The sequence below is a fragment of the Salvelinus alpinus genome, chromosome 26 (genome assembly GCF_045679555.1).
Source record: "Salvelinus alpinus chromosome 26, SLU_Salpinus.1, whole genome shotgun sequence".
Classification (NCBI taxonomy): Eukaryota; Metazoa; Chordata; class Actinopteri; order Salmoniformes; family Salmonidae; genus Salvelinus; species Salvelinus alpinus.
Genome location: NC_092111.1, coordinates 5,359,912 through 5,430,745, shown reverse-complemented (window position 1 = coordinate 5,430,745; position 70,834 = coordinate 5,359,912). Strand labels below are relative to the sequence as shown.

General features: G+C 42.2%; 2 protein-coding genes and 1 long non-coding RNA gene across 5 annotated transcripts in view; 2 read left to right on the top strand and 1 right to left on the bottom strand.

The window, feature by feature from the left end:
* The first annotated feature begins 14,796 nt into the window (after window positions 1-14,796).
* LOC139554502 (uncharacterized) lies at window positions 14,797-19,275 on the top strand. Its single transcript, XM_071367334.1, has 2 exons — window positions 14,797-15,183; window positions 16,594-19,275. The coding sequence occupies exon 2, from the start codon at window positions 16,677-16,679 to the stop codon at window positions 17,781-17,783; it is 1,107 nt and encodes a 368-aa protein (XP_071223435.1). The 5' UTR covers window positions 14,797-15,183; window positions 16,594-16,676; the 3' UTR covers window positions 17,784-19,275.
* Window positions 19,276-29,904: 10,629 nt separating this feature from the next.
* LOC139554501 (uncharacterized) lies at window positions 29,905-49,611 on the top strand. Its single transcript, XR_011670851.1, has 4 exons — window positions 29,905-30,093; window positions 31,667-31,722; window positions 36,065-36,214; window positions 36,320-49,611. It is a non-coding gene; the product is annotated as an uncharacterized lncRNA (long non-coding RNA).
* A 16,656-nt stretch (window positions 49,612-66,267) lies between these two features.
* tomm40l (translocase of outer mitochondrial membrane 40 homolog, like) overlaps window positions 66,268-70,834 on the bottom strand; it is a 10,149-nt gene continuing 5,582 nt past the window's right edge. For all 3 annotated transcript variants that reach the window (XM_071367331.1, XM_071367333.1, XM_071367332.1), the window contains exons 6-10: window positions 70,629-70,734; window positions 70,406-70,528; window positions 69,572-69,648; window positions 69,369-69,471; window positions 66,268-67,704 (exon numbers count right to left, since the gene is read on the bottom strand). In XM_071367331.1, the coding sequence (XP_071223432.1) occupies window positions 67,565-67,704; window positions 69,369-69,471; window positions 69,572-69,648; window positions 70,406-70,528; window positions 70,629-70,734 (549 nt within the window). In that variant the 3' untranslated portion in view covers window positions 66,268-67,564. The remainder of the gene's footprint in view (window positions 67,705-69,368; window positions 69,472-69,571; window positions 69,649-70,405; window positions 70,529-70,628; window positions 70,735-70,834) is intronic.

Here is a 70,834-nt window from a genome sequence, read left to right as displayed (position 1 = left end):
GAAAAAGTCTATATAGAGGCAATAAATAGGCCATGGTGGCGAAGTAATTACAATATAGCAATTAAACAATGGAATGGTAGATGTGCAGAAGATGAATGTGCAAGTAGAGATACTGGGGTGCAAAGGAGCAAGATAAATAAATAAATACAGTATGGGGATGAGGTAGTTGGATTGGCTATTTACAGGTACAGTGATCTGTGAGCTGCTCTGACAGCTGGTGCTTAAAGCTAGTGAGGGAGACATGAGTCTCCAGCTTCAGTGATTTTTGTAGTTCGTTCCAGTCAATGGCAGCAGAGAACTGGAAGGAAAGGCGGCCAAAGGAAGAATTGGCTTTGGGGGTGACCAGTGAGATATACCTGCTGGAGCGCGTGCTACGGGTGGGTGCTGCTATGGTGACCAGTGAGCTGAGATAAGGCGGGGCTTTACCTAGCAGAGACTTGTAGATGACCTGGAGCCAGTGGGTTTGGCGACGAGTATGAAGCAAGGGCCAGCCAACGAGAGCGTACAGGTCGCAGTGGTGGGTAGTATATGGGGCTTTGGTGACAAAACGGATGGCACTGTGATAGACTGCATCCAATTTGTTGAGTAGAGTGTTGGAGGCTATTTTGTTAATGACATCGCCGAAGTCGAGGATCGGTAGGATGGTCAGTTTTACGAGGGTATGTTTGGCAGCATGAGTGAAGGAGGCTTTGTTGCGATACAGGAATCCAATTCTAGATTTAATTTTGGATTGGAGATGCTTAATGTGAGTCTGGAAGGAGAGTTTACAGTCTAACCAGACACCTAGGTATTTGTAGTTGTCCACATATTCTAAGTCAGAACCGTCCAGAGTAGTGATGCTGGACGGGCGGGCGGCTGAGGGCAGCGATCGGTTGAAGAGCATGCATTTAGTTTTACTTGCATTTAACAGCAGTTGGAGGAGAGTTGTACGGCATTGAAGCTCGTCTGGAGGTTAGGTAACACAGTGTCCAAAGAAGGGCCAGAGGTATACAGAACGGTGTCGTCTGTGTAGAGGTGGATCAGAGAATCACCAGCAGCAAGAGCGACATCATTGATGTATACAGAGAAGAGAGTCGGCCCGAGAATTGAACCCTGTGGCACCCCCATAGAGACTGCCAGAGGTCCGGACAACAGGCCCTCCGATTTGACACGCTGAACTCTATCAGAGAAGTAGTTGGTGAACCGGGCGAGGCAATCATTTGAGAAACCAAGGCTGTTGAGTCTGCCGATAAGAATGTGGTGATTGACAGAGTCGAAAGCCTTGGCCAGGTCGATGAATACGGCTGCACAGTAATGTCTCTTATCGATAGCGGTTATGATATCGTTTAGGACTTTGAGCATGGCTGAGGTGCACCCATGACCAGCTCTGAAACCAGATTGCAGAGGAGAAGGTACGGTGGGATTCGAAATGGTCGGTAATCTGTTTTGTTAACTTCGCTTTCGAAGACCTTAAAAAGGCAGGGTAGGATAGATATAGGTCTGTAGCAGTTTGGGTCTAGAGTGTCTCCCCCTTTGAACAGGGGGATGACCGTGGCAGCTTTCCAATCTTAGGGAATCTCAGACGATACGAAAGAGAGGTTGACCAGGCTAGTAATAGGTGTTGCAACAATTTCGGCAGATCATTTTAGAAAGAGAGGGTCCAGATTGTCTAGCCCGGCTGATTTGTAGGGGTCCAGATTTTGCAGCTCTTTCAGAAAATCAGCTATCTGGATTTGGGGGAAGGATAAATGGGGAGGCTTGGGCGAGTTGCTGTGGGGGGTGGAGAGCTGTTGATCGGGGTAGGGGTAGCCAGGTGGAAAGCTTGGCCAGCCGTAGTAAATTGCTTATTGAAATTCTCAATTATAGTGGATTTATCGGTGGTGACAGTGTTTCCTAGCCTCCTAGTGCAGTGGGCAGCTGGGAAGAGGTGCTCTTATTCTCCATGGACTTTTCAGTGTCCCAGAACTTTTTAGAGTTTGTGCTACAGGATGCAAATTTCTGCTTGAAAAAGCTAGCCTTAGCTTTCCTAACTACCTGTGTATATTGGTTCCTAACTTCCCTGAAAAGTTGCATATCATGGGGGCTATTCGATGCTAATGCAGAACGCCACAGGATGTTTTTGTGCTGATCAAGGGCAGTCAAGTCTGGAGAGAACCAAGGGCTATATCTGTTCCTGGTTCTACATTTTTTGAATGGGGCATGCTTATTTAAGATGGTGCGAAAGGCACTTTTAAAGAATAACCAGGCATCCTCTACTGACGGAATGAGGTCAATATCCTTCCAGGATACCCGGGCCAGGTCGATTAGAAAGGCCTGCTCGCCGAAGTGTTTTAGGGAGCGTTTGACAGTGATGAAGGGGCAGACCCATTACGGATGCAGGCAATGAGGCAGTGATCGCTGAGATCTTGGTTGAAAACAGCAGAGGTGTATTTAGAGGGCAAGTTGGTTAGGATGATATCTATGAGGGTGCCCGTGTTTACGGATTTGGGGTTGTACCTGGTGGGTTTATTGGTAATTTGTGTGAGATTGAGGGCATCAAGCTTAGATTGTAGGATGGCCGGGGTGTTAAGCATGTCCCAGTTTAGTTCACCTAGCAGCACGAGCTCTGAAGATAGATGGGTGGCAATCAATTCACATATGGTGTCCAGGGCACAGCTGGGAGCAGAGGATGATCTATAGCAAGCAGCAACGGAGAGACTTGTTTCTGGAAAGGTGGATTTTTAAAAGTAGAAGCTCTAATTGTTTGGGTACAGACCTGGATAGTAAGACAGAATTCTGCAGGCTATCTCTGCAGTAGATTGCAACACCGCCCCATTTGGCAGTTCTATCTTGTTGGAAAATGTTATAGTTAGGGATGGAAATTTCAGGGTTTTTGGTGATCTTCCAAAGCCAGGATTCAGACACGGCTAGGACATCCTAGGCAGAGTGTGCTAATGCAGTGACTAAAACAAATTTAGGGAGGAGGCTTCTAATGTTAACATGCATGAAACCAAGGCTTTTACGGTTACAGAAGTCAACAAATGAGAGCACCTGGGGAGTAGGAGTGGAGCTAGACACTGCAGGGCCTGGATTAACCTCTACATAACCAGAGGAACAGAGGAGGAGTAAGATAAGGGTGCGGCTAAAGGCTATCATAACTGGTCGTCTAGTGCGTTCGGAACAGAGAGTAAAAGGAGCAGGTTTCTGGGCGCGATAGAATAGATTCAAGGCATAATGTACAGATAAAAGTATGGTAGGATGTGAGTACATTGGAGGTAAACCTAGGCATTGAGCAATGATGAGAGAGATAATGTCTCTAGAGACATTTAAACCAGGTGATGTCATCGCATATGTGGGAGGTGGAACTAAATGGTTGGTTAAGGCATATTGAGCAGGGCTAGAGGCTCACTAGTGAAATAAGACAATATTCACTAACCAGGACAGTAATGGACAAGGCATATTGATATTAGGGTAGAGGCATGCGTAGCCGAGTGATCATAGGGGTCCAGTGAGTGGTTGGGCTGGCTGGAGACACAGCGATTCAGACAGCTAGCAGGCTGGAGCTAGCAAGCTAGCAGAAGGGCATTCAGGGGACGTTGCAACGTAGGGGCCAGTTGAGTACCCCCTCGAGCAGATTACGTCGGTAGTCCAGTCGTGAAGGGCATCATGGGAAAATCAAAAGAAATCAGCCAAGACCTCAGAAAAATAATTGTAGACCTCCACAATTCTGATTCATCCTTGGGAGCAATTTCCAAATGCCTGAAGGTACCACGTTCATCTGTACAAACAATAGTATGCAAGAATAAGCACCATGGGACCAAGCATACGTTATACCACTCAGGAAGGAGATGTGTTCTGTCTCCTAGAGATTAATGTACTTTGGTGTGAAAAGTGCAAATCAATCCCAGAACAACAGCAAAGGACCTTGTGAAGATGCTGTGGAAAACAGATACAAAAGTATCTATATCCACAGTAAAACGAGTCCTATATCGACATAACCTGAAAGGCCACTCAGCAAGGAAGAAGCCACTGCTCGAAAACCGCCATAAAAAAAGCCAGACTACGGTTTGCAATTGCACATGGGGACAAAGATCGTACTTTTTGGAGAAATGTCCTCTGGTCTGATGAAACAAAAATAGAACTGTTTGGCCATAATGACCATCGTTATGTTTGGAGGAAAAAGGGGGATGCTTGCAAGCCGAAGAACACCATCCCAACCGTGAAGCACGGAGGTGGCAGCATCATGTTGTGGGGGTGCTTTGCTGCAGGGGGGACTGGTGCACTTCACAAAATAGATGGCTTCATGAGGCAGGAAAATTATATGGATATATTGAAGCAACATCTCAAGACATCAGTCAGGAAGTTAAAGCTTGGTCGTAAATGGGTCTTCCAAATGGACAATGACCCCAAGCATACTTCCAAAGTTGTGGCAAAATGGCTTAAGGACAACAAAGTCAAGGTATTGGAGTGGCCATCACAAAGTCCTGACCTCAATCCTATAGAAAAGTTGTGGGCAGAACTGAAAAAATGTGTGCGAGCAAGGAGGCCTACAAACCTGACTCAGTTACACCAATTCTGTCAGGAGGAATGGGCCAAAATTCACCCAACTTATTGTGGGAAGGTTGTAGAAGGCTCCCCGAAACGTTCGACCCAAGTTAAACAATTTAAAGGCAATGCTACCAAATACTAATTGAGTGTATGTAAACTTCTGACCCATTGGGAATATAATGAAAGAAATAAAAGCTGAAACATATCATTCTCTCTACTATTATTCTGACATTTCACATTGTTCAAATAAAGTGGGGATCCTAACTGACCTAAGACAGGGAATTGTTACGAGGATTAAACGTCAGGAATTGTGAAAAACTGAATTTAAATGTATTTGGCTAAGGTTTATGTAAACTTCTGACTTCAAATGTACAGTATATATTCAATTTGAATGTTTTCCACCAAGTTTTCTAAACAGGGGAGAGGGGGTAGGGGCATAGTAATCTATGTATATATATATAGTACCAGTCAAACGTTTGTACACACCGACTCATTCAAGGGTTTTTCTTTATTTTTTACTATTTTTTACATTGTAGTATAATAGTGAAGACATCAAAACTATGAAATAACACATAGTAAAAAGTGTTAAACAAATGTTATACATTTCAAAATATATTTTAGTCACCCTTCGCCTTGATGACAGCTTGCGCACTCTTGGCATTCTCTCAACCAGCTTCATGAGGTAGTCACCTGGAATGCATTTCATTTAACATGTGTGCCTTGTTAAAAGTTGATTTGTGGAATTTCTTTCCTTCTTAATGCGTTTGAGCCAATCAGTTGTGTAACAAGGTAGGGGTTGTATACAGAAGATAGCTCTCCCTATTTGGTAAAAGACCAAGTCCATATCATGGCGAAAACAGATCAAATAAGCACAGAGAAATGACAGTCTATCATTACTTAAAGACATAAACGTCAGTCAATCTGAAAATTTTAAAGAATTTTGAAGGTTTCTTCAAGTGCAGTCGCAAAACCATCAAGCAATATGATGAAACTGGCTCTCATGAGGACCGCTATAGGAAAGGAAAACCCAGAGTTACTTCTGCTGCAGAGGATACGTTCATTAGAGTTACCAGCCTCAGAAATTGCAGCCCAAATAAATGCTTCACAGAGTTCAAGTAACAGACACATCTCAACATCAACTGTTCAGGGGAGATTGTGTGAATCAGGCCTTCATGGTCGAATTGCTGCAAAGAAACCACTACTAAAGGACACCAATAAGAAGAAGAGACTTGCTTGGGCCAAGAAATACAAGCAATGGACATTAGACAAGTGGAAATCTGTCCTTTGGTCTGATGAGTCCAAATTTGCCATTTTTGGTTCCAACCCCCGTGTCTCTGTGAGATGCAGAGTAGGTGAACGGATGATCTCCGCATGTGTGGTTCCCACCGTGAAGCATGGAGGAGGTGTGATAGTGCTTTGCTGGTGACACTGTCTGTGATTTATTTTGAATTCAAGGCACACTGAACCAACATGGCTACCAGAGCATTCTGCAGCGATATAGCATCCCATATTTTTTGCGCTTAGTGGGACTATCATGTGTTTTTCAACAGGACAATGACCCAAAACACACCTCCAGGCTGTGTAAGGGCTATTTGACCAAGAAGGAGAGTGATGGAGTGCTGCATTAGATGACTTGGCCTCCACAATCACCCGACCTCAACCAAATTGGGATGGTTTGGGATGAGTTGGACCGCAGAGTGAAGGAAAAGCAGCCAACAAGTGCACAACATATGTGGGAATGCCTTCAAGACTGTTGGAAATGCATTCCAGGGGAAGCTGGTTGAGAGAATGCTAAGAGTGTGCAAAGCTGTCATCAAAACATTGATTTGTTTAACACTTGTTTTGTTTACTACATGATTACATATGTATTAGTTCATAGTTTTGATGTCTTTATTTATTATTATTATTATTATTTTACAATGTAGAAAATAGTAAAATAAAGAAAAACTTTGAATGAGTAGGTGTGTCCAAACATTTGACTGGTATTGTATATACATGTACAGTGCCTTCGGAAAGTAATCAGACCCCTTTAATTTTTCCACATTTTGTTGTGTTACAGCCTTATTATAAAATGGATTTAAAAAATTAAAACTCAGCAATCTACACACAATAAATACCTCATAATGACAAAGCAAAAACAGATGTATTAAAAATAAAAACTGAAACACCTTATTTACGTAAGTATTCAGACCCTTTGCTATTTGACTCGGAACTGAGCTCAGGTGCATCCTGTTTCCATTGATCATCCTTGAGATATTTCTATAACTTGATTGGAGTCCAACTGTGGTAAATTAAATTGATTGGACATGATTTGGAAAGGCACACACCTGTCTATATAAGGTCCCACAGTTGAAAGTGCATGTCAGAAAAAAGACCAAGCCTTGATCTGGTGAAGGGTACCAAAACATTTCTGCAGAATTGCAGGTCCCCAAGAACACAGTGGCTTCCATCATTCTGAAATGGAAGACATTTGGAACCACCAAGACTTTTCCTAGAGGTGGCCGCTCGTCCAAACTGAGCAATTGGGAGAGAAGGCCCTTGGTCAGGGAGGTGACCAAGAAGCCAATGATCACTCTGACCGAGCTCTACAGTTCCTCTGTGGAGATGGGAGAACATTCTAGAAGGACAACCATCTCTGCAGCACTCCACCAATTAGACCTTTATGGTAGAGTGGCCAGACGGAAGCCACTACTCCGTAAAAGGCACATGACAGCCCGCTTGGAGTTTGTCAAAAGACTCTCAGACAATGAGAAACAAGATTCTCTGGTCTGATGAAACCAAGATTGAACTCTTGTGCCTGAATGCCAAGCGTCACGTCTGGAGGAAACCTGGCACCATCCCTACGGTGAAGCATGGTGGTGGCAGCATCATGTTTTTCAGCGACAAGGACTGGAAGACCAATCAGGATTGAGGAAAAGATGAACGGAGCAAAGTACTGAGTGATTCTTGATGAAAACCTGCTCCAGAGTGCTCTGGACCTCATACTGGGGCAAAGGTTCACCTTCCAACAGGACAACGACCCTAAACACATAGCCAAGACAACTCAGGGGTGGCTTTGGGACAAGTTTCTGAATGTCCTTGAGTGGTCCAGCCAGAGCCCAGACTTGAACCCGATCAAACATCTCTGGAGAGACCTGAAAATAGCTGTGTAGCAAAGCTCCCCATCCAACCTGACAGAGCTTGAGAGGATCTGCAGAGAAGAATGGGAGGACCTTCCCAAATACAGGTGTGCCAAGCTTGTAGCGTCATACCCAAGACTCGATGCTTTAATCACTGCCAAAGGTGCTTCCAGAAAGCACCTTTGTGTTCGAATACTCATACTAACCGCTAAACCGTACTATTTGTGACATGAATTGAGTATATAGTATGCTTATTAGTCATAGTATGGATATAGTTGGTATGCCAAAAGTTTCCGGATGTCGTACTAAATTCGCCAAAATATGAAGTACACACGCAGAGGACACTATTTCCGTACTTTTGGGCCCATAATGCAATTCTTCAGGAAATGGGTGTGGCTTCACGTCGTTTTCAAATTTGAAGAAATTGGCGGAAAATATGCAGCCGAAGCACAACGAGAGCGGATACAAATTCATTATGACAAATGTTCAATTATGACAAATGTTAAGAAAATTAAACAATGTAATAAAAATGACTTTTCAAATAAGTTACCTTACACGTTATGTCGGCTGACAATTTGTTAGCTACGCTGTCATTACGAACCGCAGCATATCGTTACAGCAGAATCGCAGCTAGCAATGAGGAATCGGCCCAGAAGCGGCCCTCTTCTGGGGGGCCGGAACTGATTGAATTGGCCCAGAATCGGGTGTCGGACTCGGTCCGGAATCAAAATGAAGGACTGCCCAGAACCAGCCCAAGTACATCGGGCCGTTTCCGTCTACCAGAATTCAGCCGACATCTTACCAGAATCTCCCCAGAAGCGGTCCGATGCAAATTTAAACAAATGTATACAAAATCACCCAATTTAGTCATTTTATATATTACTGTTATACATACAAAGTATACCCATCGCGATGGGACAAGGACCTCCCCTAACTCGGACGATGCTGCGTCAATTGTGCATCGCCTCATGGGTCTCCCGGTCGTGGCAAGCACGGGACTCGAGACAGCATCTGTAGCAACGCAGTTTGTACTGCGATGCAGTGTCTTAGACGGCTGCGCTACTCGGGAGTGTAATGAACACAAAGTGAGACATAGAGCTGGTTTCAAGCGCAGGGCGCAGCAGGTGTTTATTGGTAAAGGACCATATGAGGAGGCAGGTAGCTGGGTCCAGGAGCAGGCAGAAGGTCATACACAGGGGGTCCAAAAAGGCAACAGTACAGGCAGGGAAAAGGCTTGTAACGTCATCCGGGAGATCAGGCAATAGGTTGATAACGGAAAATCCGATAGGCTAAAGTACAGGCAGGGAATAGGTGTCGTTAGTGAGGCAGGCAGAAACTATCATACACGGGAGGATTAAATTACGGGAAAAACAGAGCTCCGAATAGAAGTGTGTCACAAAACAAACAATACCTCACAATGACGGGGATGCAAAGAACTGAACAAAATAATGTGTGATAATGACATACAGGTGTGTGAACAGGTGATCAGAATTCAGGTGATTGGGATCTGGAGAGTGAGCTGTGTTCAGGGGATCTATGTGTTTGAGAGTGAGTTGGAAGCAGACGTTACAGGGAGGCTCCATCCACAAAGTTTTTAAAGCTTATCAATTGCCTTGCACAAAGTATCAAAATACTACACAGGACTCTTAAAGAATTTCATTTAATGTTAATTATATTTTTTGATCACAGAAACAATTAGAAAACATGGAAAAATAAATAATGAAATGTCAATTATTTAAAGCAGCCCTTGTAATCATCTGCCAGAGAATAGTCCCAATCTGCCGAGCCCCAAGAAATACATTTGGGCCAGTAAACTCTCACCGGAATCAGCCCGAGCCCCAAATAATACATTTGGGCCAGATAACTCACACCGCAATCGGCCCGAGCTCAATCCCCGCATCCTAGCCATAAGTAATACTGACGTCGGCAGAGTCTGACTCTCAGCCGAGTTCCCCAACTCTACCCAACGTTTATTGACAAGATTATTCCCGTCATTCTTAGTTTAGCTAAATGGTATAGTCATGGTGCATTCTCAATGGACATTCGGGTCCTTTCGTAAATTCGCTCTGGCTATCTACAGTACTCTGATTTCAGAGCACTCTCCTCTGAGTGTAATGAATTTATGAGCGCTCAACCCCCATTGAATATGGCTGGTGTCAGTAAACTTCGGCAAAAGAGTGTAACAGTATAACTTTAGTACGTCCCCTCGCCCCGACCTCGGGCGCGAACCAGGGACCCTCTGCACACATCAACAACAGTCGCCCACGAAGCGTCGTTACCCATCGCTCCACAAAAGCCGCGGCCCTTGCAGAGCAAGGGGAAACCCTACATATTGGTTTCAGAGCAAGTGACGTAACTGATTGAAACGCTACTAGCGCGTACCCGCTAACTAGCTAGCCATTTCACATCCGTTACACTCACCCCCCTTTCAACCTCCTCCTTTTCCGCAGCAACCAGTGATCCGGGTCAACAGCATCAATGTAACAGTATAACTTTAGACCGTCCCCTCGCCCCGACACGGGCGCGAACCAGGGACCCTCTGCACACATCAACAACTGACACCCACGAAGCGTCGTTACCCATCGCTCCACAAAAGCCACGGCCCTTGCAGAGCAAGGGGAAACCCTACTTAAGTCTCAGAGCAAGTGACGTAACTGATTGAAATGCTAGTAGCGCATACCCGCTAACTAGCTAGCCATTTCGCTAACTAGCTAGCCATTTCACATCCGTTACACTCACCCCCCTTTCAACCTCCTCCTTTTCCGCAGCAACCAGTGATCCGGGTCAACAGCATCAATGTAACAGTATAACTTTAGTACGTCCCCTCGCCCCGACCTCGGGCGCGAACCAGGGACCCTCTGCACACATCAACAACAGTCGCCCACGAAGCGTCGTTACCCATCGCTCCACAAAAGCCGCGGCCCTTGCAGAGCAAGGGGAAACCCTACATATTGGTTTCAGAGCAAGTGACGTAACTGATTGAAACGCTACTAGCGCGTACCCGCTAACTAGCTAGCCATTTCACATCCGTTACAAGAGCATAATTAAATTGTTGCCAGCAGCACAGTTACAGTCACCAACGCTCTGGAAAACTGTCTAACCAGCTCTGCTAGGGCGAGTAAAATGGTCAGAGTGGTCTCATTTGTGTCTGGAAGTAGCTAGCAAGCTAGCCAACGTTAGCTTGGGTGCTTGACTGCCATAAGGTCAGAAAGCTCAAAGGCTGGAGTGTCCAGTGTGCGCTCCGAGAGCGAAAGCTCTGAATTTACAAACAGACAATCTGACTATGCTCTGAATTTACAAGTGCACTCTGGCACTCCAGATTGAATTTAAGAACACACCCAAAGTTGTAAAATGTCTAACTAGTAATTTGTTATGCTAACTAGCTAGCAAGAGGTTGCATAGCAACAGCATCAACTTCCGGTAGAGAGGCGAAGAGCTAGTACACTCAACTGAAAGCATACTGTTCGTTTACAGCATACTAAAATGAACTATGTAGTATATACTCATTAAGTGTGCAGTATACGTATGTTAGTATGGGTATTCGAACGCAGCTCTGGTTGCCTCTGCCAGGAGGCTGAAACTTGGCTGCAAGTGGCTCTTCCAGCAAGACACTAACCCCAAGAACTCATCATAATCTACAAATAAATGGTTAATTGACCACAAAACCAATATTTTGCAATGGTCATCTCAGTGTCCGGACTTGAACCCCATTGAAAATCTGTGGTTTGAATTGAAGAGGGCAGTTCATAAGAGCAGACAAAGGATATCAAGGATCTGGAAAGATTCTGAATGGACGAATGGTCTAAGATCCCTCCCGATGTGGTCTCCAATCTCATAAAACATTTTAGAAAAAGGCTAAGTGTCGTTATCCTCACAAGGTGAGGTATTGAAAAAAAGGATGACAATAATTTTGACCCCTATCTTTAAAAAAATTATATATTACTTGTTAAACAAATTGTATTTCTCTGAACAATAAAACAAAATCATTTTCAAATGTTTTTGAGCATACAATAGCTCAGTATTTTTATTATTTATTTTATAGACTTTTTTTGCTCATCTTTATCAAGTGTGCCAATAATTTTGGACCTGACGGTACGTATCAAAATAATTTACTGAAAACAAAAATAACTGACATAAAAAGAAAGCTCTTGTGCAATAAATTGTGCTAATATATTGTACAAAAATGAATTGAATAAATTAAAATGAGTCTCTAATTACTCTTATTTTCTCTAACTCACAAACTAATTCTAAAATCTTTAAGGAGAGCAAGGTATTTTGTTTCATTTTAAAAAAGCATAACATTTTAGTCACCTTACATTATTCAGCCTTGCAGGCAGCTTGGTGGTTTCCCTGGCCCTCTGCTAGTGGTGGTGCATCCTGGGACAGTTGATATTGATTGTGCCATTTTCTGAGGAGACAGACCGAGACACATTAGTACCCAGCTCACCCCTGCTGAAAAACACATTAACTGCCTGCATTGGGAGCCCTGTCTCGTAACCATGGCAAAGCATGCAGGGAGTAGGTAGGGGTATTAGGCGGCAGCGGGTTCAACACACAGACTCTCTGGGATTGTCTGTCAAGCTCTCTCTCTGTTTCTCTCCAAATCCCACACAGAGGCACGTACAGGGTCATACGCACACACATACAATTTGTATATATTTTTTTATTCAGGCTGCTTCCATCACTCATATGTTACCACATACCTCTTATCTCCCTTAATCTCCATACATAAATATTTTTCCTGTCTATGGAGACGAGAACAAAATATAGAGGTAGGGAAAAGAAAGGGGTAGCAAATCAAGTGGTGCGAAAATAACAAAAGTAGTGCCTGATATACTGTATATTTTAATTATTTCTACAGTTATAGACCTATGCCATATTATTTTATACAGAAGCTGTAAAAGTTCTCAGCTATACTGTAGTGATCCTCCCTAATGAGCAACCTTGCAATTCCCACCAAGTGGGTTAACTCTATTGGTGTGAAACGTAGGGGGCTTGCTTTTCACGCCAGTGACACCCATTCGCGACACACTCCCTCCATTCGCTACATTGGTGTCAGAAGTGGGATGGTGGACATGAGGCCATCGAAACGCGCGGCCGGACGTGTGAGGGGACTGAGGTGGTCAAAGCACGGGACAAGCCTTCCCATTCCGAGGGGGCAGTGTAGCGATCCTCGCTAATGAGCCACATTACAATTCCTAAGTGGGTTAACCCTATTGGCGCAATGCATATAGGGTGTTTTCTATTCACCCCAGCGCCACAGGTTTATGTCTCTGTTCCTCCGTTTGCTACTCTTACTGATCTTTTTTAAATGAATGTTATTATCTAAAAGTTTGCAGTTTCAAGCTAACAGTCTCAAGAACACAGGTACATCTAGCAATTAATAACTAATTAATTGATGAGATATACATTTTCATGATCCAAAGACCAATAGATCTAGCAGGGTTGGCTGCTGTTGGCACTGTAACAAAACATTCACTCTCCATCTGTCGCAGCCGGCCGCAACCGGGAGATCCGTGGGGCGACGCAAAATTGGCATAGCGTCGTCCGGGTTAGGGAGGGTTTGGCCGGTAGGGATATCCTTGTCTCAGTATGTTAAAAAAAATAAACAAAAAAAATAAAATAAATAAAAATGTAATAAAATGTATGTACTCTACTGTAAGTCGCTCTGGATAAGAGCATCTGCTCTTGGCCGGTAGGGATATCCTTGTCTCAGTATGTAAAAATGTAATAAAATGTATGCACTCTACTGTAAGTCGCTCTGGATAAGAGCGTCTGCTAAATGACTAAAATGTCAAATGTAAAATGGACAGATCATCGGTAAGAGAGGAGAAAACTTGGCGGAAGTGGACGCTGATGTGGAGCGTGAATACAATGGCGGGGGAATCAAGGAGAATTGGAATGTTATCCAAAAGAATAGAAAACGGAGCAAAGAAGCAGTGATGCGAATGTCCCTTCTTATCTTGTAGGAGTACGTTTTGTTAATTAGGAGCAGCTGATTGGATTGCCAATTTTGAAGAATTAATTTGATATATTCAAACTGGTGGAGAGAGTGCTGGGTAACGTGAAGGCTGTGAGGATCACTAGAGGCGAGCTTGTTTCGATTTTTTTGTTCTTCTGAGTTTTTAGAAGGAACGTGTGTTGCGTCTCACCCGAGTTTGATGTGTCCTGTGTGTCTCTTCGGAACAGGGCACCCCTCGCGAGGGTAATATCTGGCGTTTCATTGGAAATCAATGTTGCAGAGATGAATAATATTCCTGGAGTGATTGATACTCGTCGGATGAATTGTGGGATGTACGAAGAAAAAAGTGTTATTTTTGGAATCTCTCCCTACTCAAGTGCATTTGGGATATATAAACTACAGAGAGAACATTTGTTCCGAGACCAATGCAGTGTGATCACTGTAAAGCTTTTGGACATGTTTCAAGTGTTTGCAGAAGGGAGAATCAAATATGTCCAAGTTGTGGAAAAGATCATATCATGTGTTTTAAAAGTGATGAAAATATGGCATGTTGCAATTGTGGTGGTAACCAATAAGCCACCTATTTGGAATGCCCAACGAGAATGAGGTGACCTAAGTCAGGGCATTTCATATGCAGCGGCTGTTAAAAGGGTTGAGGTTTCAAATGGTGCACCTGAAGAGTCCATGATGGTGGGTAGGTCTTCACTGAAGGGTGCAGGGGTTGCCGTTCAACAGCAGAACCCAGATATGTTAAAGGTTAAGAAGGTGGACTTTGTGGCCTTTATAGCCAAGGTGGAGAGGAAGTCCTGGAAAATAGACATCATTGTGGATGCGGCGGAATGTTTCCTGGGACTGAAAGACTTCTTGGCGGAGGAGTTGCATGGAGTATTGTCAAGCCTCTCAGGTCATAGAGCCTGAGAATTAAAAATGAATACATTATTTAACCTTTATTTAACTAGGCTAGTCAGAAGAAGGGAGATATGGGGATTTGAAGGATGGAAGAAGTGGGTGTTTGGGGGTTTTGGTTTTGTCAATGTGGTTTTTATTGTTTTATTTGGGGTGGATTTAAGTTTGTTTTCCCTATCATGTATGGATTTTATTTTTACCTTGTTTTTTTCAACGTCGTCCAGTTGGTGGCGGTAATACATCTTTTGGGGTTGTAGAATGTTCAGATCATCTCTTCTCCAGAGTATCCAGAAGAAGCCCAAGCGTTTTCCCAGGCTTTCAAAGGAAATCAATCTGAGATATGATGCTATTATGCTTTTAAATTTGTTTTAAATAACAATTGCTCAAGTAAAGAACTCTCCACAAGTGTCATCAGTGTCTTGTGAAAGAACAGGGGTCATAGACAACATATGATTTATTTCAGGGAACGGAACTGAAAAACGTTGTTTCACTTGCCTTTAGTAGTAGGGACTTCCCCTTTAATAGTAGGGAAATCAGCTCGCACCCGCCAGAACGTCCGGTTGAAATTCAAATCGCTAGCTAGCGAAAAAAAAAATACAACAAAGACCGATTAAACATCTGGCGACTTTCATGACAAACGATATCTGATAGAAGTGTGAACAGCACCAGCTAAGCAAGGATTATACCAAGGTGAGGATTGTGCTATTTTCATTACACTAGTTTAGCTAGATTGAGATCCAGGGCTGTCGCAAGCGCTCGAGCTAATGCTAGCATTGTAAAGATAATTAGCTAGCTACCTAACTGGCTATGCTACGTAGTTTGCTAGCTTATTTTAAAATCAATTTACTTAGGTAACTAGTTCACCGTGGTCGTAGAAGATGAATGTGATGTTGCTTCGAACATCTGGTAAAGTTAGCTAACTAGCTACTAGTCACCAAAACAGTCACTGAATCAGTATAACGTTACTAGTTAGCTAGATTTCAGCATCACTTCAATGCATCAACTTTAGTTTACTTATGGAGGAGAAGAAGACTGTCATATCAGATGTTGTTTATTGTGCACCTTTCCGTATACATAATTGCAACGTGACCTATCACAAAATGAAGAAACTGCAATGAGTAAATCTGTGTTTACAATGTGCATATTACAAGACATGTTAGGCTAGACACATTACATTTTTAACAATACTTTTTCTGATAAAACTAGTTCATTGCATCCGCCATGGAGCCCGGTTTCATAATATTTCAATATGTCCCAGCTGCTTGCCTTAGTTTTGAAGTAATCACGAAAAAACAGGCCTTATTTAAGGGCATTTTCCCGTCTCCTATTAGTTCTATTGAGCACGGTGGCACCAACTCGCTTTCTGACCGTTCTATTCCCAGCCTATTGTTCTGTCACGCCGCCTGCTTCGCTATTGTTGGCAATGAGACCTGCCCACGTTGTTGGTAGTTAAAATGTAAACCACAACAAAACATTACTCATGGAACTCTGAGGTCGTCCCATTGTCTCCTATAGGGAAACATAGGCATGTCTATCTATTTTGCCAAATATCTCGCAATGTGCATATTTAGAGTTTTTCAAATTTGACACAATTTTTATCATGAGAATCTCTTTCTAATTATGTAAGGCTGGGCAGCGTACTCTGCTGTCATCGATCACTAGACCAGAAATAGTCAAAAGTTGCACTTTTTCCCCCTACTTCCTCGTTATGCAGACATACTCACACTTGGCACCATCGAGGTGCGGATGTTTACTTTCTACACCAGTTATTTTTCAGTTTCGTCCTAAGGACAGATTGTAGTGGTAAAATAAAAAGGATACTTTTTTTGAGATACATTAAAGGGATACAAAAAATTGAATTATAAGCATCACTCCGGTCAGAAGAGGCTCTGCGATTGTTCAATTCCATTCATATGCTAGTGTTCCAGCTTAGCTAATGTTCTTTTGCCATGTTTCATCTTTGGGAATTTTGACTCGTTCTATTGTCCAGCCTAGACATGCTAGCTACACTTTCTCGTGCCCACGTAGGCCAGTTTTATGAAGGGGTGCACGAATAACATTTTGTTTTGTATTGTAACCTTCTCGATATGACCTTTACAGTGGGAAGCCCTAAGTAGTTCACAAGACCTCCTAGGAAGTGAGCTGGAAGGAAAGAAAGAAGGAGCCAGGTTGCGAGAAAACATATGAAAGAAGAAGCAACGATGTCAGAAGAAGGGGCAACGATGTTGGAAAAAGGGGCAATGATGTTGGAAAAAGGGGCAACGGCGTCGGAAGAAGGGGCAACGGCGTCGGAAGAAGGGGCAACGGCGTCGGAAGAAGGTGCAACAGCGTCGGAAGAAGAGGCGATGGATGCCACTGGTACTGGTAGTGAAGAGGAGTCAGGTGAAGCCTTGTCTAATGGCAGCCCCATACCACCTAAGAGGGGTAGGCCCAAAGGAGCAGGCTCCAAGAAACCTAAGATACTGAGGGTGCTAGACAAGCGGCCAATGGGCAGGCCACGTAAAGTGATTGACCCTAATGCTGTTTCAGCAGAGACAACTGCACCTTTGAAGCGTGGCCGGCCCAAAAAAGTTCAACAACAAAAAAAAATGGGTAGGCCGAGGAAGAACCTGCTGTCACCCGAGGAGGAAGAGGAGAGAAAGATACTGAAAAGCCAACCTAAGGGACCTAGAGTGTGGAAGCCGCTCGGAAGGCCGCGCATCCATCCCCGCGTGGATCCCCCCGCCACACCCACCTCTCCCGAGCCACGGGTAAGAGGCCGTCCACGCAAGGCAATAACAGGTAGAGGTGCCCACTTACGGAAGAACCCACCTCCAACTTCTAAAGTTTCAAAGCCCCCCGCTAAAGATGATTCTCCGCGAAAGAGCGGCCGCCCCTTAGGCTCCTTCAAAGCCAAGAGAGCAGCAGAGGAGGATAGGTCCAACAGTGCACCCTCAGCCAAACAGGGGTGCACTGTTTCTCCAATAGTAAGGCTTTACCGCTGCTCCAACGGTAAAGCAAATGTGTTAGATGAAGCTGCCTTCCAAGCCCAGAGTCAAAGAGGCAGGAGAAAGTCTGTGAAAGTTGATTATACAACTTATGATTCAGAGGAGGAAAATGAAGATGCAGAGAGAAGTGAGGATGAAGTCTTTTCTTCAGTAGAAGATGACGAAGAAGAGGAAATAAAACCACGTGATGGTCGTGGCAAGGCTAGTAACCCTGGTAAGGTAGCGGCAGCCATTAAGAAAAAAGTAGTGGTTGTTCCCAAGAGGCAGGGCAGAAAGCCTTGCTCTATCAAAAAGGTCAAGTAAAAGGAACCTAGGTGGAGCAGACTGAATGACTATCAGTAGCATCTTGTAAGATGTTTTGTTTTAAACATTTTATTATCTCTTACCCAACTCTTTCTTGTTTTCTCAACTAACCTATGTGTCGGTTTGCTCTTGCTGTTATTTTTTATGGTTTGATGCCTTTGTGGAAACCATGTGAAAAAACAAGTACTTTTTGTACTTCCTTGGTCATCCATAGCTTGAATGATGTGAAGACAATTTCATTGACAGTTGTTAATCTTGTATTGGTCTGTTTAGACTTATCCCATTTTAGATTTTTTCACTGGTACTGTCATTGATACGGTTTCTAATTCCATGCACATCCTATAGTTGATGATATTCTCATTGAGGTTTGTTAATCTTGTATTGGTCTGTGCAGATTTGTCCAAATAAGATCAAATGGTTTAAATCAATTGAATTAGTTAAGTATTTTGCTTTTCGTTTTATCTCTCCTTAAGCTCTTTAGTTTTCGAATTGCTAATGTCTTATTTTGTTTGCCTTAATTGCCAAAGCTTTGAATGTAACAACTTCCCCTTCCCAGCTATCTTTGTTTCGATACAGATGTTGTTACTATCACTATCATGGCACCCTTTTACCTACAAAGTGCACTACTTTTGACCAAAGCCCCATGGACCCTGGTCAAAAGTAATGCACTATAAAGGGAATATGGTGCCATTTAGGACGGTACCATAATCATGGTTGTGTTTTCTTTCACTTGGTTCATTGCATACTTCACCTTGTGGAGTCAAGACGGTAACTGTGAACTTCCAATCCAGCATCCTTAAGATTTCTCTTAGAAGATGTATGGTTATTGACTATTGTGATGGTTTTGTTTTCCAGTATCATCCACTCAACATCACTCCTCACAGTTCTTTTTAAGACTTTTTATGTCAGCTCTTTTTAATAGTTTTTTTTATCACTTGGCTTTCATCTGACGTGGATGGCTTGGTTTCACAGACTCTGGGGTGATGTTGTGTGTAAATGTTCAAGATTGTATGTTAAACATGTCTTCATCTAGCCTGGTATTTGTTTATTTAATTAATTCTGTGCTGGACCATGATATCAACAGTTCATACTGCATTACAACTTCGTCAATTATGTAATATAAAAATAGTAATTGAGGTACACAACAATCTATAATTTGTATGAATTCATGTTCCTGTGACCAAAGCTTGTTAGTTTCATGGTTTCAACTTGGTCTGTTCTTATGCTATGTTGCTTGGATTAATACAATGTTCTTGGCTTGTAACAATGTTTTTGAAGATGCAGTTAGAACTATAGAGATACATACTGTACGTTTTACCTATGTATTTATCTCTGTGATCAGAAACAGGTCTGTGAAACCTCCCCAACATTCATTTGAGGGTAATGTGAATTTCAGTTTTGTTAGAGACAGCAAATATTTAGAAAGTTTCATGTAATAAAGTGAAATGTCAAACTTTGATGTTTTTTCATCTCAATAAAACCTAAAATATTATTTATTTTGTTTTTATTTGGTATTGTTGTAAAGCTTAATTGTTTGAAAAGCAGAATGTGGGGAATAAATAGAAGATTTGATAAACATTTCTTCCTGGCTGGTCAGGATCAAAAAGTCGGTGGTGGAATGTTCACACCATTTATTGGACCCACTCAGTGCTTATCTCATTAGCATCATGGCAGCAACATTAAGACTTCTTAAAATGCTACAAAAAAAATCTAAACCAAAGAGAATTACTACTTTATATAAATAATATACGGTGGAGAACATAGATAAATGGTTGAAGCTTATAAGTAACTTAATGTGAAGAACATAACATTGTAAAGAATGTAGAATGATTTAGCGCTAGAGTCTACAGTGCAATCAGAAAGTATTCAGACCCTTTCACTTTTTACACATTTTGTTACATTACATACTTATTCTGAAATGAATTAAAAACAGTCCTCATCAATCTACACACAATACCCCATACTGACAGAGTGAAAACTGGTTTTTAGACATTTTTGCAAATGTATTAAAAATGTAAAACAGAAATACCTTACTTACCCTACCTAAGATAAGTATCCAGATCCTTTGCTATGAGACTAGAAATGGCGGTTCAGGTGTATCCTGTTTACATTGATCATCCTTGAGATGTTTCTACAGCTTGATTGGAGTACACCTGTGGTAAATGCAATTGATTGGACATGAGGAAAGGCACACATCTGTCTATATAAGGTCCCACAGTTGACAGTGCATGTCAGAGCAAAAACAAAGCCATGAGGTCGAAGGAATTGTCCATAGAGCTCCGAGACAGGATTGTGTCGAGGCACAGATCTGAGGAAGGGTACCAAAATATTTCTGGAGCATTAAAGGTCCCCAAGAACACAGTAGCCTCAAATCATTCTTAAATGGAAGAAGTTTGGAACCACCAAGACTCTTCCTAGAGCTGGCCGCCTGGCCAAACAGGAATCGGGGGAGAAGGGACTTGGTCAGGGAGGTGACCAAGAACCCGATGATCACTGATAGAGCTCTAGCGTTCCTCTGTGGAGATGGGAGAACCTTCCAGAAGACAACCATCTCTGCAGCACTCCACCAATCAGGCCTTTATGGTCGAGTGGCCAGACGGAAGCCACTCCTCAGTAAAAGACACATGGCAGTCCACTTGGAGTTTGCCAAAAGGCACCTAAAGAACTTTCAGACCATGAGAAACAAGATTCTCTGGTCAGATGGAAACAAGATTGGATTCTTTGAACTGAATGCCAAGTGTCACGTCTGGAGGAAACCTGGCACCATCCCTACTGTGAAGCATGGTGGTGGCAGCATCATGCTGTGGGGATGTTTTTCAGCAGCAGGAACTGGGAGACTAGTCAGGATTGAGGAAAAGATGAACAGAGCAAAGTACAGAGAAACCCTTGATGAAAACCTGATCCAGAGCGCTCACGACCTCAGACTGGGGAGAAGGTTCACCTTCCAACGGGACAACAACCCTAAGCACAGAGCCAAGACAACGCAGGAGTGGCTTCGGGACAAGTCTCTGAATGTCCTTGAATGGCCCAGCCAGAACCTGATTGAACATCTCTGGAGAGACCTGAAAATTGCTGTGCAGCGACGCTCCACATCCAACCTGAAAGAGCTTGAGAGGATCTGCGGAGAAGAATGGGAGAAACTCCCCAAATACAGGTGTGCCAGGCTTGTAGTGTCATATCCAAGAAGACTCAAGTCTGTATTTGCTACCAAAGGGTCTGAATATTTACTAGTTACTTAAACATTTTTTTTAAATCTTAAAACGTCTTTTTGTTTTGTCATAGGTTATTATGTGTTGATTAAAGATATATTTTAATACATTTTAGAATAAGGCTGTAACGTAACAAAACATGGAAAAAGTCAACGGGTCTGAATGCTTTATATGGTGTTATTTCTTGCATGACTGTGGTCTAAATACCCAGCAGACCTTTTTACTCGGCCCATTCCATTGGTCTCAATACAAAACACTGTAGTGGGCATACTCAGTGGGCATATGTGGGCATACTCAGTAGGGTCTGTAGAATCTATTTGTGGTGTCATTTCATGGGGCTCTGAATAATACGGAGTGTTGCTGGCAATGTTCCCTCAAATCTTTTGGGACACTGAGCCCATTTTAGGTCTTATGGGTGGAAACTTGAACCGTGTGAGTATTTTTCTGCAACTTCCTGTGCGCGTTTACAGTGGAGACTGAGGCTGTACACTTACAGTTTTGGACAGTAACCAATAGGCTATTGTGGCTATTTGAGCATAATGTACGCCTACCAACAAAACCAATGGAGCAAATCCCATAACATTCTCACATTGAAATAATTTTTGATTATATAGTTTTCTATGATATAGCCTATATGTGGTGTTCAATGCAGGCCTACATTGCATGCGACTTTTAATAACGTTTTTACATTGTGAAGGACTTTAATTAATACTTTTTTTACTTGATCTGTAACACCATGGGCCGAATAAGTGACTAAATTGTATTGTCTAATGATGCAAGAAACCACTTTACAAAATAAAAGTTATTATTATTACCATACAGAAATACAACACAATGCAATCACCTATTTTGTCACCTATTTGGCCCATGTTGTTACAGACCAAGTAAAAAATCATGAATTAAAGTCAAGCGCTTCATAATGTAAACATTTTATTAAAAGTTGCATGCAATGACATATAGGCTACGGTAGGTTATATCATAGACATCAAAAGCTATTTCCATGTGAAAATGTTATGGGATTTCCTCCATTGGTTTTGTTGGTGGCTTACGTTATACTCAAATAGCCACAATAGACTATTGGCTACTTTCTAAAACTTGAACCTCACAAGGTTCAAGTTTTCTCTCACGAGACCTAAAATTTGCTCGTTGCCCCAAAGAATTAGAGGGAACATTGCATCCAGGTCCTTGACTGTTGTCATCCCCACCCATACCATCAGAACTATCATCCAGTGTTGAGAGAGCGAAGAAGGCGAAGGTACAGTAGTGAATAACAAAAGTAAGGATGTGTCGGAGTGGAAAGTTGTAATGGTGTTTGACACCCTATTCGATTAACCCAGCTATTCCCAAACTGGGTGTACGCGCAATAACATTGAGGGTACGCCAAATAAAATAAAAGTTATTCAGATTTTCAAACGTTTATATTTTCCAATGGGGTTATACATTAGGGTGAGTTTTTTTCTCTCACCTGAGTAGTCTCGTTTCACTGCCAAAAATAAAATTAAACCATCTAGTGTTCAGCGAAATAACAGCACAATGTCAAATACAGGTAGCCTAGTCAAATAATTAACATCCAATCACATTAACCGTTACTCTCTCGCGGGAATTCCACTAACGGTCCGTATGTAGCGAAACGTAGCTGCTGCTCATGTTGGTATCTGTACTGATGGCGCAAAAGCCATGACAGGGAGACATAGTGGAGTGGTAACACGCATGCAAGCAGTTGCTCCCGACGCCACTTGGGTACACTGCAGCATCCACCGAGAGGCTCTTGCTGCCAAGGGAATGCCTGACAGCTTGAAAGACATTTGGACACTACAGTGAAAATGGTTAACTTTGTTAAAGCAAGGCCCCTTAACTCTTGTGTATTTTCTGCACTATGCAATGATATGGGCAGCGACCTGTAACGCTTTTACAACGTACAGGAGTGCGCTGGTTATCAAGGGGCAAAGTATTGACACGTTTTTTTGAATTGAGAGACGAGCTTAAAGTTTACTTTACTGACCATAATTTTCACTTGTCTGACCGCTTCCATGATGACGAGTTTCTCACACGACTGGCCTATCTGGGTGATGTTTTTTCTCGCCTGAATGATCTGAATCTAGGATTACAGGGACTCTTCGCAACTATATTCAATGTGCGGGACAAAATTGAGGCTATGATTAAGAAGTTGGAGCTCTTCTCTATCTGCATTAACAAGGACAACACACAGGTCTTTCCATCATCGTATGATTTTTTATGTGCAAATGAACTCAAGCTTACGGACAATGTCAAATGTGACATAGCGAAGCACCTGAGTGAGTTGGGTGCACAATTACGCAGGTACTTTCCCGAAACGGACTACACAAACAACTGGATTCGTTATCCCTTTCATGCCCTGCCTCCAGTCCACTTACCGATATCTGAACAAGAGAGCCTCATCGAAATTGCAACGGTTCTGTGAAAATTTAATTTAATCAGAAGCCACTGCCAGATTTCTGGATTGGGCTGCACTCAGAGTATCCTGCCTTGGCAAATCACGCTGTTAAGACACTGATGCCCTTTGCAACCACGTACCTATGTGAGAGTGGATTCTCGGCCCTCGCTAGCATGAAAACGAAATACAGGCACAGACTGTGTGTGGAAAATGATTTAAGACTGAGACTCTCTCCAATACAACCCAACATTGCAGAGTTATGTGCATCCTATCCTTTCAAGCACACCCTTCTCATTAACCTGTGGTGAGTTATTCACAATTTTTAATGAACAAATATGGTTTTATATATAAGATGGTTAAATAAAGAGCAAAATTATTGATTATTATTATTTGTGCCCTGGTTATTGAGTGTGCTGACCCTGGTGCTAGAAGGGATACGCAGCTGGAGGTTGAATGTTTGAAGGGGATACGGGACTATAAAAAGTTTGGGAACCACTGGATTAACCAATGCCATTAAGAAAGAGGTAGGTGAAGTCACATTAGCCTGGTCCATTGGTAAGGCACACTTGTTAATATTCTGTGCTGACCATGTTCAGCAAGGAAAGATTCTCAAAATGGAAACTCTCAATGGGAAGAAAATCACAAGTCATGTCCCTGGAGCTTCGGCTAAGATGAGGGGGATCATTTCTAGGGTTCCACTTTCTATGTCCATCAATTATTTAAAAGAAAGTGTAGAGGGGGGCATAGTGGTTGAAGCCAAAAGTCTATTCAGTAAGAAAGAGAGGCAAAGAAGTGAAAGTCAGTACTCTTAATGTTTGAGAAGGTTCTGCCTGAGACACCTTTTCAAATAGAAGTGCTTCCTGGCTTTCACTGTTAGTTTGGCCCATCTCCATTAAGGTGTTTTAAATGCCAAAGAATGGGACATGTAGTGGCTCTGTGCAAAGGAAAGAAAAGATGTGCCAAGTGTGGAGGGGAACATGATTATGGTGAATGTGGGAAAAATGTCAAGGCTAACTATTATAATTCTGAGGGGAACACAGTGGTTACGAGAAATCTTGCTCTCACAAATGTGCCGTGTCAAAGGACACCTTGATAGTTCATCAGATTGACTTCATAGCTTTCATTGGAAAGGTTATCAACCTGAGTGCGTTTGTGGAAAAAAGAACTGCTAAATTGAAGATCATTGTGGAAGCAGAAACAGAGTTTTAAGGAGTAACAGATGTTACTGTCACCATGCTTGTTGATATGTTGACTCCTAATAATACTAATGATGGAATGTTACTGTCACCATGATTGTTGATATGTTGACTCCTGATAATACTAATGATGGAATGTTACTGTCGTCATGATTGTTGATATGTTGACTCCTAATAATAATAATGATGGAATGTTACTGTCGCCATGATTGTTGATATGTTGACAACTAATAATACTAATGATGGAATGTTACTGTCGCCATAATTGTTGATATGTTGACTCCTGATAATACTAATGATGGAATGTTACTGTCACCATGATTGTTGATATGTTGACTCCTAATAATACTAATGATGGAATGTTACTGTCGCCATGGTTGTTGATATGTTGACAACTAATAATACTAATGATGGAATGTCTCAGTATGATGATAATTACAGTTATGGTTTTTGTCATCCTTCAGTGGAATGCCAGAAGGCTTATTGCTAACTGACTTGCCTAGTTAAATAAAGGTAAAATAAATATCTCCCTCTCTAACTTTAAGCATCAGCTGTCAGAGCAGCTTACCAATCACTTTACCTGTACACAGCCAATCTGTAAATAGCACACCCAACTACCTCATCCCCATATTATTACTTACCCTCTTGCTCTTTTACACCCCAGTATTTCTACTTGCACGTCATCATCTGCACATCTATCACTCCAGTATTAATGCTAAATTGTAATTATTTTCGCCTCTAGGGCCTATTTATTGCGTACCTCCTTACTATTCTACATTTGCACATTAATGTGTATATAGATTTTCCTATTTTTCTTTTCTTTTGTGTTATTGACTGTACGTTTGTTTATGTGTAACTCTGTGTTGTTGTTTTTGTCGCACTGCTTTGCTTTATCTTGGCCATGTCGCAGTTGTAAATGAAAACTTGTTCTCAACTGGCCTACCTGGTTAAATAAAGGTTAAATAAAAAATAAAAAGCCTTATTTCTAACGGTCAGGAGTTTAAGAAACGTGTCATTGATTTAGAGATCAAACCTGATGTGATATGTGTACAAGAAACAGGGCTTAGACCACATCTTGATTTTATTATTCCTGGTTATTGTTCAATCAGATCTGATAGATCAACTGGACAGAGTGGTGGCTGTGCTGCATTCATAAGGGAAGGTCTTGTATATCGTAATATACCTGTCCCATCTGAATATGTGATGGTGGGAATCTACAGTGCAGGTTGTAATATTAAGTAGCAACGTTTTTACAACTCTTGTCGTCAACTATCTGTAGCTATGTTTGATGAAATTTCAGGAGAATTGGGCTCTAGGGAGATGTGGTGCGGTGACTTTGGTGCATTTATATCAAAATATGTAAGTGCCTTACTAGTAGAGGCAGGTAAGATGCCTTTGGATATAGCTTGTCATTAGCTTATTGGGTTGGGCTGAAAAGCTGTGAGGTTGATCATCCCACTGCTTCTGTTCTAGACGACTGTTGAGAATATACTAGTAGACAAGGCAATGGTTTTGTTTGGACAGTTGGGAAGCTTGCTGATGAGAGTGGTTTGATGGAGTTGGAGGTTGGCCCTTCTGTGGTGATAGGGGATGTTCCTCAGTGGTTACTACCGGATCCTGTTGTTGATCTAACCTTGGTAGAGAAAAGAAAAGATTGGTCAGAAATCAGTGACAAAGATGGATCCAAGGACCCAGATATTGGGCGCACAGGAGCAGGCGTTTACATTCCTGAATTTGATGTGCAGATATGTAGAAGAATAACAGGTAAACTGTCAGTATACTCAGTTGAACTGTTGCTGATAGTAGTTGCCCTCCAATGGGTGGAGGATGTTTAACCTGTTAGAATTATAGTATGCTTAGATTCCCTGTCTGTGTTGAATATCTAAGTGACCTACTGTTGGAGGCATTCATGTTATTATGGAGAATCGAGAGACTGGGTGTAGTATTGAAATTCTGCTGGGTCCCTGCCCATTCGGGTGTGGAAGGGAATGAAATTGTAGACCAGATAGCCAAAAGGGCTTTAAAACAAGATGTAATTGATATTCATGTTCCACTGGGTAGAGGTGAGACCAAATGTAAGATCAGAGCCATTTTGATAGATGTGTGGCAGAAGAGATGGGACTCTGAGCCCGAGGGCCGGCATTTATATGCCCTCCAAAGAAAGGCTGTTGGACCAAGATTCAAAGGTCAGTTTAGCAAGGAAGAGGTGGTGTTTGCTCGATTGTGCCTAACGTGCTGACCACACCGCCCGCGTCGCATGTGCGAGCGTGTATACATACATGTTATTCAGTCAGTACACCCACACTGCTCGCGCGCATCAACGAGCGTCTGCATAGCCAGGCGCTAAAATAGAACTTGGTTCTATTTGTGATTCTTGATGCGCTGCAAGTCCCGCCTCTCCCATCTCCTCATTGGTTGTTTAGGAGCATATACCCACGTGGGTGATTGAACGATGAACTGAGGTCCACACTCCAGACCAGTTGGTGGTGGTAATGCATGTTAAAGTTGGTTACCAACCACCATATAAAGTCCAAAGAAGAAGAAGAAGCCTGAAGGAGGAGAGATTACTAGAAAGGACCTGTGGATTTCAGGTAAAATAACAACCCAATGTTTATATCCCAGGACAAATTAGCTAGCAACAGCAAGCTAGCTAGCAAAATTGTCATAAATGTTGAAAGCTTTTCGACCTGTCCCCAAATTAATATAGTTGGTTCAGAGTATATTTCAACCTGAGTGTCCTGATTGCGTCTGGTGTGGATGGACAAAATCAACATGCGCGGGAGCGGTGTGGTCAGCATGTAAGACATTGTACATTAAACTCGTCATTACATCTGGTTGGCAAGCATGTGAATGATTTGTTTTCGTATATGGTCGATGAAACGGTGGAGCATGTGTTGTTATTTTTGTAAGTATGTTAAAGAGAGGGAAAGATTGGAAGTGTAGGGTCATTGAGGTTGGATGGGGTGGGTGGGCGGGCGGGGTAGAAGGGATTTTGTGGATGGGGGAGGGTCATTTAGAAGTTAGTAGGGCTCTTTGTTTTTCTCAGACGTACTAAGTTAGGTAGGAGGATTTTGAAATGTGGAGCTAATATTGTAAACCGTAATTGACCACACACTCCAGCACAGTAGGTGGCGGAATGCACCTTAAACTTTTGGTTGCGTACCGCCAATATATCATAGAAGAAGAATACACTCCGACTTCAGAATGAAATGTTGCCTATTCACATTGCCTGACTACAATATTTAATCTTGATAAGTTAATAAATACATGCTGTGTTAATAATGTTGGCATGTTTACCTGCTTACAATACCCACTGTAGTGTGCGTAGATCTCAAGCCCATAATAAGTCAATAGGGCTCACTGGCTAGCGACTACTGTTGGCTAGCTACTACTTTTAACAAGCCAGACAACCACGAATGATTGACATCTACCTTGCATAACATTACTTTTAGGTCATTTTTGCCTGTTAAACTATCTGGTTAGCTACATTATTACGATTCACATATAGCTCACTGGAGGTTCCTCCGAGGAGGAAGGGGAGGACCATTCTCCTCAGTGAATTTCATAAAAATAAAAATTGTGAAACATTAAAAAAGTTTACCTTTTTAGATAAAACTATACTAAATATATTCAAATGTCACCAGATAATTAATTAAAACACACTGTTTTGCAATGAAGGTCTACAATAGCCTCAGCAGCACTATGTAGGGTAGCACCATGGTGCAACCGGAGGACAGCTGGTTTCCGTCCTCCTCTGAGTACATTGGTACATTGACTTCACTACAAAACCAAAGAGGCTCGTGGTTCTTACCACCTTCCATAGACTTACACAGTAATAATTACAACTTCCGGAGGACGTCCCGCAACCTATCAGAACTCTTGCAGCATGAACTGACATGTTGTCCACCCAATCAAAGGATCAGAGAATTAATCTAGTACTGAAAGCATAAGCTACAGCTAGCTAGCACTGCAGTGTATAAATTGTGCTGAGTAGTTGACTCAAAGAGAGAGAAAGACAATAGTTTAACAGTTTTGAACAAATTAATTTCTTCCAAAATTAAAGAGAAGCAAGAGAGAGCTAGCTATATTTGGTTGTATTAAAAAAATAAAAATATAAAATAATTCCCTTTCACCCAGCTAGCATATGCATCTAGCTAGTTTAGCCTACTCAAACACCCGGCTAAAACAGAGAGGGATGCTATGTTAGTTTACAAGTCAAGGTAAGCATTTGGTTTTATTAATTTATTGCCACTGGGGCCTGTCGGTGTAACTGCTAAACTGCTTGCTGCTGACTGTACACTGTACTGTTGCCATTGGCCTGGCTGGAAGAAGGTTCAGTGAATCTGGAGGTGCAGCGTGAGGTAATACAGTAGGGGGAGTGTGAGTGCTGCTCAAATGTAATGTTTTGTGCATTCTACACACTCTCTTCCTCACAAGAACGTACTCAAGAGAACGTCCTTGGAGATGCATATGCATATTGAGAAAACACCCATTGACTCGTGACGAATGGGAGAGGGTCAATTCAGAGAGAAATGGTAGGTATTTTTAAAAGTTCTCATTTGCACCGCCGAGAAGCGGGGTCCAGAAAACTCGGATCTGCAGCCTCTTCTTTAAAAAAAAAAACAGTAGCAGTTGTGGTGTTTATGTATGCTTGTTCTCTAAGAGGGCAATGTGAATACACTTTTTCACAATGGCATGCAAGACTATGTTTTACGGAAAGGAAATTACTTAGTTGAAAGAAGTTAAGATTTTAAACTTAAATGATAGAGCAGACTGATAAAATGAAGCTTTACGCTTAATAATGAAAATATAAATATGTTATTTATTTCATATAGTGGTGGACACCAAATTGTATAATTTGATATGATATTGATAAGTGTCGTTTGCTCAGACAGTGAAGAGAGTAGTAGAGAAAGATGGGTCCAGGGTGAGGGATCCTAAGAAGATCTCTGTGAGTAGGCTGAGGCCAATAGAGAGTGACAGAAATAACAAGTGCTTCAGTAAAGTGTTTTTTTTGGCATTCATGGCCATGGTTGTCATCTGTACTGCAGGAATGGAACGTAAATCACTGAGTATACATGTTGTGGTGGCAGTTGCAGAGAAGTACTTGGGTGTATGAGATTTTACTCCATAAGATTTAAGGTGTTTTGAACGATAGTGTCCCGTCCTCCCAGGCTGGTGTAGGATCAGATAGGGCCAAAGTAGTGGAATAGTGGTGAGGTTTTTAATGGGTGTAGGGTAAGTTGGTAGGGCAATTTTTCCACAAAGTGTAATGAATTCATTATACAGAATAGTAGGCTGATACACAGCCAATACAGTAGGTGGCGGCATGCACATAACATGTGTTTGCGGACCGCCATAATACCAAAGAAGAAGAAGAAGCCCGTCGAAATGGACGTCTTTGACAATGTTGCCACAATTTATCTCGACTTCGTGATTTTGCAGTAATTTTGCTAATCAGAGACTTCAGGAGTTCACTGTTCTATCGAATGGTATGTGCATCCATGCATACGAAACGGGGGGTGGGGGGAGGTGTATGGTAACGGTATCCCTGCGTTCGCTAGCGTTAGCGCGGTGACGGGAAGTCTAAATTCCCGTAGACTATCAGTCATTGTGCTAACGCTAGTTAGCATTAGCACGTAAAACTACTGCTAACTTCCTTCATACTGGACACAGATACATAACAATGTTATCCACAAGTTCATCTGACTCAGTGGAAGTATATAAAGGGAATCATTGCCAAAATCCCGAAGTATTAATGATGAGATAAAAGGCGAGTTCCTAACGAGTTCAGGTAGCCAAGCTGGAGCTCTGCGAGACATTAACAGCGATGGGGACAGACGTTTTGATCAAGAGACCTTCAGAAAATATGCTAATTCTCAGACATTAAATATACAACTATGTATTTTACATTTATAAGGAAGGTCGATTCTTAAAGTTAGTGGTTTTATAAATGGATTATACTGTATTTAGAAAAAATACGCCCTACTATTTCATATGTGTACTGTGTACTTGAGCTTGTGTCCTCAAAAGTGACTACACCTCAGCAATTTATAACAATTTTTTACCAGAAATGTGAGATTTGAACCTTTCTTGGAGTATGCAGCATTACTAGTTATTGTTTATGGCCCTCTCATGATAAATAATTACTTTTGGGGATTATGTAAATTACATTTTTGATTACATTTACATTTAAGAGGTTTTTAATCAGAGAAGTGTGCGCTCACAAAATCAATATGTACAATAATATGGACTGCTTGTTGTTGTCAGGAGCATGCATGTGTTTCATGGACTTTACCATTTAGGAATGTGCAAGGGTAATTTTGGTTCATAGTAAATCCCACTTTTTTGCTGCATTATATTTAGCCTAGCCCAAAGGCCGGCAGATGGCGATATTTAGTCATTTCATCTTACTGTCCGATGGGAATCTATGCAACGGGCTATACACACGTGGCCCTGTGGACTGGTTCTTACATGAAACATTCTCCATTCCGGCTGCAAAGGTGTCGATCTCCTCCTTAATTGCGAGAAGGCATAAAATAATGGGGGAAAAATGCATACTTTCTTTATGAAACACCATTTTCCACCACCATACTACAGTGGTGTGGCTTTTGCTAGTCCCTGTCCACAGTAGCGTTTGGAAACTATCACTGCCGGTAGTGAAAATACAGACTACTGCAACCTGATTGGCTGAACGCGATACGCAACATCTGGGACTAGCATTAGCCACGGTAGCATGGTGGATAAAAATGGTGTTTCATACATTTTTCTGCCTTCTCGCCATTCATTTGAGTTAAGGAGGAAATTGACGCCTTTGCAGTCTGAATGGAGAATGTTTTATGTACGAACCGGTTCATGGGGGATATGGGTGTATAGCCAGTTGCATAAATTCCCTTTGGACGGTAAAATGAAACTCAATACTCAATAACGCCATCTGCCGGCCTTTGGGCTACATTATTACTGTACTAACGTCACATCATTTGATATATTATATCAGACATTCTACAACAAAAGTTACAGCATTTACAAATGTTATATAATAATGTATTTATTCTTATATTTTAGCAATAGCCAACCAAGGAGCAACCAGGATAACTGAAGGAGTCTGGATATGATCTGCAGTGAGTACATTTCATATTTTTTTTTATAAATGATGTAGCCTAGAAGGCTATTTTAATCATGATGATGCAATTGCCAACGTTCCATTTTCCCCCCATACAATAGCACTGATGTAAGTGCTACTCCTATACAATGCATTCGGAAAGTATTCAGACCCCTGGACTTTTGATTAAATATTTTTTTCCCTCATCAATCTACACACAATACCGCATTATGACAAAGCAAAAACAGGTTTTTCAAAATGATTGTACATTTACTCAGTACTTTGTTGAAGCACTTTTGGCAGCGATTACAGTCTCAAGTCTTCTTGGGTATGACGCTACAAGCTGGACACACCTGTATTTGGGGACTTTCTCACATTATTTTCTGCAGATCCTCTCATGCTCTGTCAGGTTGGATGGGGAATGTCGCTGCACAGCTATTTTCAGGTCTCTCCAGAGATGTTCGATCAGGTTCAAGTCCGGGCTCTGGCTGGGTGGGAAACTTTCTGGGTAATTTCCGGAAATTTTCCATGGAAAGTTTAGCCCGGGAATTTAAGGAATTTAGCTTAAATTCCTCAAACAATTTAGCTTATAACAGTGAACCTTTTTTGTGGGATACACATAAGGCAATTCTAGGTCCTGTGGCATATCTTGGTTAAACTATCCCCAATTCTATGGAATTGCAACCCTCTGTATGCACAGTGCATTCTTCCATCACATGTACAGCTGATTCTCAAGATCTTGCACACTAATGAGATGCTATTGAGCCCACACTACTACACTGTCTGAGCCAAGGACTACATGCTTTCAGGTAAGTTCTGATTACAATACTGGGTGGGGTGAATATATTTTATATGACATACATGCTTTTTTGTTAACTAGTAAATAGTAGCCTACAGCAAAGTGTGTTTTAAATCATTTCTAACTTGTTAACAATTTCTGCTAGTTAGTTTTTACTACCATGTGGTTTGAGCCTGCTAACTGAGGAGTGTTAATTCACCTGTTTCCATACATGTTTCATTTTAAAACATTTATCTTACAAAGGAATTGTTTAATCAAAGTGCTTAACCATTTATCTGTACATGAATTGTATTTGTTTGTTTTTTACAAATTTTTTTCTAATCTTTACAGGAAAATGCCATGGGCACAATCTGATGTGTGGAGACATTTCACTGAAGCAAATGTAGAAGGAAAAGCTGTGTACATTTGCAAGTACTGTGCCAAATCATATGTGAAGAATGCAATAAAGATGCAGAATCATCTGGCCAAGTGGAAAAAGTTCCCTCAGCTCTCACAACAAGCAACCTCTAACAAAAGTCCCTCTACTTCTATTCGAGGTGAAAATGATGAATCAGGTACTTTATCGATGGCAACAGCTCATGGTCCTCCTGGAATCAGAAGTTTTTTTGACTCAATGGAGGAACGTAGTCAGAGAAATTCTGATGAATGTCTTGCTCGAGCTGTGTGTGCAACTGGTTCACCTCTGATGCTCACAGGCAATGTGTATTGGAAGAGATTTCTGAATGTTCTTTGCCCAGCATACACCCCTCCAACCAGACATGGTTTATCTACTCATTTGCTGGATGCAGAGTTCATCAGAGTTAAAGTGAAGGTCAAGCAAATCATAGAGAAAGCAGACTGTATTGCAATCATCTCTGATGGGTGGTTGAAAGTTCGTGGGCAAGGAATAATTAACTACATCATCTCCACCCCATAACCAGTATTCTACAAGAGCACAGACACAAGGGACAACAGAAACACCGGTCTCTACATTGCAGATGAGCTGAAGGCAGTCATCAATGACCTTGGACCACAGAAGTTATTTGCACTGGTGACAGACAATGCTGCGAACATGAAGGCTGCTTGGTCTAAAGTGGAGGAGTCCTACCCTCACAACACCCATTGGCTGTGCTGCTCATACATTGGTTCTGCTCCTCAAGGACATCATGGCACTGAAAACAATGGATACACTCTACAAGAGAGCCAAGGAAAGGGTTAGGTATGTGAAGGGTCATCAAGTTATAGCAGCAGTCTACCTCACCAAGCAAAGTGAGAAGAATGAGAGCACCACATTGAAGCTGCCCAGCAACACCCGTTGGGGTGGTGACAGTCTCCTGGAGGGGAAGGAGTCTCTCCAAGAAATGGCCATATCACAGTCTGCCGATATGGACAGCCCCATCAAGAAGATCCTCCTGGATGGTGTATTTTGGGAGAGAGTGGTAAGCGGCCTGAAACTCCTGAAACCTATAGCCGTAGCCATTGCACGGATTGAGGGAGACAATGCCATCCTGTCTGATGTTCAGACTCTGTTTGCAGATGTAAGAGAAGAAATCTGTACTGCCTTGCCCACTTCACTGTTGCTCCAAGCAGAAGAAACTGCAGTTCCGAAATACATCAAAAAACGGTGAAAACTTCTGCCTGAAGCCCATACACGCCGCAGCGTACATGTTGGACCCCAAGTATGCTGGCAATAGCATCCTGTCTGGTGCAGAGATCAACAAGGCCTATGGTGTCATCACTACCGTGTCTCACCACCTTGTTCTGGATGAGGGCAAGGTTCTTGTGAGTCTGGCGAAGTTCACTTCCAAGCAAGGGCTTTGGGGTGGAAAAGCAATATGGCAGTCGTGCCAACATATCTCATCAGCCACCTGGTGGAAGGGACTTTGGCAGTCTGAGGCTCTTTCCCCTGTTTCCTCCATCATCCTCCAAATCCCACCAACATCAGCCGCCTCAGAGCGCAACTGGTCCTTGTTTGGGAACACACACACCAAAGCATGCAACAGGCTGACCAATACAAGGGTCGAAAAATTGGTGGCCACCCGGGCAAATTTGAGGCTGTTTGAGCCTGACAATGAGCCATCCTCAGCAAGGTTGGAAAGTGACAGTGAAGATGAGGCCTCAGACTGATGTTTAAGAGGTGGACATTGAGGAGGTCCAGGGAGAATACATGGAAGCCTATCATTTTACAGATGTATGTTGAAAGTGTTTTTGGGAGATGCGATGGATCATTGGGGATCATTCAATATTCATTTTCTTTTGTTGTTCAGTGAAATCATCCCATGTGAAGTGTCAACTCATTTCATTAAAGTTCAATTTTATTTTATTTCTATTGGAAGGATTTAATCATTTGCAATTGTCTACTTATGATAAGGTAAAAGGTTTATGTTTCTGTCTCCATATGATATGGTAAATATATCCAATGCAAAAAAACATCTACATTTATATTGTATTAATATTAATTCCCACATATTCCCGTTAATTCCCACGGAAAGTTTCCACCTCTGAATGTTGGAAGTTGAACCTTCAGCCCAGTCTAAGGTCCTGAGCGCTCTCTCTGTACTTTGCTCCGTTTATCTTTCCCTTGATCCTGACTAGTCTCCCAGTCCCTGCCACTGAAAAACATCCCCACAGCATGATGCTGCCACCACCATGCTTCACCATAGGGATGGTGCCAGGTTTCCTGCAGATGTGACGCTTGGCATTCAGGCCAGAGAGTTCAATCTTGTTTCCATCTGACCAGAGAATCTTGTTTCTCATGGTCTGAAAGTCCTTTAGGTGCCTTTTGGTAAACTCTAAGCAGGCTGTCATGTGCCTTTTACTGAGGAGTGGCTTCCGTCTGGCCACTCTACCATAAAGGCCTGATTGGTGGAGTGCTGCAGAGATGTTTGTTCTTCTGGAAGGTTCTCCCATCTCCACAGAGGAACGCTAGAGCTCTATCAGAGTGACCATCGGGTTCTTGGTCACCTCCCTGACCAAGGCCCTTCTCCCCCGATTGCTCAGTTTGGCTGGGCGGCCAGAGTCTTGGTGGTTCCAAACTTCTTCCATTTAAGAATGATGGAGGCCACTGTGTTCTTCGGGACCTTCAATGCTGCAGACATGATGGAGGCCACTGTGTCCTTCCCCAGATCTGTGCCTCGACACAATCCTGTCTCGGAGCTCTACGGACAATTTCATTGACCCCATGGCATGGTTTTTGTTCGGACACGCACTGTCAACTGTGGGACCTTATATAGACAGGTGTTTGCCCTTCCAAATCATGTCCAATCAATTGAATTTACCACAGGTTGACTCCAAGTTGTAGAAAGATCTCAAGGATGATCTATTGAAACAGGATGCACCTGAGCTCAATTTTGAGTTTTATAGCAAAGGGTCTGAATACTTATGTAAATAAGTTTCCACTTTTTCATTATGGGGTATTTGTGTAGATTGATTTGGATTTTTTATTTATTAATTTTAGATTAAGTCTGTAATGTAACAATGTGGAAAAAGTCTGAATACTTCCCGAATGCCCTGTAAGTGGTTATGTGTTTCTCTGTTTGGAAAATAGTGGGCAATGTATTTTATATTTGTTTGTCATATGAAGGTTGCAGATGAACTTATTGACCAAGTTCTCCTGGAAGCCTTTGACAACATGGAGGAAAGTTGGGACAGCGTAGATGAAGCAGGACACTACAAAACAGATGCAGCTAGACATTTACCAAGCTGTTCATGTCAGCAAATCACTGAACACAAGGTGGGCCATACAAACAGAAATGTATTCCAATTGATGTTTTAGAGACCTTATTCCAGCCTCAATAACAATCACTTATTTGTACTCATTCAAATTTTTTGTCAAAAGGGAACAGAAGTGGGAGAAGAGATCCTGACTGACAATACGTATAAGAGCATGACAGCATTTAAGGTGAAGAATGATGAAGGCTCCGCTCCTTTTTCAGACATCCACAGTCATTCAAAGATCATGGCTCAAGACCTTCAACAAAAGGCGACAGAGAGGAGGGCAACAGAGGTCACCCACGATAAGAGTCCTTCCTTCTCAGAAAGAACATGCCCTGTGGGCCTAACAAATGTTCAGGAAATATGCATTTTGTCTTCTGGATTTGATGTAAAAAAGAACAGAGGGAGAGATTCTGCTGCAGTGGAGGTTGGCACTATAGTTTCTTTCCCCCCCTTTTCAAGCAATCTGTCAAAAAACATAAAGGGAAATGTCACACTTTCACCCACAGAGAAGGTTGCTGTGACTCCAGGGTTATCAAGTGACCACGCACAATATTCAAGAGAGGTAGTGGATGAGAAAACCGATGCTGATGTTTCCCATCAAACGTTACCACTTGCAGATACCAGGAAAGGAAAAGGGAAAACGTCCTTTAATACCCTTTTGCCTGTGATGGAAAAGCAACAAAAGCGAAAAGCTGGTCGGCCATATAAGAAGAAAACTCTAGTGAAAATGGCTAAACTTTTAGCAATTGGCCAAGAACGGGATTCAGATGTCACAGAAATACACAGGGTGACTCACCGTAAGGATACTCTAACACCCTCATGCGAACAAACAAAAGAGAAGAAAAGGGATGAAACGTTAGAGTTTCCCCCAACTACCTCAAGTGACACGTGCTTTGGATGCAATTCAACATCTGATTCTTCAAACCACCGTACTATTGCACATTCAGATGACATCATTTCTGCATCTCAAATAGCCGCACCAAGTATTTTTATGGAATTTAACCAACCGTCCAGGATACAGAAAACTTCAAAGACCACACAAAAAGAAGAATTCAAAATAGAAGAAGCGTCGGCGCTGAAATTGACCACGGTCACAAAGGGGCAATATTCTCCTATAGAACAAGCTCTGACACAAAACACCTTGGTGCCATCTGAGAATGCATTGAAAGTACAAAAGAGACCTGGGAAAAATAAAACGATGCTATCCAAAGGAGGAAATAGAAGAACTCAGGCATTCAAAAGAAACAGAATGAATCCGAGCAGCCTCTTCACCCCTCAGTCACAGAGTAGCAATGCTACACCCCAAGAAAAAATACATTTGGGACTCTCTCAAGATGCGACTCCATTGCAGTCATCAGATATCAAAATGGAGCCCAAATACTTGTCAGACACTTCTGTCTTGGATGTAAAGAACAATTTGAAGGAACACCAAAAAAGAGAACCTCCCTCCAAAAACTTTACAGAAGGGAGTGTTAAATGTCCTGGTATAATGTCAAAATGCTTTGACTTTTCTATCACTCAAAAAGACCAGGGGGCACGAAGTGACATGAAGAGGGAAATCAAAGATAATGTAACTGCTAACATATCAGCTGTAGGAAACCAGGGGAAAATGACTCCAAGAACTCGAGAGCTCTCAAGACGAAAGACTATTGAGGATGTGCTCAAATTGAAGCGGAAAGCTGGTCGACCATTCAAGACAAATAGGTTGTTTAAAATGGATAAGCTGGTAGCGATAGCACAGGAAGGCAGAACTAATGATACAGAGAATAGTGGCATGACTAAAGAGTGTGTTCCAAAATTCCCTGCACATCACCCCCTAAAGTCAAAAGTAAAGAAGGAAAAGACTGACACAAAAACCTTGGCATCAAATTCACCTACAAGCCCCTCAAGAAAATCCAGCAGAACATGTAAAACTACCCCAAAAACTGTTCCAAAGATGCAAGTCCTCACACACACACTCGCCCAATCAGTTTTATCAGTTCCATCCAATCTTATTGAACCTATTCTCAAATCAGAGGACACAACTCTTATCTCCTCAACGGTCTCTCCAATTCTTTCATGTGGTGCAGAGATTTTCCCTCAACAGGAAAGCCACAGATGCGTGAAACCCCCGAAGAAAAACACAAAAGTTAACAAAAACATGACCACTGCAGTCCCACATCCTCCAATATGTGCAGTAGTTTCTAAGGCCCTTGCTGAGATTGTTTCTTTACCATTCCCTGTAGAGACAAAGAAAGACATTGGATCCAAAAGAAAATACAAACAGGTGCCTAGAACTTCTGGTGTATCAGAATTGCTGTGTACAAATGGAATTCCTCAGGGAGATATACATACCCAATCTAATAGGGATGAGGTATATTCCAAGACTTCAGCCCCAACTGTGCCACAATCCCAGAACACACGGAAGCGTGAGGTTCAAAATAAAAAAGGTACAGAAAAGGCAGCTGTCCCATTATCTGATGAAACTGTCCTTCCTGTTTCAGATTGCCAGTTGCAGGTGCAAAGTCACAGTGCGTCTCAGGCAACGCCTTTACTGCCATCAAAGATTAAGACACAATCGGACACATTACGCCTGACACCTAGAACGGTTAGGAAGAAAAATCCAAAGACGTGTAAGGAAATAAAAAAAACTTCACCGAAAGTTGAGAAAGCACAGGTGCCATCTCTGGATCCTTCCCTTGGAGTGGAACATATATGTCACGATGTGTCACATGCGGATCAAATGAAGCAAGTGGAAGCAGTGATAGAGTCAGTAATTGAGGATCTCCACAAACCACTGAAACGTGTGCGTCATAGAAAGAAGATCAAAGAAGAGGCTGGAAATGTTCTTGCATTAACTCTGGATCCTTCACTTGGACTGGAACATAGAACTCCCGATGTGCCACACGTGGATCATATAAGACAAATGGAAGCAGTGATGGAGTCCGTGATGGAGGATCTCCACAAAAACGAGGCCAGGGATGTTTCTGCATCAGCACACTCAACCTTTCCTGCCTCAGATAATCTGTTAGAACCACATAACCATAGTGCATTACCTCAAATGCTGCTGCTGCCATCAGAGATGAAGACAGAATCAGGCAGAATCAATAATGCCATACCCAGAACTCCCGATGTGCCACAAATGGATCATGTAAGGCAAATGGAAGCGGTGATAGAGTCAGTGATTGAGGATCTCCACAAAAAAGAGGCCAGTAATGTTGCTCCATTAAAACCAACCACCTTTTCTGCCTCGGGTAACCTGTTGGAACAGCATAACCATAGTACATTACCTCAATCTTCTTTTATGTCCGGAGAGACAAAATCAGGCTTGAAACAGGCAACACCCAAAACTGCAAAAAATAAGTCAAAAACATTCATGAAAGAGAAACGTACCTGCAAAAGCTATTCAAAGAATCCTAAGAAAGCAGCTATGCAAACTTCAGTTCCTACATCTGACACAATGCATGTGTCAACAGTTAAGAAGAATTCGAATATTTGTAAAGAAAGAAAAAGATCTTCACAGAAAGTTGAAAAACCACAGGTGTCATCTCTGGATCCTTCCCTTGGAGTGGAACATAAAAGTCCTGAAATGCCACAAATGGATCAATGGAGAGAAGAGGAAGCATTGATTGACTCAGCGAATGAGAATCTCGACAAACTACTTAAACATAAGGATCAACAAAAAAAGTTAAAAGAAGAGGCCAGCAATGTTTCTACACCAACTCTGGATCCTTCCCTTGTAGTGGAACATAGATGTCCTGATCGAATAAGACAAGTGGAAGCAGTGATAGACTCCCTGATTGAGGATCTCCACAAACCACTCAAACCTAATGGACAACAAAAAAAGTTTAAAGAAGAGACCGGTAATGTTTCTGCATTGGAACAAACAGCATTTCTCGCCTCAAATAACCTGTTGGAACAGCATAACCATAGTACGTTACCTCAATATTATTTTATGTCATCCGGAGAGACAAAATCAGGCTTGAAACATGCCGAACCCAAAATGGCAACAAAAATTAAGTCAAAAGCATGCAGTAAAGGGAAACTATTTAAAAATGCTAAGAAAGCTGCTGTAATAACTTCCGATCCTTCTATTGGAGTAGAGAATGGATGTCTTGAAATGCCTTCCCACCTTACCCAAGCAGAGAAAGGAGGAAAGGGAGATGGTAAAACCAATAAATATGTAGGAAAGCATGAAAAGGAAGCAGTGATATCAGTGACCGGTGATCATTTGGAAACAGCAGCCCACAAACCACATCAACGTAAGGGGCCAAGAAAGAAGCTAAAAGAAGAGGACGGCAGTGTTTCCAAACCAGAACAAGTAAAATGTACTACTTCAGATAGCCAGCTAAAACAGCATGACCACAATGCATTACAGCAAGTTTCTTTGCTAGTATCGGAGGCAAAGACAGAATCAGGAATAGAGCATGTCATTCCAGAAATGGAAATAACAAGTAAGCCAAAAACATGCAGGAAAAGGAAACTCCCTTCAAAAGCACTCTCAGGAAATGCTAAAAGAGCAGCTATGCGACCTTCACATCCTACTCTTGGAGCAGAAGTTGGATGTCTTGAAATGCCTCCCCACCTTACCCATGCAGAGCGAGGAGGAAAGAGTGATGGGAAAACCGATAACAATGTAGCTAAACATAAAAAAGAAACAGTGACATCAGGGATGGAAACAGCCCACAAACGACGTATGGGGTCAAAAAAGAATCGAAAAGAAGAGGATAACAATGTTCCCATATCAGAACAAGCAGAAACTCTTACCTCCGATAAACATTCAAACCAAGTTGCTGTGCTGGCATCAGAGATACAGTCAGGATCGAGCAGTGGACACGTCACACCCCCACAAAAAACACAGATTTCAAAGGCATGCAAGAAAAGGCAAATACTGTCCAAACAAAGCTCAAAGATCACTGAAACTCCAACCCCACCAAGTTCAAAACCATCTCTTGGAGTGGAATATAGATATTCTGAAATGGCTACCACTTTCACACATGTGGACCAGGTTCAGAATATTCTTGATACTCCTAAAGGCTCCAACGTGAGTAATGAAAATACTGGATCAAGCCATCCAATATCCAATGTAAGACATTCCAGACGGCCCTCCAAATCTAATTCGCGTATCACAACTGACTTGATGCGAGATCAAGCAATTTTATCAGTTACATCACATCTCACTAATCGACCTACCAGTCCTGTATCAGCAACAGTGTCCTCAACTGCAGCACAGGGACAGATTACTGAATTAGTGAGTGCTCTTTGTACAGAGAAAAGCCCGCATAAAATGGGGAGGCCTCCTAAGAAGAAAAAGTCTCAGAGACCAAAAGGAACAGGTCTTGATAAGAATATCGCAGATGACGACAAAGTGTGTGCTAAATTCGTATCGCCATTTGTAAAAGAGGAACTAATTGAGGAAGAAAAAAGTCTAGAAAATAGGGAAAAAGAAAAGAACGGCAAAGGGAAGAAAGGCAAACCTAAACCTAGCCAATCTCCGGTGAAAGATGGCAATGCATTAGCAGATGACAAATTAGTTTTACAAGTCCCTATAGATGAAGCAGGGGACTCTCTATCTATTGCAATAGACCCAATCAGTGCTGTGATTCCCAAACATAAAAACGGTGGTCGTATTGCCAAGGGTAAAAGAGTGCAAAAAATTGCATCCACACCCAGTGACCAGCAATGCATGAATATGTCCCCAGAAGAAACATCTCTGTGTCTCAGCGATATATCAGAAAAACACAAAAAACTAAAAGTTGACAGCAGCAGTGCTGATATTGTTCATGCAGATATAAATGTTCCAAATCTTCAAGATGATCTAAGTGATAGATCTGAAATACTGGACTCATCCTTACTGGGGACTCGGAGGGTGAAGAACAAGGGTAAGAACACATCCAAGACAATTGCAGAAGAACAGACAGTGGCCACATCAGTGGTAAAAGAGATGGTGTGGCTCGATTTACAGACCACCATAGCAGCACTGAAAAAGAAACGAGGTCGGCCATTCAAGAAAAGTACCTTGACGAGAATGGCAAAACAGCGGTCATGTGAACAGCAGGAGTCAAACACTAGCAGAAAACTTTCCGTGAACAAGACACAGAGCTGCAAATCAATGGGAACTTCTAAGCGAGGGAAAATGCACAAATTCAACCCAATGTCAACAACTTCAAGAAGGCACACTAGAGCATCCGTGGCAATGAAGAATGAAGACCTTGTTCTTAAACAACAGCAAGACGACATATGGGAGATCATTGACGTATCCAGCAACATTTTCTCCCCAATTGTGACTAATTCCCGCAGTATTTCAGTGCAAGAAATCGACACTTCCGAAACTATTTTCTCTGTTGATGCAGGGGCGACACAAGGAATCCAGCAAGTTGAGTCTACCCCATTAACAACCCCTCTCACAAAATTACCTCCTAAAGTGACTGGCGTGAAGAAGAGACGCAGGAGAAATAAAACGGGATGGGCTACAAAAGTGAAATCCAAACGACCTCTCTCCGAAGTGAACGGCGGGGGTACGCTTGAGGCGTTTGTGCAGTCTTCCATTGACAACACTGGACTCTCGTTCAACTCTAGCCTCTGTAATTCGTTAACAGAAAATGACACGTTGGAAAGTGTTGAACAAGAGAAAGAATGTAGAGCACATGTGAAAGCAGTAACAAACTGCAATCGAGTGTGTGTGGAGGAGGAGATCAACTGTGGCGATCAACCCCTAACAGCTCGTGCTAAATTGCAGCATTCAAGTGTACTCCTACCCAATTTTAAGACGAGGAAACCTATATCATGCCATTTCTGCAGTCGCTCGTTCCGTCACATAGCGGCATACACAATTCACAAGCGCATCCACACAGGTGAGAAGCCGTACGGTTGCCAGAAGTGCGGCAAGAGCTTTGCTCATCTCTCCAAACTCAAATCACACTCAAACATCCACAAACAACATGGGCCCATGCAATGCCCATGTTGCGTCACTCAGTCTCCAAACAAAGATGACTTGATTGATCATTTCAAGATCCACATGAAGGGCACCAAGAGGTTCAGTTTGATTAATAAAACAGGAAGAGACCAAGAAATCCAGATTCAACCTTACACTGATTACATAGAGTCCCCAGTCTCTCTTAATGGCAGGAAATCCCTTAGATGCTCCACTTGTTTTAACATTTTTTTCAATAAGGCCACATTGAAGCTGCACCTACAAACACACAGTGGAGTGAGGCGTTTCACCTGCAAAGTCTGTGGCAAGATGTTTATCACGTTCTCAAGTTTCAGTGCACATGAGAAAACACACTGGCCTGTTAAACCGTATGCTTGCTCTGTGTGTGGAAAAGGCTTTGGTCTGCTTAGGGAGCTCAAAACCCACTCTCATATGCACTCAGGAGAGATGCCTTTCTTCTGTAACCACTGTGGTCAGGCCTTTAGCGACTTCTCATCCTTGCGCACACATCAAGTCTCCAAAGTGTGTTTCGAGGCTAGAGATGAAGGGGATGGAAACAAGGTTGACATTGAGGGGTTCCTGGTGGAGCAAAGGGCTGATGGGCAGATTAATACCCCAATGTACTTTAAATGTCAGATTTGCAAACAACTTAATCGTCACTGGTGTCAGTACATTCTTCATCTGCAAACGCACACTAATAGCAAGCCAAACCTTTGTGAGATCTGTGGACAACGGTATGAGGTTCCTGAAGTATGTGTTCATTGTAAAGTGTGCTGCAAATCAAGTGGAGAGGAGAGGGCATGCAATTCGTCCTTGTCAGAGGTCTGGCATGAACCCCAAACTCTGCAAAATCCGATGCATGTGACTGAAATAGATAATCTGTGCAATGATAATCAGGAAATGTTATCTACTGATGACCAACATCCTAAATGTAAGGAGCCTGAGCCTCTGGAAACTATGGAGGAGTATTCCTCAGATGTGCTTCCACAAAACCCCAAACCTGCTTGCCAGACCCCAGGTAATGGGTTAGAGATAAATCGTCCTTCTCCCTCAAACTCCATGTGTGCAAGTTCTGCCATATTGTCCCCCTCTGTAATGAGCTGTAATTCAGTACGTGTGGTTCAACAGCCTTCAGGTTTTCGCTCTCGTTTTCAGACCCATGCTCCTTGTAACAGATATCCCCGTGGAAAATTTGGAAAATCCTTTAACCGGTGGAATAAGCTCTGGTTGCATCAGGGACTACACAGAGGAAAACGCTGTAGCTTCTCATGCACTCAGTGCAATTTAGAGTTTCGCTTCTTTGGCTCCTATCGGGAGCACATGCAGGAACATGCATCGCAGAGACCCTACGTTTGTCCGTTATGTCCCAAAACCTATGTCACTGAAGAAGACTTAAATACCCATCTGTGCGACAATCACCAGCCGTGCGAAAGCCTGAAATGTGACACGTGTGAAAAGGGTTTCACCAGTTTCAGAAATTTGGAGAGACATCGTCTCTTACACAGAGGTGCTAGCTCGCACTATTGTCTCCCTTGCAAGCTCCCATTTCCTAGTTACCTAGCCTTAAAGAATCACTTGAAGGCTCACAAAGCCCGCCCTGTTATCCCTGTCCCTGAAGGGCCATTGGAACCACTTCGATTTCCCTATCACTGTAGAAAATGTAATGGCAGATTTACAACCACAGACTTGCTCCAAGCCCATCAGGTTTGCCATCTTATAGGGGGGAAGGAAACATATAGCAGTTCAGCAAATGTAGTTTCTGCTTCCCTGACCTCCAAGCTCTCAAACAAACCACGAGAGAGAGTCACGCCTCTATCCCCTACGACAGTACCTAGTCTTCTCCTGTCAAAGAAAAGGAACATATATAGGTATCCTCACCCTGATCGTCTGTATGTCGTCCCTAAAATAGCCTCACAGCCACCGGTCGTTGTTTCAGACACAGAAGAAGAGCCCCAGGAGATTCTAAACTCTAGCTTATCCTCAGTCCACGACTCGCCCCGTAACACTGTGTCCCTTGAACATGAAGGGCGAACCAGCCCAAGCAATAACTGTTGCGAGGCAAACAACTCGGATCTACCTCGGCGCTCATGCTCCTCATGTGTCCTTATTTATGAACCTACTCCATGTATGCCAAAAACAGACACCCCACACATGCCGACTCATGAATCACCCTGTCCCTTGGATAAAGGTCCTCAGAATGTACCACTTCAAAGATGGAAAAAGTCTAAGGGTAATGATGATGCTTTCTTTAGAGCCTCAACAACATTTGTGATATCAAGGGGCAAAAAACAGCGGTATGATGGCTTTGAGTGTGCTGATTGTTGGGTAACATTTAGCAACGTCTCAGAGCTACATGAGCATTACTTACATCATGCCAGGGGGGTGAAGTGAAAATCAATATATTTTTTCCACTAATGGACATTTGCATCGGAAAGTATTCAGACCAATTTACTTTTTCCACATTTTGGTACGTTACAGCCTTATTCTAAAATGGATTTTTGCAAATGTATAAAAAAAAAGAACTGAAATATCACAGTTACATGTATTTAGACCTTTTACTCAGTACTTTGTTGAAGCACCTTTGGCAGTGATTACAGCCTTGAGTCTTCTTGGGTATGACGCTACAAGCTTGGCACACCTGTATTTGGGGAGTTTCTCCCATTTTTCTTTGCAGATCCTCTCATACTCTGTCAGGTTGGATGGGGAGCGTCGCTGCACAGCTATTTTCAGGTCTCTCCAGAGATGTTCGATCGGGTTCAAGTCTGGGCTCTGGCTGGGTCACTCAAGGATATTAAGAGACTTGTCCCGAAGCCACTCCTGCGTTGTCTTGGCTCTGTGCTTAGGATCGTTGTCCTGTTGGAAGGTGAACCTTCGCCCCAGTCTGAGGTCCTGAGCACTCTGGATCAGGTTTTCATCAAGGATCTCTGTACTTTGCTCCGATCATCTTTCCCTTGATCCTGACTAGTCTCCCAGTCCCTTCCGCTGAAAAACATCCCCACAGCATGACGCTGCCACCGGCATGCTTCACTGTAGGGATGGTGCCAGATTTCCTCCAGACGTGACTCTTGGCATTCAGGCCAAAGAGTTCAATCATGGTTTCATCAGACCAGAGAATCTTGTTTCTCATGGTCTGAAAGTCCTTTAGGTGCCTTTTGGCAAACTCCAAGTGGGCTGTCATGTACCTTTTACTGAGGAGTGGCTTCCGTCTGGCCACTCTACCATAAAGGCCTGATTGGTGGAGTGCTGCAGAGGTGGTTGTCCTTCTGGAAGGTTCTCCCATTTCCACAGAGGAGCTCTGTCAGAGTGACCATCGGGTTCTCAGTCACCTCCCTGACCAAGGCCCTTCTCCCCCGATTGCTCAGTTTGGCCAGGCGGCCAGCTCTAGGAAAGGTCTTGGTGGTTCCAAACTTCTTCCATTTAAGAATGATGGAGGCCACTGTGTTCTTCAGGACCTTCAATGCTGCAGACATTTTTTGGTGTCCTTCCCCAGATCTGTGCCTCGACACAATCCTGTCTCAGAGCTCTACGGATAATTTCTTTGACCTCGTGGCTTGGTTTTTCCTCTGACACGCATTGTCAACTGTGGGACCTTTATATAGACAGGTGTGTGCCTTTCCAAATCATGTCCAATCAACTGAATTTACCACAGGTGGACTCCAAGTTGTAGAACATCTGAAGGATGATCAATTGAAACAGGATGCACCTGAGCTCAATTTTGAGTCTCATAGCAAAGGGTCTGAATACTTATGTAAATAAGGTATTGCTGTTTTTTTATTTTTAATACATTTGCAAACAATTCCAAAGACCTGTTTCGCTTTGTCATTATGGGGTATTGTGTGTACATTGATGAGGAAAATGTTTAGTTTAATCCATTTTAAAATAAATGTGGAAAAAGTCAAGGACTCTGAATACTTTCCGAATGGACTGTATATCATTGTTTTTGATGAGTACTAAGTAAGTTTCCGAGTTAACCATGGTTGTCTTCATAACTATAGCAATAGGTAAATTAATAATCCACTCAAAACCAGTAATTCCTATGATTTACATTGTTAAATAACGCCAATATGTATTTTCGTCGTTATGTTAAGGAAGGAAGCAACTTGAAAATTGTTGTGGAAATTTGTTTGAGCGCAAGTCGACTACAAAACCCACAATGCAGTATTCTCTCTCCGGACAGAAGGGCTGGCTGGCTAGCTTGCTAGAAAACATAGCTATACACAATATTACCAAAGTCAATATCAGCATGTGAAGTAGCTAGTTGGCTGTAAAATCTCAAACACCACACTATCAATATAGGAGTTACAGTCTCACCATGTTCAACCTGGTAAAGATTTTGTCTTGCTCAAAACAGTGAGTGAGGTTGTGAATGCAACACAATGGACAGGTCTCTGGCAGGGTCATTGGTACGTAGTTGGAGGAAAGGATATTGATCTGACTGTGTACTTTGAGTACATTTGAAAGAAATAGACAGATGGATGTGTTCTAGACAAGTATGCCCATACCATCTATTGGCTGATTTGGCGAGCTGGCGTACAGGTTATTGTTTTAAGCAACAAAATGTCACTTTTTGTGCGACCTGACCAAATTCACATTGAAATGTGAGTTATACATCTGTCATTCTCATTGAACTCAAGTCTAAGAAGCGGTAGATATCCTAGTGTTTATCTGTGATGGCAGGTAGCCTAATAGTTAGAGCGTTGGGCCAGTAACTGAAAGGTTGCTGGATCAAATCCCTGAACTGACAAGATAAATATCTGTCCTTCCCCTGAACAAGGCAGTTAAACCCACTGTTCCCCGGTAGGCCGTCATTGTAAATAAGAATTTGTTCTTTAACTGGCTTGACTAGTTAAATAAAGTTTTAAAAAATAAAGATATGTTCTATGTGCGGAATTTCTATGCTTCCCGTTCTTAATTTTGTTTTTTGCATCTTTTACTTTATTTATTTTTTACACCAGCTTCAAACAGCTGAAAATACAGTACCTTTTGTTACTGAAAAGCGGTTTGGATGGTAGAATAATTTTCTAAACTTGCTTGTTTTGTCACAAACTTAAATTGTGCGAACTATAAAACAAATTGCAACCAGGAAATGGCAAATTATTTTTGCATATTGGACATTTTTTAAAGGCGTAATAGGGATTAACCGACCATCACCAAATTGACAGGAGTTTCACTCCTGGAGTGGATTATCCATTTAACATTGATATTAACCTTTGTTTATTTTGTTTTTATATTCATATTTACACTGATTGTACAAAACATTAAGAACACCTTCCTAATATTGAAATCCCCCCCACCTGTGAAAAACACCCAGCAGCTCCTGGCACCTACTACCATACCCCGTTCAATATCCCGTTCAAAGGCACTTTTGTCTTGCCCATTCACCGTCTGAATGGCACACATACACAATCCATGTCTCAATTGTATCAAATTCCTTCTTTAACCTGTCTCTTCCCCTTCATCTACACTGACTGAAATGGTTTTAACAAGTGACATCAATAAGGGATAATAGCTTTCAACTGGATTCAACTGGTCAGTCATGGAAAGAGCAGGTGTTCTTAATGTTTTGTACACTCAGCGTATACTATTTGAATGTATCCGGCGGAAATCAGTTTTTCTACCAGTAGTTTTTTTGTATACTACTGCAAGAATGTGCCTTTTGAATAGATTACAAACTTGTCATGCTTTAAACAGTTATTCATATCCAGGGGTGGAAAAAGTACCCAATTGTCATACTTGAGTAAAATGATAGATACCTTAATAGAAAGTTACTCGAGTGAAAGTCAACCAGGAAAATACTACTTGAGTAAAAGTATTTGGTTCTAAATATACTTAAGTATCAAAAGTAAAAGTGTAAATAATTTCAAATTCCTTATATTAAGCAAAGCAGACTGCACCATTTTCTTGTTTTGAAAATGTATGGGTAGCCAGGGGCACTCTCGTAGTACTTTAAAGTATTTTTCCTGAAGTACTTTACACCACTGTTCAAATCTGTCCTGCTGCTGTTGGCGAAGTTTTCTTTGTTCTCTTTTTGGAAGAGCTTTATGTACACAAACACCATGAGTGTCTCTCTTTTTATTATGTTTAACATTGGATATATATTGCACATTAGATAACGCACTCGAAATTGCACCCTTTGGGGAAACGGTTAGATCTGCTCTCCAAACAGTCCACAGTCCAGTTTGGTAATGGTGATTACTTAAACATCTTTTGATTTCTGGAAGGTGGTTTGGCACATTATAGTAAATCGGTCATTTTTAAATGTCAACGATTTCATTGGACATTCAGTAAGCATTACTCATTGAATCTTTAGGCACTGTGTGCACGTACAACATGAGTATGAAAATGTTTGAAATGTAATTGTAACAAAGATGTGATGAAAAATATTAGTTATTGATTCTGTAGTGGTAAGTTTATTCTTTAGATGTCACTGTCTCATTATCAATGCAGAATGTGTTTTGCTTTTGATTTACAGTAGTCTTACAATAAAAGTTGACATTGGATCAGGAGTATCTTGACTGCCTTTTGTGCCGAGTTTCTCCACAGTAAACACGTTTCCATTTATGCAAGGAAAGTCATGCCATATAAAAAAAATAAAGAATCACGACAGGTGTGGTGGAAACAAGAAGTTTGGTCGTTTGACATGGTGGGATCTTTATCGGTCGGTACAATTTATTATGCAATGATAAACTATGTCGTACTACCCCTACGACGTGGAAAAGCATTGTTTTTAGGCAGATTAAATCATTTATGAACTTCATAGTGGTTAAGTGATGGACGGTGATGTGCTTGATGCGAATGTCAAATATATATTACCAGTTTATTTAAATACTGGTAACCTGACGATCGATGCTTGGCTGCCAATTATCAAAGGAAATGTTGCTGTTATGTATATCTTATCATATTACCTCCCAAAGTTATTATAGTCAACTTTTTTGATAAAGGCTCCTCCACTAGCGCCATGTTGCCGCCTCCATACACAACGCTATCCGCAGTGGTAAAATTATTTTCAGCCATATTCCCTCAATAGGCTATCGCAATAATATATATTTCGATATGCAACCATGAACATAGATCAATAATCGCTCCAATGCGCTGTGCTTCTTCAACAGTGTCACTATATCATTAATCTTCACACTTCAATGAATTAGGCAGCAGAGATTGGAAATCGGATTCTATGCTTTCAATCCTTGTTCGTTGTCATGGGCATAGCACGAATGATTCCAATAATCTGACATGCTACATGCAACGATCCATTAGTCCAATTTCCAACGAGAGTTAGTTCTTACTTTTGTAGTACCGATTCCCTATGAACTGCCACTGGCACAGGAGAGCTGTACATAACGCGTCCACAAAAATCAGCTTTCCTAACGTTACTCTTTTGGGGTGAAATTCCCATTTATTGCGTATAGAAATAGCTCCAAAACACATATTCCTACACAAAAGGTGCAGAGAGATGCATTCTATAAGCTATAAAAGTGATACTGTATGTGCTCTCACCTGTGCTAACCCTTCGTGCTACCTATGCACATGTGACCCATGACCCCAACATATGTCCTCTAGTGCCCTAGTGTACAAAACAAGTCAAAATAACCCTTGACAAACAACACAACTCATAAACAGGCCAAAATGGCTCTTACAATATATATATATATATATTTGTTTTTGTGACAAAACCATCAGTACCATAAATATAGTTCTTCTTCTGCTATGAATTGGTAAACAAACAAAGGTTGCATACTGCCACCTATAATATGTTGTTTGAACAGGTATAAAGCCCAGGTTTGGCGATTGACTGCCACCTGCAGTTTGGAATGTTTTGTTACTAGTATAATTCATTGGTTTATGCGTCCTGATTACTTGGATGGAATTATGTGATCCTTCCTTACCCTGTAGGAAGTCCCACCCAGTTGACTTCTTCAAAATGGTTAAGTCCTCAATGTCACTGCCCATGCTAAAATGGGCTTTGGGGCCCAAGTCCTCTATCTCTGTGATGGAAACGCCTTTGGTGGGAAAATGTGCATGTTTTTTTTATTATGCAGATTTGAGAATATCATGACAATCTGTTGCCAATTGGATGGAATGCGTATGATGATCATCATGCCATATATCCATGATCATAAAATACACTGAACAAAAATATAAACGCAACATGTAAAGTGTTCCCATGTTTCATGAGCTGACATACGCACAAAAATCTGGTTTCTCTCAAATTTTGTGCACACATTTTTATTTACATCCCTGTTAGTGAGCATTTCTCCTTTGCCAACATAATCCATCCATCTGACAGGTGTGGTATATCAAAAAACGGATTAAACAGAATGAGCATTACACAATGTGTTGTGTGACAAAACTGCATATCTTAGAGTGGCCTTTTATTGGCCTCAGCACTGACTGCAGGAATGTCCGCCAGAGCAGTTGCCAGATAATTGAATGTTCATTTCTCTACCATAAACTGCCTCCAATGTAGAAGATAAATAATAGATCAAATGTATCGGTGCTCATCGGCCATTGAACAAAAACATAACACAACAAGTTTGAAATAGCAAATTCAACAGTGAGTGGTTTGGAAGGAATCAGTGGCTAACTGCAAGCATAGCAAAGCAATCACTAGTCTGTTATTCAGTAGAGTGGCTGTGTGGTTCTACATCTAAAACCCCAAACAGCAAGCAATGCAGGTGTAGAAGCACGGTGGCTAGGAAAAACTCCCTAGAAAGGCCAAAACCTAGAGAGGAACCAGACTATGAGGGGTGGCCAGTCCTCTTCTGGCTGTGCCGGGTGGAGATTATAACAGAACATGGCCAAGATGTTCAAATGTTCATAAATGACCAGCATGGTTCACCTTCACACTCCTGGGCCAGACTACACTCAATCATAGGACCTACTGAAGAGATGAGTCTTCAATAAAAGACTTAAAGGTTGAGACCGAGTCTGCGTCCCTCAAATGGGTAGGCAGACCATTCCATAAAAATTGAGCTCTATAGGAGAAAGCCCTGCCTCCAGCTGTTTGCTTAGAAATTCTAGGGACAATTAGGAGGCCTGCGTCTTGTGACCGTAGTGTACGTGTTGGTATGTACGGCAGTACCAAATCGCAAAGATAGGTAGGAGCAAGCCCATGTAATGCTTTGTAGGTTAGCAGTAAAACCTTGAAATCAGCCCTTGCCTTAACAGGAAGCCATTGTAAGGAGGCTAGCACTGGAGTAATATGATCAAATTTTGGGGTTCTCGTCAGGATTCTAGCAGCCGTATTTAGCACTAACTGAAGTTTATTTAGTGCTTTATCCAGGTTGCTGGAAAGTGGAGCATTGCAGTAGTCTAACCTAGAAGTGACAAAAGCATGGATTAATTTTTCTGCATAATTTTTGGACAGAAAATGACAGGTTTTGCAATGTTACGTAGATGGGAAAAAGCTGTCCTTGAAACAGTCTTGATATGTTCATCAAAGAGAGATCAGGGTCCAGAGTAACGCCGAGGTCCTTCACAGTTTTATTTGAGACGACTGTACAACCATCAAGATTAATTGTCAGATTTAACAGAAGATCTCTTTGTTTCTTGGGACCTAGAACAAGCATCTCTGTTTTGTCCGAGTTTAAAAGTAGAAAGTTTGCAGCCATCCACTTCCTTATGTCTGAAACACAGGCTTCCAGTGAGGGTAATTTTTTGGCTTCACCATGTTTCATCGAAATGTACAGCTGTGTGTCATCCGCATAGCAGTGAAAGTTAACATTATGTTTCCGAATGACATCTCCAAGAGGTAAAATATATAGTGAAAACAATAGTGGTCCTAAAACGGAAACTTGAGGAACACCGAAATTTACAGTTGATTTGTCAGAGGACAAACCATCCACAGAGACAAAATGATATCTTTCCGACAGATAAGATCTAAACCAGGCCAGAACTTGTCCGTGTAGTGGTAATCGATTATATCAAAAGCAGCATTAAGGTCTAGGAGCACGAGGACAGATGCAGAGCCTCAGTCTGATGCCATTAAAAGGTCATTTACAACCTTCACAAGTGCAGTCTCAGTGCTATGATGGAGTCTAAAACCAGACTGAAGCATTTCGTATACATTGTTTGTCTTCAGGAAGGCAGTGAGTTGCTGCGCAACAGCGTTTTTTTTTTGAGAGAGAGGAATGGAAGATTCGATAGTTTTTAATATTTTCTGAGTCAAGGTTTGGCTTTTTCAAGAGAGGCTTTATTACTGCTACTTTTAGTGAGTTTGGTACACATCCGGTGGATAGAGAGCCGTTTATTATGTTCAACATAGGAGGGCCAAACACAGGAAGCAGCTCTTTCAATAGTTTAGTTGGAATAGGGTCCAGTATGCAGCTTGAAGGTTTAGAGGCCATGATTATTTTCATCCTTGTGTCAAGAGATATAGTACTAAAACACTTGAGTGTCTCCCTTGATCCTAGGTCCAGGCATAGTTGTGCAGACTCAGGACAACTGAGCTTTGGAGGAATACTTAGATTTAAAGAGGAGTCCGTAATTTGCTCTCTAATGATCATGATCTTTTCCTAAAAGAAGTTCATGAATTTATTACTGCTGAAGTGAAAGCCATCCTCTCTTGGGGAATGCTGCTTTTTAGTTAGCTTTGCGACAGTATCAAAATAAATTTTGGATTGTTCTTATTTTCCTCAATTAAGTTGGAAAAATAGGATGATCGAGCAGCAGTGAGGGCTCTTCGATACTGCACGGTACTGTCTTACCAAGCTAGTCAGTGGACTTCCAGTTTGGTGTGGCACCATTTCCATTCCAATTTTCTGGAAGCTTGCTTCAGATCTCGGGTATTTTCTGTATACCAGGGAGCTAGTTTCTTATGACAAATGTTTTTCGTTTTTAGGGGTGCAACTGCATCTACGGTATTGCACAAGGTTAAATTGAGTTCCTCAGTTAGGTGGTTAACTGATTTTTGTCCTCTGACATCCTTGGGTAGGCAGAGGGAGTCTGGAAGGGCATCAAGGAATCTTTGGGTTGTCTGAGAATTTGTAGCACGACTTTTGATGATCCTTGGTTGGGGTCTGAGCAGATTATTTGTTGCGATTGCAAACGTAATAAAATGGTGGTCCGATAGTCCAGGATTATGAGGAAAAACATTAAGATCCACAACATTTATTCCATCGGACAAAACTAGGTCCAGAGTATGACTGTGGCAGTGAGTAGGTCCGGAGACATGTTGGACAAAACCCACTGAGTCGATGATGGCTCCGAAAGCCTTTTGGAGTGGGACTGTGGACTTTTCCATGTGAATATTAAAGTCACCAAAAATGTGAATATTGTCTGCTATGACTACAAGGTCTGATAGGAATTCAGGGAACTCAGTGAGGAACGCTGTATATGGCCCAGGAGGCCAGTAGCTATAAAAAGTGATTGAGTAGGCTGCATAGATTTCATGACTAGAAGCTCAAAAGACAAAAACGTCAGGTTTAATCCATTCACAGCTATTTTTTCTGTTGGCAAGGTTAGGGATACTCTCACACGCAGTGCTTTTAACTTACAGTACAGTGCTTTCAACTTGCATATTTGACACACATGATTACATTGTGCATGTTCATTTATACAGTAATTATTATTGAACATGTCTTCACCAGGGATTTGAACTCACAACAATTCAGAGCCTCCTGCTATGCCACCATGTCTGTGTCAGCTTTCAGTTAATATTACCCGATTAGATTGATTTATTTCAACAATTTAAGGACTTTCTGTGTAGTTGTCTAATGTCAGTGGAGCATATTAACCTGAATCACTATGATCACTAAAACAATTTATTGTGTACTTGTAACAGAGATGAAACTTACTTCAAAGTGCATTTTGTGAATAAAGCTTACCCCATAAAGTTGTTTTAAGGGGTTTAGGATTTCTTTTGGACAGGGACTAACTATACTGGCCCAATAAGGACATGCCCTTGAGAGATCCCTTATTGACACAGTCGTTAGGGTGTTCGTCATTGGTGCTGGTGGCCTGGGTTTGAGACCTGCTAGGGGAGTAACCCTACTCTCACGTTCTTAGCAATATACACAGTGTACATAACATTAAGAACACCTTCCTAATATTGAGTTAAACCTCCCCCCTTTGCCTTCAGATCAGCCTCAATTTGTCGGGAATGGAATCTACAAGGTGTTGAAAGCATTCCACAAGGATACTGGCCCTGTCACGCCCTGATCTGTTTCACCTGTCCTTGTGCTTGTCTCCACCCCCCTCCAGGTGTCGCTCATCTTCTCCATTATCCCCTGGGTACTTACACCTGTGTTTGTCTGTCTGTGCCAGTTTGTTTTGTTCGTTCAAACCTACCAGCAGTTTCCCTTGCTTACCGACCTCTGCCTGACCCGAGCCTGCCGTTCCGCTGCCTTACACTCTCTCTGGATTATTGACCCCTGCCTGCCTTGACCTGTCGTTTGCCTGCCTCTGTTTAAAGAATAACCTTTTGATTCTTCACTGTCTGCACTTGGGTCATACCTGAAACGTGATAGGCGCATGTTGACTCCAATGCTTCCCACAGTTGTGTCAAGTTGGCTGGATGTCCTTTGGGTGGTGGACCATTCTGGTATTTGGAGAACCTGCTACCATACCCCATTCAAAGGCACTTAAATCTCTTGCCTCTGACTGGCACGCATACACATTCCATGTCTACACTAATTGAAGTGGATTTAACAAGTAACATCAATAAGCAATCATAGCTAGGGCTGTGGCGGTCGGCCTCACGGTAATTGACTGTTAATTAAAATGAAACACATTTAGCATCTCCTTGCTTCCACACACAGCCTACACTGATGCAGACCTTTGGAACATCTACATTTAAAAATAATAATAAATCCATGTAATATAGCCTACACCATCACAATAAATCAATTTATTTTAGACAGGTCTAAAGAAGCACGATATGAAGAAAATGTAGTCTATTTCAGAAGATCAAATCGGTCACATACGTGATTAGCAGATGTTATTACTGGTGTAGCGAAATGCTTGTGCTTCTAGCTCCGACAGTGCAGTAATATGTGACAAATAATATCCAACAAATTACACAACATATACCCAATACACACAAGTAGGAATGAATTAAGACTATACATATGGACAAGCGATGTCAGAGCGGAATGGACTAAGATACCGTAGAATAGTATATACATATGAGATGAGTAATGACAGATATGTAAACATTAAGTGACTAAGATATAGTAGAATAGTATAGAATACAGTATATACAGTCGTGGCCAAAAATATTTTTCTTTTTTCAAGTAACTCACAATTTTTCCAAAAAATAAGTTGAAATTGAACAAAGTATTTGGTCTCCACAATTCTTTATTTCACTTAATATTACAGAACATTTGTTTTTGATTCAGAACTTAATATATCCATTTAAATTGACAAAATTATTGAAACCCTATACTTAATATTTGGTAGCACAACCTTTGGTCAAAATAACAGCAATCAAGCACTTCCTATAAACATCAATGAGCTTCCTGCACCTCTGTACTGGCAGTTTGGCCCACAACTCTTGTGCAAACTGCTCCAGTTCTCCCAGATTAGAAGGGAGCCTTCTCCTAACTGCTGTTTTCAGATCTCTACACAAGTTTTCAATGGGATTTAGATCTGGACTCATTGCTGGCCACTTCAGAACAGTCCAGCGTTTTGTCTTGGACCATTCCTGGGTGCTTTTTGAAGTGTGTTTGGGGTCATTGTCCTGCTGGAAGACCCATGACCTTCAACGGAGACCCAGCGTTCTGACACTGGGTCCGACATTGCGCTCCAAAATACCTTGGTGTTCACCTGACTTCATGATGCCATGCACACGTTCAAGGCACCCAGGGCCAGAGGCAGCAAAGCAACCCCAAAACGTCACTCAACCTCCTCCATGTTTAACTGTCGGGAAGGTGTTCTATTCTTTGAAAGCTTCATTTTGTTTTCTGTAAACATAGAGACGGTGTGCTTTACCAAAAACCTCTAATTTGGTCTCATCTGTCCACAAAACATTCTCCCAGAAGGATTTTGGCAAATTGCAGTCAGGCATTCTTATGTTTTTCTCTTATGTCTTTCTCTCCTGGGTCTCCTACCACATAATCCCCTTTCATTGAGTTGGCGACGGATGGTGTGAGTAGAAACTGTCGTACCTTGTGCCTGAAGGTCAGCTTGAATCTGTGTGGCAGTTCACCGAGGTGCTTTATCCACCATTCAAACAATCCTTTGCTGCAATCTTCCATCAAGTTCTCTTGCGGCCAAGTCCAGTGAGGTTGGCTACAGTGGCATGGGCCTTGAACTTCTTGATAACATTACGTACGGTGAAAAGAGGAACATCAAGGTCTCTGGAGATGGACTTGTAGCCTTGAGATTGTCCATGCTCGGCTATAATCTTGTGTCTGACCTACTCAGATAATTCTCTGGTTTTCTTTCTTTTGTCCATACTCATTGCGGTACACACAGTGACACAACACAGGAGAATGAGTCCTTTTCTCTATTGAATATGTGATTTTTATGCTGCAGGCACCTTCAACTCACCACAGATGAGTTCAATTCCAAAGTAAATGAGAATCACCTGCTTGAAATCTAAGTATTTCTAACTACTTCTAGAAGGTGCCAATAATATTGTCCGTGACATTTTAGGATTTCTTTCTGGAATTAGCTAAAATTTAGTAAATTATCCCGAATATATATTTTTTTCAACTGCACACCGAAAACATACATATGTGGATACCAAAATATGTTTTAATTTTAACAGTTTTCTGGAAGAAATGGTGCATTATTTGAAAAAAGTGCAAGGGTGCCAATATTTTTGGCCAGGACTGTACATATGAGATGAGTAACGCAAGATATGTAAACATTATTAAGTTACTAATATAACGTAGAATAGTATAGAATACAGTATATACATATGAGATGAGTAATGACAGATATGTAAACATTATTAAAGGGACTAGTGTTCTATTCCTTAAAGTGGCCAGTGATTTCTAGTCTATGCCTATGGGCAGCGGCCTCTAATGTGATAGTGATGGCTGTTTAACAGTCTGATGGCCTTGAGATAGAAGCTGTTTTTCAGTCTCTCGGTCCCAGCTTTGATGCACCTGTACTGACCTCACCTTCTGGATGATAGCGGGGTGAACAGGCAGTGGCTCGGGTGGTTGATGTCCTTGATGATCTTTTTGGCCTTCCTGTGACATCGGGTGATGTAGGTGTCCTGGAGGGCGGGTAGTTTGCCCCCGGTAATGCGTTGGGTAAACCGCACCACCCTTTGGAGAGCCTTGCGGTTGCGGGCGGTGCAGTTGTGAGGGTTTTAGGTGAAAAGTTTGTGAGGATTTTAGGTGACAAACCACATTTCTTTAGCCTCCTGAGGTTGAAAGAGAAGGCCCTGTTGCACCTTCTTCACCACACTGCCTGTGTGGGTGGTCCATTTCAGTTTGTCAGTGATTCTGACTAACTTCTGCACTGTGGTCCCGTCGATGCAGATAGGGGGTGCACCCTCTGCTGTTTCCTGAAGTCCACAATCATCTCCTTTGTTTGTTGACGTTGAGTGAGAGGTTGTTTTCCAGGCACCACTACTCCGAGAGCCCTCACCTCCTCCCTGTAGGCTGTCTCGTCATCGTTGGTAATCAAGCCTACTACTGTTGTGTGGTCTGCAAACTTAATGATTGAGTTGGAAGCGTGCTTGGCCACGCAGCCATGGGTGAACAGGGATTACAGGGGAGGGCTCAGCACGCACCCTTGTGGGGCCCCAGTGTTGAGGATCAGCGGAGTGGAGTTGATGCTTCCTACTTTCACCACCTGTGGGGCGGCCCGTCAGGAAGTCCAGGACCCAGTTTCACAGGGCGGGGTTCAGACCCAGGGCCTTGAGCTTAATGATGAGCTTGGAGGGTACTATGGTGTTGAATGCTGAGCTATAGTCAATAAACAGCATTCTTACATAGGTATTCCTCGTGTCCAGATGGGATAGGGCAGTGTGCAGAGTGATGGTGAATCCATCGTCTGTGGATCTATTGGGGCGGTAAGCAAATTGAAGAGGGTCTAGGGTGGCAGGTAAGGTAGAGGTGATATGATCATTGACTAGTCTCTCAAAGCACTTCATGATGACAGAGGTGAGTGCTACGTGGCGATAGTCATTAAATTCAGTTACCTGTGCATTCTTGGGTCCAGGAACAATGGTGGCCATTTTGAAGCATGTGGGGACAGCAGACTGGGATAGGGAGATTGATCATGCCGTGAACACACCAGCCAGCTGGTCTGTGCATACGCTGATGATGCGGCCAGGGATGCCGTCTGGGCCGGCAGCCTTGCAAGGGTTAACACGTTATAAATGTTTTACTCACGTCAGCCACGGAGAAGGAGAGCCCACAATCCTTGGTAGCGGGCCGCGTCGGTGGCACTGTGTTATCCTCAAATTGTGCGAAGAATGTGTTTAGCCTGTCTGGAAGCAAGACGTCGGTCTCGGGGGCGTGGCTGGTATTCCTTTTGTAGTCCGTGATTATCTGTAGTACTTGCCACATACGGCTCCATTTTATCTCTATACTGACTTTTAGCTTGTTTGATTGCCTTGCGGAGTGAATAACTACACTGTTTAAATTCTGCCATATTCCCAGTCACCTTGCCACGGTTAATTGCTGTGGTTCACACTTTCAGTTTCGTGCAAATGCTACCATCTATCCACGGTTTCTGGTCAGGGTAGGTTTTAATAGTCACAGTGGGTACTACATCTCCTATACACTTCCTTATAAACTCAGTCACCATACCCATGTATTCGTCGACATTATTTTCGCAAGCTACACGGAACATATCCCAGTCTACGTGATCAAAACAATCCTGAAGTGTGGATTCCTGTTTGAGTTTTTGCCTATAGGACGGGTGGAGAAGATGGAGTCATGGTCAGATTTGCCGAAAGGAGGGCAGGGGAGGAGGGCCTTGTATGCATTCCGGAAGTTTGAATAGCAATGGTTGAGAGTCTTAGCAGTGCAAGTAGTACAGTCGATATGTTGATAGAACTTCGGCAGCCTAGTCCTCAAATTTGCTTTGTTAAAATCCCCAGCTACAATAAATGTGGCCTCAGGATATGTGGTTTCCAGTTTGCATAAAGTCCAGTGAAGTTCTTTGAGGGCCGTCGTAGTATCGGCTTGAGGGGGGATGTAAACGGAGAGAGAATGCTCTTGGGAGATAATGTGGTTGGCATTTGATTGTGAGGTATTCAAGGTCAGGTGAACAAAGGGACTTGAGTTCCTGTATGTTCCTAGAATTACACCGTAAATCGTTAATCATGAAACACACCCCTCCGCCCTTCTGCCTCCCGGATAAATATTTATTCCTGTCTGCGCGATGTACTGAGAATCCTGCTGGCTTTACCAATTCTGACAGAGTATCCAGAAGGAGCCATGTTTCAGTGAAACAAAGTATGTTACAGGCCCCGATCTCTCTCTGGAAAGAAATCCTTGCTCTAAGCTCATCAATTTTGTTATCCAAAGACTGAACATTAGCGAGTAATATACTTGGAAGTGGTGGTGGTGTGTGCGCCTCCTAAGTCTAACCAGCAGGCCGCCTCGAGTGCCTCTCCTCTGCCGGCGATGTTTTGGGTCGGCCTCTGGAATAAGTTCAATTGCTCTGGGGAGAGTGAACAAAGGATCTGGCTCCAGGGAAGTCGTATTCCTGGTCGTAATGCTGGTAGTTCTGGTGTGTTACCGCCTCTCTAATATCCAATAGTTCTTCCCGGCTGTATGTAATGACACAAAACATTTCTTGAGCTAATACTGTAAAAAATAGTACGTAAAAAACTAAATACTGCAAAGTTTCCTAAGAACTAGCCGCGATGCTGCCATCTCCGTCGGCGCCATCTGAATAGAATAGCATACTCTGAGTTGTCCTTATGTTAGGTCCTGATCTGGCTATGCCAAATGGCTGTGGGCTACACTAGTTAATTTAGCAGACAAGATTTGTATAGAATTCCACGGCATAATTTTATAGTATGAAGAAAGCTGAATAAAATAGAATGGATATTTTCTCCAAATGATTTGAGAGTGCACACATGCTGCTATTCTGTGTTGAGCGGTTAACAAAGAAATAGGTAGTCCTATATGCTTAATTTAATTAATTAATATCATTTTAGTTGTTCTACAAACGTTATGTTTTGATTTTTAATACATTATAAGGCTGCATGATGCGACTCTAATGATGATTTGAAAAAAGTAGCTTGAAAGGCATGAGCTCTGCTTTGTTTCTTGAGTAGGCTGTACACATTACATCAGTCACTCATTCACAATTTGACAAGCACTTGATAATGCTTAGAATTTCACAGTGGCATCCCCTTTGTGTGGCCGTAATGCACCCTAAAAAAAATCCATGCCGTTTCCCATAGGCTACAATTGAAGACAGACACATCTGGGACGCAACTGCGCCCGTCCTTATCAAATTCCGAAGTCCATATTGAAGATATTGGAAGAACTGTCCACATTTACTTTGTCAGCCAACAAGATGAGTAGGCCTAACAAACAGCAAAAGCACAAGCCTATGTCAATCTACTATCCCCCATAGTACAAAAGTTGACCTATTCTGTTCTGTCCCAGACTATGTTTCTATTCTGTCTGGGACAGTTGTGGGATGCAATAGATCCCACATTAATACAAACACTATCCCCAGATTTTTTCTGATCAGCAATGTGGCTGATCAGAACGTTTAGCTTAAAACGTTGATAAACTATTAGGCTATTTCTTCGCATTATAAGCGCAGCAATGCACACATGGTAGTAGGCTATAAGCACAAATGTTCCATTAGCAGAAAACACCATTATCAAAAGTGATCGCAAATGCAATTATGCATGTAATGCTTTTATTATAAAAGTGCATATTTATTGTGAAAATGATCTTCCCCAAACTTGAAACTCACGTGCTGCTTATGTATGCCAGTTAGGCTCTACACCCCTTGTAAAGCGGATTAATGTGCTTCATTTTAGGAAGTTATTTGGCCACTATGTGATACAAACCTTATTAAAACATATAGGCCTATGGGCTAGGCTACATGAGGTGTGATACAAACCTTATTAAAACATATAGGCCTATGGGCTAGGCTACATGAGGTGTGATACAAACCTTATTAAAACATATAGGCCTATGGGCTAGGCTACATGAGGTGTGCGACTATCATTCGAAAGTTGCAACAACAAAAAAGTCATTGTTTCTTATGCTGGGCATCATCAAAATTGATAGGCTAATATTGTCACCCTTCAGACTATTCTTGATTTAATCTGGTCTTTTCATATACTAAATAATATGTGTGAAATTTGTTTTGATTTAGAATGGACCCTTATTATGCACCCGTATCAGAACAGGGGCAGCGGGAAAAATACATGTCATCTATGCACTCTTCTCCTGAAGAGTGAGGAGCTGAAGGGAAGCCTGGAGAAGGAACTGGCTGAAGGCCACTTCTCCTGAAGAGTGAGGAGCTGAAGGGAAGCCTGGAGAAGGAACTGAGCACTGGCTGAAGGTCACTCTTCTCCTGAAGAGTGAGGAGCTGAAGGGAAGCCTGGAGAAGGAACTGAGCACTGACTGAAGTTCACTCTTCTCCTGAAGAGTGAGGAGCTGAAGGGAAGCCTGGAGAAGGAACTGAGCACTGACTGAAGGTCACTCTTCTCCCGAAGAGTGAGGAGCTGAAGGGAAGCCTGGAGAAGGAACTGGCTGAAGGCCACTCTTCTCCTGAAGAGTGGGGAGCTGAAGGGAAGCCTGGAGAAGGAACTGAGCACTGGCTGAAGGTCACTCTTCTCCCGAAGAGTGAGGAGCTGAAGGGAAGCCTGGAGAAGAGTATGTAGCAGCTGCAGGCCGAGCTGGGCCCCTAGCTGAAGCAGAAGTGACCAGAACCTGGAGGAGTTCCAGAATACCATGATTTCCCTGACCCAGAGCTCCAAGACTGAGCTGACTCAGAGAACGCAGGAACTCCAGCAGAATCTGGCCCCATATGGAGAGGACCCGAAGACCCAACTGTCACCAAGAGCCAGTAATCAGACTGATTTTACTTGTTCTACTAGAACTGCGTACTGATTAATAATTTTCCATCAAAGTCCAAAAGGGGCAATATATACAGTATACTGACCGAGTATTGTTTGTCTCATACATGCATACATAAAACAAACACACAGATCCCTGTTTCAACAGTTAAATACTAAGCCTAATGCAATATCAACTTAAAAATAGTATCATCATATCTTTTATATCACATTTATAACACTGAACAAAAAAAATGAACACAACAATTTCTAAGATTTTATTGAGTTACAGTTCATATAAGGAAATCAGTCAATTGAAATAAATTCATTAGGCTGTAATCTATAGATTTCACATGACTGGGAATACAGATATGAATCTGTTAGTCACAGATACCTTAAATAAAAAAATTGGGGCGTGGGTCAGAAATCCAGTCAGTATCTGGTGTGACCATTTGCCTGTGGAATGATGTCCCACTTCTTTTCAATCGCTTTGCGAAGTTGCTGGATATTGGCGGTAACTGGTACACGTCGATCCAGAGCATCCCAAACATGTCTGGTGAGTATGCAGGCCATGGAAGAACTGGGACATTTTCAGCTTCCAGGAAATGTGTACAGATCCTTGAGACATGGGGCCATGCATTATCACGCTGAAACATGGTGTTGGCGGCAGATGAATGGCCCGACAATGGGCCTCATGATCAGCGATAAAATGCAATTGTGTTCGTTGTTCGTAGCTTATGCCTGCCCCACCGCCATCCCAGGGCACTCTGTTCACAATATTGACATCAGCAAACCACTCAACCACATACATGTGGTCTGCAGTTGTGAAGGCGGTTGGACGTACAGCAAAATTCTCTAAAACGACATTGGAGGCGGCTTATGGTAGAGATATTAACAGGAAATGCTCTAGTGGACATTCCTGCCGGCAGCATGCCAATTGCAGGCCTACTCGGATGAGATATCTGTGGCATTGTGTTGTGACAAAACTGCACATTTTAGAGTGGCCTTTTAGTCTCCCCAGCACAAGGTGTGCCTGTGTAATGATCATATTTAATCAGCTTCTTGATATGCCACAACTGTCAGGTGGATCGATTATTTTGGTAAAGAAGAAATGCTCACTAACAGGGATGTAAACAAATTTGTGCACAAATTGAGAGAAATACACTTTATGTGCGTATGGAACATTTCTGGGATCTTATTTCAGCTCATGAAATATGGGACCAACACTTTCCATGTTGCGCCTATATTTTTGTTCAGTGTAAATGTACAGTGGGGAGAACAAGTATTTGATACACTGCCGATTTTGCAGGTTTTCCTACTTACAAAGCATGTAGAGGTCTGTAATTTTTATCATAGGTACACTTCAACTGTGAGAGACGGAATCTAAAACAAAAATCCAGAAAATCACATTGTATGATTTTTAAGTAATTAATTTGCATTTTATTGCATGACATAAGTATTTGATACATCAGAAAAGCAGAACTTAATATTTGGTACAGAAACCTTTGTTTGCAATTACAGAGATCATACGTTTCCTGTAGTTCTTGACTAGGTTTGCACACACTGCAGCAGGGATTTTGGCCCACTCCTCCCTACAGATCTTCTCCAGATCCTTCAGGTTTCGGGGCTGTCGCTGGGCAATACGGACTTTCAGCTCCCTCCAAAGATTTTCTATTGGGTTCAGGTCTGGAGACTGGCTAGGCCACTCCAGGACCTTGAGATGCTTCTTACGGAGCCACTCCTTAGTTGCCATGGCTGTGTGCTTCGTGTCGTTGTCATGCTGGAAGACCCAGCCACGACCCATCTTCAATGCTCTTACTGAGGGAAGGAGGTTGTTGGCCAAGATCTCGCGATACATGGCCCCATCCATCCTCCCCTCAATACGGTGCAGTCGTCCTGTCCCCTTTGCAGAAAAGCATCCCCAAAGAATGATGTTTCCACCTCCATGCTTCACGGTTGGGATGGTGTTCTTGGGGTTGTACTCATACTTCTTCTTCCTCCAAACACGGCGAGTGGAGTTAGACCAAAAAGCTCTATTTTTGTCTCATCAGACCACATGACCTTCTCCCATTCCTCCTCTGGATCATCCAGATGGTCATTGGCAAACTTCAGACGGGCCTGGACATGCACTGGCTTAAGCAGGGGGACCTTGCGTGCGCTGCAGGATTTTAATCCATGACGGCGTAGTGTGTTACTAATGGTTTTCTTTGAGACTGTGGTCCCAGCTCTCTTCAGGTCATTGACCAGGTCCTGCCGTGTAGTTCTGGGCTGATCCCTCACCTTCCTCATGATCATTGATGCCCCACAAGGTGAAACCTTGCATGGAGCCCCAGACCGAGGGTGATTGACCGTCATCTTGAACTTCTTCCATTTTCTAATAATTGCGCCAACAGTTGTTTCCTTCTCACCAAGCTGCTTGCCTATTGTCCTGTAGCCCATCCCAGCCTTGTGCAGGTCTACAATTTTATCCCTGATGTCCTTACACAGCTCTCTGGTCTTGGCCATTGTGGAGAGGTTGGAATCTGTTTGATTGAGTGTGTGGACAGGTGTCTTTTATACAGGTAACGAGTTCAAACAGGTGCAGTTAATACAGGTAATGAGTGGAGAACAGGAGGGCTTCTTAAAGAAAAACTAACAGGTCTGTGAGAGCCGGAATTCTTACTGGTTGGTAGGTGATCAAATACTTATGTCATGCAATAAAATGCAAATTAATTATTTAAAAATCATACAATGTGATTTTCTGGATTTTTGTTTTAGATTCCGTCTCTCACAGTTGAAGTGTACCTATGATAAAAATGACAGACCTCTACATGCTTTGTAAGTAGGAAAACCTGCAAAATCGGCAGTGTATCAAATACTTGTTCTCCCCACTGTATGTACCACTATTGTTGGTACATACATGATCAGTTATCGGACTCTCCATCTCCTGACCAATATCTACATGTGACTCAGGACTATATTACAGAAGCTGTGCAGGATTCTATCATCAATAGAATAATCACATCTACTGTTGCCCTCTTGAAAAGGGTCTCACTTTCTTCAAGCAAACTTTCTTACATATCGGCATATTTGTCAGTATTATCATCATGGGTGATTTAAATAAATGAAACTCATGAACAGCATTCAGCTTATTCTCATCAACTGAAACAATTCGGGCCCTGTCAACTATGAGCAGAGAATTTAAAGCAATAAGAAACAAAACCAATTCGCTCCATATTTTGTAAGAAATGGCATTTATCCTTTTCCCAATAGATATATACAGGTAATATATACGATTATGAAAAAGATTTTCCTGCCCTCTGCCTCCCCAACCTAAAAAACAAACAAAAAAAGGGAAAAGAAGCAGATAGACCATACAGCACAAAATAAATAAAAACAAACCGACCAAAACAAAACTGGACAGGCACTGCCCTAAAAACAAAAGTACTGTAATTCGACAGTAAAACACTTGCTGTTAGGAAACTGAGTCCTCTTTTACTGCTGTCTGCTATGTTGGTCTCAGTACGTTCGTCTCTGAAGTATATGGCCATTGTCCAATCCCATCACCACATTGTCCTCAATCTCTGGCCCATGCATTTTTACCCCAATTTTGATCATTTGATTGATTATTTTAGTCCTAAAGATGCACCTTATTTACATATCTTTGTTTAACCTTTCAATGATTATATACTACATAGTCAAAAGTATGTGGACACCTGCTCGTTGAACATCTCATTCCAAAATCATGGGCATTAATATGGAGTTGGTCCCCCCCTTGGCGCTATAACAGCCTCCACTGTTCTGGGAAGGCTTTCCACTAGATGTTGGAACATCGGAAGCAAGTCCCCACAGCATTCAGCCACAACATCATTAGGTGAGGTTGGGCACTGATGTTAGGAGATTAGGCCTGGCTCGCAGTCGGGCGTTCCAATTCATCCCAAAGGTGTTCTTGAAGCTCCCGAGAAACAGTTATTGTGCTGACTTTGCTTCCAGAGTGTTGAAATCGAGGACAGACGATTTTTACGAGCTTCAGCACTCGGCGGTTCTGTTCTGTGAGCTTGTGTGGTCTACCACTTCATGGCTGAGCCATTGTTGCTCCTAGACGTTTCCACTTCACAATAACAGCTCTAGCAGGACAGAAAGGTGACAAATTGACTTGTTGTAAATGTAGTATCCTATGACAGTGCCACGTTGAAAAAGTCACTGGGCTCTTCAGTAAGGCCATGCTACTGTCAATGTTTGTCTATGGAGATTGCATGGCGGTGTGCTCGATTTTATACACCTGTCAGCAACGGGTATGACTGAAAAAAACGAATCCACTAATTTCAAGGGGTGTCCACATACTTCTGTATATATAGTGTATATTTTAACACATTATTTAGGAAAAATTAACCTTTGGAACCAACAACAATGAACTTCTTAGTAGTCAGATGGGGACAAATTATATTGATGTGAGACTCAGTGGTGAGTCCAGGCTTTGTCTGTCCTTTCTGTGAAGATTGCCTATAGGCTTTCCCCCACTCTGGTTAAGTCTAACCGATGGTGATGCCAAAACCACATTGGAACTTGTTCTTCTTGTGGTTGAGGAAGGACCCCAGGACCAAAGATAGAGGCAGAGGAAGCAGCTTCTTCTCTAGTGTGGCCCCCACCACCCAATTACTATCTATGGAGCCTGGAGTATTGGGGAGAAAAACAGAAAATTGGATAACAGTGCTTTCATAAAATATTCATAACCGTCAACTTATTCCACATTTTGTTCTGTTAAAGCCCACATTTAAAAATGGATGAAATATATAATTGTGCACATTTATTGAAAATTAAATACAGAAATAAAATTCACATAAGTATTAACACCCCTTTGCTATGACGCTCCAAATTGAGCTCCGGTGCATTCAATTTCCTTTGATCATCCTTGAGATGTCACTACAACTTGATTGGAGTCCACCTGTGGCCAATTCAATTGTTTGGACATGATTTAGAAGGACCACACCGGTCTATATAAAAGGTCCCACAGTTGACAGTGCATGTCAGAACAGAAACTATACCATGAAATCCAAAGAACTGTCCCTAGATCTCCGAGATAGAATTATGATGAGGAAGATATCTGGAGTGTTGAAAGTTTAAGAGCAGTGGTCTCCATCATTGGGAAAATGAAAAAATACGGAACTATCCAGACTCTGTCTAGAGCAGGCCATCCGACCAAACTGACCATCCGACCAAACTGAACAACTGGGCAAAAAGGAGCTTGGTCAGGGAGGTGACCAAGAACCCAATGACCACTCTGACAGAACTAGAGTTCCTTGGCTGAGATGGGAGAACCTGCCAGAAGGACAACAGTCTCTAAAGCACTTCATCAATCTGGGCTTTATCGGAGAGTGGCCAGACGGAAGCCACTCCTGAGAAAAAGGCACATTACAGCACAACTGGAGTTTGTGAAAAGGCACATGAAAAACGGAAGATAAAGGCACAATATTCTGTGGTCTGATGAGACAAACATTTAACTATTTGGCCTGAAAACAAAGCGCTATGTCTGGAGAAACCCAGGCACAGCTCATCACCCGTCTAACACCATGGTGGTGGCAGTATTATCAGGTTATGGGGATGCTTTTCAGGGGCAGGGAGACTTGTAAGGATAGCGGGAACAATGAACAGAGCCAAATACAGGCAGATCCTTGATGAGAACCTGCTTCAGAGTTCAAACAACCTTCGACTGGGGGCGAAGATTTACATTACAACAGGACAACGACCCCAAACATACAGCCAAAGCAATGCTGGAATGGCTTCAGAACAAAAATGTGAAAGTCCTTGAATGGCCCAGCCAAAGTCCAGAAATTAATCCTATTGAAAATCCGTGGGAAGACTTGAAGATTGCTGTTCACTGCCGCTCCGCATCTAACTAAACAGAGCTCTAGAAAATCTGCCAGGAAGAAATGGGAGAAGAATCACCAAATCCAGATGGGTATGTCTGTATCAGCTTTGCACAAGACAACTCAAAAGCTGTAATCACAGCCAATGGTTCTTCTTACAAAGTCAACTCGGGGGTCTGAATATTTATGTAAATCAGATATTTAATTTTCAAGAAATGTGTCAATTTCTAAAAACCTGTTTTCACTTTGTCATTATGGGGTAGTGTGTAGATGGGTGAGAAAGAAGACATTTAATCCATTCTGAATTCAGGCTGTAACGACAAAATGTCAAATAAGTAAAGGGGTATGAATACTTTGATGGAACTGCATATGAAAATACAGAAAAACAGCAAACAATGTAACAAAAAGGCTAATATGCAGGAATATACATATACTTTAAAATCAGTGTCCATACAAGCAGAAGCCATACCTTTGAAGAGCAAATTGGCTTTAGGCACATCTAGCTGGTAGCCAAATGATACACTGGTCTCCTGCATACGGGTGCTAGCCTCAAACTCAACACCCAACTGCAACTGTGGGATAAAAATAACAGTGATAGAGCTGAAGACACTAACCAACACTTTGGTAAAAAAGTAACAGACACAGAAGGAAACCATTGGAATTGAGCAATACCGTGTCGTTGGCTTTGTGGTAGTAGGAGGCATGTGCCCCTGCTCCCCCTAGTGTCAATGTGGCAATGAAGTTACTGCCTGAAAGAGCAAGAAACACAGGTCTTAAAATGTCAGTGTAACACACACATATATGCTATCCACTATGGAAAAAGTTAGTGGACTACTGCTGCATTATATTTAAAAAAAGACATGTTTGTAGAGTGTGAAATTAACACATCCCTGCCAGATGTCAACTACAATAAGAACACACAAGGACCCAGTCAGTGGCCAGAGAACAAAGGAAGATGAGCAAAAGGACAACACGTGCTCGGTGCTTGCTGTGAGTGGCCCCCCTCTAGTCTACCTTAAAGCTTCTATCAGCAAAAAGGGCGGCGGGTTTGAACCAAAAGGGCACCCAGACTTCTGCCAGAGACATGGACACAACAGGTTTCGGACGAAGAGTGACCATAACTCAGCCAAAGGAACTTCGCCATTGGACAATGCTATAAATAGGTTAGACAAACTCCCGTATACTTTTCTCATTCGTCTATAAAATGTTGCCATCTCCTCTATCCATTCATCCTGTACATTTATTGTTTCATCCTGGCTATTTCTAAATAAGCCCTTTGTTTTGTAAAGATATCTACTGTCTCCAAGCATACATTGCCTTGTCATTTTAACTTCATTGCCTTCAGAAGTACAAGTTAACTATTTTATAGTTTCTTGCTGATTTATAGTAATATGTGTACACACTCCCTTACATGGTTTAGAATACACCTTTAACTCCTGAAATCTAAGGGTGGCGCAGAGACTGGGTCGTTCCCATACTTCAGTGTGACTGTGGCCAATGCCTCACCTGTGTATCTGCCCGCTAGAGACATGACTGTGCCTTCCTCTCCTGGCCTGCGATGGTAAACCAGCTCCCCTCCCAAAGCCAGGGATGGGGTTATGGACTGGATGTAGTGTGCTACAATAATACCTGAAAGATGAAGTAGTAAGAGAAAATGAGGAGCTTCAGATAAAGTTACAGTTGGTGGTACATTTCAGTATTACAAAATACCTCCATTCACAAAGCTTACCGGAGCCTACAAGGACATCTGGGTTGCCCAGGGTAACAGCAGCAGTAAAGTCCTCTCCTCGGACCTCACAATCTCCTTGCCAGTTCACAAACTTTTGCTGCTGCGTCTGATAGCAGGACACACATTGATAAACATGTCATCAATCCATCTGATGTAGTAACTCAAATGGGCTATACATTTGGGAGGCTTGGTGACAGTGTAAGGTC

What these genes read in the sequence shown, in the direction of transcription:
- LOC139554502 (XM_071367334.1), top strand. Translation starts at nt 16,677, where the DNA reads ATGAAAGAAGAAGCAACGATGTCAGAAGAAGGGGCAACGATGTTGGAA.